The sequence below is a fragment of the Corylus avellana genome, chromosome ca3 (assembly GCF_901000735.1).
Source record: "Corylus avellana chromosome ca3, CavTom2PMs-1.0".
Lineage (NCBI taxonomy): Eukaryota > Viridiplantae > Streptophyta > Magnoliopsida > Fagales > Betulaceae > Corylus > Corylus avellana.
Window position 1 is genome coordinate 31863786 of NC_081543.1, and position 71409 is coordinate 31935194.

The following is a 71409-nucleotide window of genomic DNA, read 5'->3' on the forward strand; positions in this document are numbered from 1 at the left end:
GTCTAGGATAGAGCCATTACCATAATATTTTGCCTTCAAAATTTTTGCCACTAAGCTGTCCGGCGAGTGCCACAAACGCCAACACTGCTTAGCAAGAAGTGCCTTATTAAAGCATATGAAGTCCCTAAAACCCATCCCTCCTTTTGATTTTGCTACTCCCATCTTGCTCTAACTCATCCAATGTATGCTCGAGTCACCCCACCAAAACTTTTGCATAAGTGAATTTAGTTTAATGCACAAAGCTTTGGGGAGCATGAAGACACTCATGCAATACGTCGGCCTTATTTTAATAGGAGCCTTAGGCAATGTCTAATTTTCCTAATGAAAGAGCCAACCCTGGAGATTTATACAAGTTGTTCGAAAAAAATGCATATGCTACATTATCCCCTATATTGTGAAAAACTTTTGGTAGGAAATCAAATTTAAATTTGACCTTTTGGGTTTTCTATACTTGTTGTTGTGTAATGCTAAAGTCTCTCTTGTATCACTTTTGTGTCCCTCTAAGAATGATGTGGCTCTTAAACTTTCTATTGGACTTGTGATTGATCATTATTGGATTTTGATCAAATGATAATTTTAAGAGTCATATAATTCTTGGAGGGACACAAGAATGACATAGTTACTCCTTGCTGCTAGATGAGCGGAGCTCATGAAAAGTCATTACAACTAGCATCTTCTTCCTTCTATACATCACGAAATATGATTTAAATGATTGTAGTTAATTAGAGTCATATAATACTTGGTTTTGCTTCTAAACTAAAAAGGGTAATATGAGATTAATAAGTCGGGCCTACTTCTAAATCTAATTAATTAATTGGGAAAAGTTATCTTAACTCCCTCAAACTACCACCCCAATGACAATCTTTCCTCCAAACTACTAAAACAATAACAATATGCACCTAATTCTAACAAAATAACAAAATTACCCTTACTAATTTTTTTTTTTTTTTAAAAAAAAAATCCTAAAATTTATAAAAAAATGAAAAAAGAATGAAAAAGACTAAAAAATAAATAAAATAAAACGGGGGTGCCGGACCACCCCTATGTAACTGGGGATAGTCCGGCCACCACCAGAAACATCTAGGGTGGCTAGGCCACCCTAGTAAAGAGAAAGGGGGTGGTCGGCCACCACCGAAAAGAGAAAGGCCACCCCCCAAAAATATTTGGGGAGTGACTCGGCCACCCCCTTTCTATATTCACTCTTTACTGGGGTGGCCGGCCACCCCATGCACCTGCCGCCCCCTGCCACCAATGGGGTGGTTCTTTCGAACCACCCCACCCCTATTTCTTTTCATTTTTTTTTTATTTTTTAATTTTAAATATATTTAATTGTCTTACAAAATAATAGGGATATTGTTGTCTTATTGAAAATGTTATAGGGATAATTTTGTCATTTTGCTAGTATTATGGGGTACATTGTCATTGTTTTGGTAGTTTGGAGGGGAGATTATCATTGGAGTGATAGTTTGAAGGGTTTAAAAATACTTTTCCCTAATTAATTACATGCAGTTGAAAAATATGACAAGCTTACAATTCAGTTGCATGCGATAATAATTTATTTAGGCAAAAATACAAGGAGCTCCATTTATCGGCAAAGTTTTAATTACCCAAAAACCATTAATTAAGAAACTAATTAACACGAGTCTCAAGATAAAAGCAAATTCATGCAACTAACACCTAGACCATCAAGGGTAATAGTTTAATGACCAAATGAAATTTTTAAGTGGTCTGGCCATGCATTTGGGTGTGAGTTCGAATTTTCGCATTGGAGAATCCCCACATATGCCTAATTAGTATTAGTCGCCTTGGATTCTCATTAATGCCCTGGTAGGGCTGGGTCAGGCTTTGGTTCAATCGGATTTGAGGGAATGCCTATGGTTCCCACTGTCTAAGCCCCTCTTGTGCGGCTTTCAGTGGGTAGATGCTACTATAGTCACGCTCAGTTAGGATAACTACAATTGTTCTCTCCATCCTATCCTTTTGCTCATTAAAGGGTAGGCCGAGGAGACCAATTGTACATATGCTTAATTAGTATTAGCCGCATTGAATTTCCATTGATGCCATCGTGGGGCTGGGTCAAGCTATGACTCAGTCTGACTTAAGGGAGCGCCTGCGGTTCCCACCGTCTAAGCCCCTCTTGTGCGGCTCCCTACAGATAGGTTCTACTATGGTCACGGTTAATTATGATAGCTACAATTGGTCCTCCCAGCCTACCATTTTTTTTTTTTTTTTATCAGAAAAAGCCAAAACTTCATGAGAAGCACCTTGTTTTCAACGCCCTGAATCGCATAAATCCCTCCCTAACATGCCCTCCTCGATTTCCCACATCCCACAATAAAAATAAAAATAAAAAGTTTCTATTCTATTTCACATTATTGTCTTTAGCCTACCAGAAAATGTCATCTTCATCTGAAATTGTACTAACTAGCTCTCCTGATGGCCCCATTACAGCCTACGATGCCTCCTCCGGTGCCATTCTAGCCTGCTTCACCGGCAGCCGATCACCCCGTCAAGGCCTCGCCCTTGTCGGGAACACCTTCATCGCCGCCTCTCATATCTCCTCCTCCGCCACCGCTTCCGGCTCCGTCCACCTCTACAACTGGTGGTCTTCAACCGTCTTCCACCACCTTCCTCTCCCTGAACCCGTCGCTCCCCTCACCGCCACACCCGACGGCTTATATCTCTTCGCCGGCGGCGTTTCAGGCAATATCCATTCACTGTCACTCCCCTTAGGGAACATACTCAACTCACTCCCTGCTCATGAAAAACCCATCTCCTGCCTCAAAATCACCGGCGACGGATCTCTTCTCATCTCCGGCGGCGACGACGGTACAATTGTTGTTACACCAATCTTTAGACTCCTCGAGGAGTCATCAGTAAATCCCATATTGCATCGGATTGCTGCACATGCTGCTTCTGTCACCGCCTTTACTCTATACAACACCACGCTAATTTCTTCCTCGCTAGATTGCACATGCAAGTTCTGGAATCTTCTACACGGGAACCACCTGCGGACGGTGGCATTCCCATGCTCGATTTCTGGAGTTGCTCTGCACCCATCTGAGACAGAGTTTTATGCTGCAGGATCAGATGGCTTTGTTTACAAGGGTGGAAGGAGAAATGGAGTGGCGAAATGGGCTCAAAAGCATGATGGGGCAATCATGTCTTTGATGGCGATGAATGGTGGGCGGGATTTGGTGTCTGCCGCAGAAGACGGGAGTTTGTGGGTTCGGGAAGCGAAGACAGGACATGTCATCATGGCTGTTAAAAATGAGACAGAGAGCATCAGTGATATGGTCGTGGCAAAAGGGATTGGAAATGGGAAAGGGAAAGGTGTTGATAATGAATTGGTTGGGAATTTGAGAAGTGTTGGTTTATGTGGTAGAGAGTTGAGTTTTCGTGTTAAGGAGACACTAGAAATGGGAGATATATTGAGTGTGACGGCAAAGGATAGAAGGAGAGCCATTGAGATGCTTGAATCTGCTATCAAAGTGTATGAGAGGCTCTTGGAACTCATTCTCAAAGAAGCCAAGCAAGGTAGTGGAAATGGAGGCGAGTAAATTGTACTAGTTAAGTTTGTTATTTAATTAATAGCAAGTAAGGGAAAGATTGCATGTGAACTTTACTAGTTAATTTTGTTATCCAAACATAAGAGATTAATAAAAGCATTTGAAGTCGTGTAGCACAACATTTACAAAACTGACGTAGGACTGAGGAGCTCCTAGTGTACCCAACAACTGCCCCTTACGCCTGCTCCGCTAGCCCATAACCCAAATGTGTAGACACAAACAGAATTCCTTGATGGGGGAATTGATCCATTGATGAGGTCTCACAACTGAAGTCAGACAATGCGAAGCAGGGGATCACGACCCCTGCCAAATCACCCAACCCTCCCGATATTCTCAGAGGAGGGCTAGGCAGTGGTCTTGGCGAGCAAAAGGCAAGGAATGATGGTCAAGTACGCACACACGTACAATCCATTCCATTTACTAAAAAACAACTCAGTCATACAAAATCAATCCACAAACTTAAGCATCGGAGAATGCTGACGGGGGAATTTTGCGTTTTAGACTCAAGTTTCCAATTTTACCAATTTAGTACATGAGCTTACAAATATTTTAAATCTAAGACCTGTAAACATTTTTTTTTTCTTCAAATAAATAACAAAAATAACATGAAAAAACGATTATACGCTTCTCATTAAAAATTTTAAAATTATAAAAGAATTTAAATTTTAAAAATAAAAACAAAATCAAAGGGGTAGCCGGCCACCATCCACCTCTCTATTGAGGGTGGCTCATTGTGACCCCACGTCAAAGACGGTGGCTTGTGGTCACCCCTAGTAGAGGAGACCAGCACCAGTTGAAAACTACACATTGACAGAGACAGTGTCTCAGGCCACTTGACCTAACCAGCCACCCCGTAACTGAGGAGTGAAAAAAATAATAATAAAAGAAAATAAAAAATAAAAAAAATTAATGAGAAGGATATAATAATCTTTTTGCCATTTTTGTTATTTATTTATAAAGAAAAATTGAAAATTTAACTTAATTTCTCTGAATTTGCATTGTTTTTGTAATCACTCTTGTAAAGTTTAAAAATTCTTAATTTATTGTATTCAAATTAAAAAAATATAAAAGACCTAAAATACCCCCATTTAAAAATTAAACAATTTGTTGTCGGGTTGACCCATGGCCAAGTCATGGGTTCCATTTTTTTTAATAAATTTTTTAATTATTTTACATATTAAATCATTTTTAAATATAGGGATATAATGGATATTTTACCTATGCTCCGTCTAATTTAATCCAAAAACCTACTGGGAGGGATAACATTACAAGTTTTTTAAAGTTAAATACATTAAATTGATAGTTTTTGTCTTAGATTTAAAATTTTTGTTAACTTAGGTACAAAATTAAAAACTCAAGTCTAAAATAAAAAATTCGAAAAAAGCATAAATAAAAAAAATAAAATCTGGAACATCTTAGCATGTTACTTTCTGCATGCTTATGGTGTCAGTGAATATTCATATCTGATTCCAAATTTACAGACGAAAATGTACCCTCGACCGACTCCAAACATCAAACGTATAGCCGCCGCCCCCGCCTACTCATTTTATTTTATTTTTTTATAAGTACATTGCAAGAAACCAAACAACAAAACAACAAACTATAAGAGACAAAGAGAAAGGGGAGGATCCTTCCCACTAGCTAGAGGGAAAAAAAGAAAAAGGGAATGCTGCTAGAGTGAGATCTGGCTGCGGCTTAATGTGCCACTGAGTGGGTACAGAACTTTGCATTTTTATTAATTTTTCTAGCTTTCCAGGAGGAAACATAAAGAATAGTTTCTAAGGAATCGAAAATAATTGGAGAGACCCTCCAATCAAAAACGGAATTTGGATGTTTGAGAGATTGAACCACCACTTCAGAGTCGCCTCAAGAATAAATCGATCAAGAAGAAGAGTAGTCGCAAGAGAGATAGTTAGCTGAGCTGCCAGAGCTTCCCCTACGTTAGGAGAACATGAAGGACTAATCTTGGAAAGCATATGAATAATCTTGCCTTCAAAATTGTGGCAAACAGCTACTTGAGCTGAGAAAGAATCCCGAATAACAGTATCAAAATTAATCTTAACCTAGTTGAGAGGGGGGGATCCATTTTTCCACTGAGAATAGTAATGAGGAATTCCAAGCTTGGAAATGCTCGAGAGAAATTTTATTAATATGCTTAGACACAATACAAGCATCAAAAGAGACTCCATCATGAAAAGCTTTGTTTCTGTAAAACCATAGGATATCACATGCTACAGAGGTGAAAATTTGGAATTTATGTTGATCCACCAGAAGGATACCAAGAGAACTGCCCGAAGAAATAATTAATTGAATCCATTCCAACCAAGAAGAGAAATTAAAAGTTGTTGAATTCAACGGCCAGAAGGATTGATGCCACACTACACGAGCGAATATATAGTCAAAGAACAAGTGTTTCATGGAATCATCCGCCGCTTTGCAGAGAGGGCAAGAGAGATCAGTAATAGAAGGAAACAATTGACCTAAACGCTCCTTAGTTGGAAGAATATTCTAGGCAATTTTCCAGAAAAATAATCTGAGCCTATCATTGAGATTTAATTTCCATAGAGATTTCCATAACTGAGAAGAGACATAAGATGAAGAGACATTGGAGGTTGTGTCAATAATAAATTGATAGGCCGAGGAAGTAGAGAAGCACCTAGATGTAGAGGGAGTCCATATATAAGAAGGCTCAAGATCTATAGAGATGCGAATTTTGAGAATCCCTTGGGCTGATATAGAATCAAACAAAGCATGAATGGATGGAGCCTTCCAACGAGTAAGAATGGGATCGATTAAATCCCTTATTTGGAGAGAAGGGAAGTTTCGGTTGGAAGGGAATTTTGGCATAGGCTTGAAAGAAGGAATACAAGGAACCCAGTTTGAGGACCAAATAGGAGAGGAAGATGTCCAGAGACCTTTAGGCAGGCCCCAGCTGAGATAAAGGGTTTAATTTTCTGGATACCTTTCCAAAGCCAGGATGCTGAAGAAGGATTTGGAGAAGATAGGAAATTCCCATATTTGATATATTTATTCTGAAGTTGTTTGACCCAGAGACAATCAGCATTTGACAGAAGTTTCCAACCCAGCTTGACAACAAGAGATAAATTGAATTCATGCATTCGACGAAATCCAAGGCCTCTAGCTTCTTTTGGCAAAGAAATTGAGCTCCAAGATTTTAGAGAAAGATTTTTGGAGTTATTCTTAGGGAAACCCCACCAAAAATTTTTGAAAATTTTGTCCAGAGAAGAGCAAGAGCTCACGACATAAGAGGGAATAGTAAAAGCAACCGATTTAATGAGCACAGTGCGACCAGCCTGGGACAAAGTTTTCGCACGCCAACCCTCAATTTTACATGAAACTTTCTCCAAAACATCTTTAAAAGTTGCAGCTTTAGATTTGCCAAAGAAAAGTGGTAATCCAAGATATTTGGAAGAAATCAAGGCCCACTTGTAGGGAAAAATACCACTTATACTATTAATAGTAGAAGATGCCGTATTTTTACTGAAATGGATAGAGGATTTTGAAATGTTAATTGCTTGCCCAAACCATTGGCAATATTTATCCAAACAAGATTTGAGAATTATCGCCTCTGAGGAAGTTGCTCTTGCAAAAAGAATAAGATCATCCGCAAAGAAAAGATGAGAAATGGGAGAGCAATTTCGAGCAATTTTGATACCTCTCAGAAGATTATGAGATTCTTGACGGATCAGAAGACAAGATAAAACTTCAGTACCCAGAATAAAGAGAAATGAAGATAAAGGATCCCCTTGACGAAGACCTCTAGCAGGACTAAAGAGACCAAAAGGACTTCCATTAATGAGAATAGAGAATGAAGAAGTAATACAAATCTTAATCCAATTAATCCAAGTTGCATGAAATCCAAGCTTAGATAAGATAGCTAGAATAAAACTCAATTCCATTCGATCAAAAGCCTTTTCCATATCAATTTTTATAGCCATTAGACCTCCTCGGCCCTTCTTGGAGTTGATAGTATTAAAAAGCTCATGAAACAAAATAGAATTATCTTGAATATTCTTGGAGGGAACAAAAGCAGATTGATAAAGAGATATAAAGTGATGAAACAAACCTTTGAATTTATTTGCCAGAATTTTCGAGATAATCTTGTAGATGAGATATTGCACAGGCTAATGGGTCTAAATTGATGCACAGATGAAGCACCCAGTTGTTTGGGAATAAGAGCAATAAAAGAGTGACTTTGCTCTTTTAGAAGATGATTTTTCCCAAAGAAATCCCAAATACTAGAAAAAACCACATCTTTGACAATACTCCAGTATTTCTTATTGATGTGGTATTTTTGTGTCCAAAAATATCAATAATAAAAATAACCACTCACAATAGGACGAATTTTTGTAGGATACGGCTATAGAAAGTGTCGAACCTCAAGGACTGCAGGGGTTTTGTTATTTTTGTGTCCAAAATATCAATAATAAAAATAACTACTCGCAATAGGACGAATCTTTATAGGATACGGTTATAGAGAGGGTGTCGAACCTCAAGGACTGCATGAGTTTTGTTATCAAATTCGAAAGATTAAAATTAACTTAATTAAAAAGATATTTGATTTGATTTTCTTTAAAGCTAAAGTGCATGAAAATAAATGAGATTTAAAATAAGAGAGAAAGTGTAGGGTATTGACTTCACCTCTATCCGCACAACATTGGCTAATCATAATTAATTCCAGAAATTCATTCTATGCATGTTATAAATAAACAAGAAATTACCTTATTAAAGAATAAGCATAATCTATCTTCGGTTGGCACGGATCGTCCACCTAACTATTAAGATGCGGTACGACCCGTCTTCCCTAAGCATATATTATCAAATTCTTTAATACGATACATACAATCAATGAATAAGTGTAACCCATCTTTGGTTGGCACGAACTGTCTACCTAAATTACACTAAACTAGGGTGTAGTACAATCCGTCTTCCCTAGGTATGGCCTATCAAATCCTATTGATCATATGTCAATTAAACCCATTGTATAACCATCATCCTCATAAGCACAGAAAAAAAAGAATAATTTGAGATCAATAAAAGTAAAATACTTTCTAAGGCAAGAGAAGAATTTCATAAATATTGATTTTGGAATTTAAGAAGAATTGCATTTAATATGAAGAACATAAATCAATTGTAGCAATCCTCATAGTTATACAATCAACATGCATAAATTGAAAATATAGAAATTAAATACAATCAAACCATTGTGCTTGGATAGGGTTACATCAACACCCCACAAAGGGGTTTAGCCGCTCATGATCTTCTAAGCTCCAAAGACAATTTTCTGATTTCTAGCTCTAGGAAGCGGTGTGTCTGTTTACAATGTTTAGAGCCCTATTTATAGGGATTAGGAAAACCCTAAAAACCCTCAGAAAACCGGAGGTCAGTCTCCCAGTCCAATTGGGAGACTGAAAACCAAATCCACGCTGGAAAAGGATTGATGTCGTTCAATACACGCTCGAGTGTGCTCGATCCTAGATCCAGAATGCTCAGTTTTTTGCCCTTTTATGCCCAATTTTCAATGGTTTGTCAAATAAGACCTAAAACACAAAAACAAAACAAAATCAAAACAAATAACAATGCTAAGGAATTAACATATGCAAGTTAAGGGGCTTAAATGTGCAACATTCGGCGCTTATCACTTATAAAAAAGGGTTGTGAATCCATCCGGACCCGGAGCTTTAATAGAGTCAATGCTAGATAACACAGAGAAGATTTCTTGTTCCGAAGGAATGGCACAAACGGAATCGTTTTCCCCAGGAGTGATGCAGTTGTCAAAAAGGGACAGAAGATCTTCATCTAAAACAGGGGCAGAAGAAGAAAATAAATTCTTGAAATGAGAGGTAAAACAATTACCAATATCTTGTCTCTCTGAGATCCAATCCCCCGATGGGCGCTTTAGAAAATCAATCGCATTTCTCCTTCTTTTGATAATAGTAGAAGTATGGAAGAATTTCGTGTTCAAATCTTTACAAGCAAGCCAAATTTCTCTGGATTTATTTCTCCACAGAGATTCTTCCTGAAGAAGTTCATCCAAATGTTTTTGGAGCAAAACTTCTTGATCAAAAGAGAAAGCAGAAGGCGGAGACTGCTAGATAATATCAAGCTGACAAAGACAAGAAGCTATCTATTTTTGAATATTTCCAAAATGATTGGTGTTCCAATTTTTTAGAGCTATTTTGGTAGCTTTGAGTTTCTTGGATAAGATAAAGGTAGATGAGCCATTGAAGTGAGTAATCCAAGCTTTGAAGATAATTGAACCATATAAGGGATCATAGGTCCAAAATTCTTCAAATTGTAAAGGGCAAGGGAAAGAGAGGTCCGAAGGAGATGTATCCAAAATGATAGGATTATGATCAGAAATTTGTGCAGGAAGATGTTGCACAGAAAAATGAGGGAATAGATGAATTCATTGAGAGTTTGCTATTCCTCGATCCAGACGTTCCTTGATAAGATGATGGTCTTTTTGTTTATTAGACCAGGTAAAAGGATTACCAGAGAACCCTAGGTCAACCATACCAAAGGAATCCAGAAAACTATGAAATGGATCATTAGAGGAACAGGCATAAGGTCAACCACCATATTTTTCTGATTTTGAGATAATCATATTAAAATCACCAATACACAACCAAGGCCCAAAATAATCCTTACCTGCATCCAACATAGATTCCCAAAATCCATATATATATATATATATATTTTTTTTTTTTCCAGGAGGACCATAAATACAAGAAAGTAACTAAGGTTTATCAGGTGGATCAGAGTAGCACCAAGCATTTATTGTATTAACAGAAGTCGAAATACATTCTAAATCCACACCATGACGCCATGCTAACAAAAGCCCTCCTTTAAAGCCAGAGGAAGGAGCATGCGACATCAAAAAAAAAAAACCTAAGCTATTCAAAACCACAATAGCATGTGAAGTATGAGTTTTTGTTTCAGACAAAAAAAAGATATCTGGAGAATGATTTCGAATCTTACCCCTTAAGCTACGAATTGCAGAGGTACGAGATAACCCTCTGCAATTCCAAGCTAAAAACTTCATGCATAGGGAGGAGGCCTCATCGGGCTCTCCTCCAAACTCTCTAAGTCCATAGGGGATGAAATAACAGGAACTTGAGACGGTAGAGAGACCGCCTCATAATCATACACAACATCATTAAAAATACGACGTCTTCCTCTCATAGCCCTGAAAAAACGACAAGAATTCATCGGGGGAGCAGCCACAGAAGCTACTAGAGAGAAACTATCTTCAGCAATTGTAATAGGGGAGGATACCGCCAAAGCAAAATCTGCACAAATATCAGAAGCAAATGGCATCGATGGCTGAGGCATATTTCCTAAAATCTGTCCGTGAAGCCCATGATGAGGGCTGGCCATGAAAGCTTGAATAGGACCTTTAGGAGGTGTAGCATTTTGAAGCTCTGTAAGAGAAAGAGCTGCAATCTCCAGATTTGAGAGAGTATCCATGGAGACATTTTGCCCACAACGGGACTTTTTCAGCTGAGCAAGAGGAATATCATCCTCATTATAAACCCATTTTGATTTTCCTTTTGCTCTAGATTGGGTTACTGGGCCTGGAGAATCAGCTAAAGAGATCCTTGATGATGAGCTGGAGATGTATGGAGGTTTTTTTGGGGGAGAAGGAAAGGAGAGAGTTGATGGGGTTATTGGGCAAGCACTTTCTGTAGGAGTAAAGCTATCCAATGAGGAATTAGGAGATGGGCTGGCCGAGTAAGGGGAATAAACTTGGATAGGAGGGGAGGAGGAAGGTGGTGAAGGGACAACTGAGCTTCCATGGGTAAGGCTATATGGTTTGAAACGTGAAGGGTGAAGGGTGTGTGAGGGTATTTTACATGAAAGAGGGCTGGAGGAGATTTTGGGTGTTTGTAAGTGTGTGGGCTGTGTGGAGAGAGATTGAGTTTGAGTTATAAGTGGGCTCAAGTGAAAATGAGGGGGTGGTCCACTTAGACTTGGGTTGCTTGTGTTTTGAGCCTAAGTGGAGAGAAAATGTTTAAAGAGGTTTGGGCTGGTTTGGTTTCTAGTTACCAGGGGATGAGACTTTGTAACTTTGTCTTCACTAGAGGGAACCAGCTGGGGGTCGGTGGGGGGATAAATCTAAAAATAAGGGGGATAGCAGATAGAGTTATTAATGATGGGATATTGGATACATGAGTCATCAGATGTCCTAGGGAGTTGAGATACATCACCTTTGTCTTCACTAGAGGGAACCAGCTGGGTGTCGGTGTGGGGATAAATATAAAAATAAGGGGGATAGCAGATAGAGTCATTAATGATGGGATATTGGATACATGAGTCATCAGATGTCCTAGGGAGTTGAGATACATCACCTTTGTCCTTAAGCTTGCACACAGATTGAGTGTTAGATGGATATTTCCATGTGTGTTGCAATGTGGGAGAAGGAGGGCCAAGCAAAGGGGTTGGGTTTTCCACATGTAGTACTGGCTCTAGATTAAATGAAGAAGAAGGAAGACCCACTTGATAGGAGGCCACGTGTGGCACCATATTGATTGAAGTAGAAGCCACATGAGGGGCCAAAAGAGCTTGCTTGGAAGCCACGTGTGGGACCATTTGAGTATGGTTCTTGCATGAAGAAGCGTCATTCTAAGAAGGCTCAATACTGCAAGAGAAGTTTCCCACAAAAGCTGTAGAGGACAAACCTGAATCCGAGTCTTCATGTTGGATTGGTGTTACCAACCTTGAGTTGCTATAGGTAGTAGTTCGGAGAGACATAGCATACTTTTCTGCTGGAACCAGATTTTGAGGAGCAGGACAAACACCTTTCTTATGTCCAACAAGCCCACAAGAAACACAATAATCATCCAACCTTTCATAGTTAAAAGCAATCCAATGAGGTTCCATACCTGAATGTGAAAGATAAAAGCCCGGTGCAAGTGGTAGGGATGTGTTGATTTCAACCTTGAAACGGATATATTGTCGACATATAAGACTAACATATTTTTGTTAATATCCAACTCCAGAAGGGTCCCTATCCCTTTGCCAATTCTAATGGCATTTTTGGTTGTCATATATTGATGAGGCAGATTATGCACTTGGACCCAAAATGAACATAAGAGAAGCTTTACTTCATCTATGGCAAGATTAGGAGACCAAGGTTGAAGTAGTAGGAGAGATCCTCTAACATTCCAAGGGCCTTGATTGATTATGTGAGTGAAATCGCTTTCAAGAGGAACTGTAAAAAGATACTTATTTGGAGCCAAAACCTCCATAGAAAGAGGTGCTGCAAAACTCCAACTCGAAGAGAGAGTTTGACGTACATGATAGGTATTTAGAGGTTTGAGAGCTAGGAGCTTACCAATAAACGCAAAACCTTCTTGAGAAGCTGGATTACCATCATGAATTTCCAGTTGATCCGAGTTCTCCCATCCCAACGCCTCAGTCTCAGCAATGAGAGCTTGGAGATCAACTTTGGACGTTATTGAGTCTTCCATAGAATTTCAGAAAAGGAAAAGTAGAAAAGATACAGGATGATCAGTGGGTAGTGTTTAAGAAAGATATAGAAGGATGCAGGATGATAAGGGGGTTAGTGTTTAAGGAAAAGTAGAGGAATAATGGAGTTAAGGGAGATGGAGAGGACTACGTCCTAGGAGTTTTCCATGAAGGAAAAAAGGGAGAGCTCTGGGCGAGAGAGCGAGTTAATTTCATTGGGCTCTAATTTTTATTTATTCTTACCTTGCCCCCTCCTACTTATTATATTAACATGAAATTGAATTATGCATTGGTGTGCATATAAACACACATGGCCCTCCTCTCAATTTCACCACGTGGCTGCCTGCACTGCAGAGTTACCAGCCATGAAATGCATCCACGTCGGAAATGGATCATCTCCAGTTGAATTCAAATGGAGAGGAACCGGTCCCTTCATTTAGAAGGGCGGAATTGTTATTGTATAATTTTTTTTTACAATTCTGCCCTTCATTTAGAAGGGACCGGCTCCTCTCTAAGAGGATCCTTCTCCATCTACGTCGCACTTGTTTGACCGGACGACTAGGGGTGAAAATTCAGTTTCGGTTCCTGGTTATTGGCCAAAACCGGGACCGGAACCGGAATCGAGGTCCCTGATTTTTGCTTTTTTAAAAACCGAAACCAGAATCGAGTACCCGGTTACCCGATTTCGGTTCCAGTCCCAGTTGGTATCAGTTTCAAAATCGGTTAACCGGTTTTAAAAATATATATATATTTTGGGCCTATTTAACAACAAGCTTGGAGGGTTGGAGGGCCACAAATTCGTATTTTGGCCCAAAAATTTTGTATTTTGGGCTCAACAAGTGGCTTGGAGTGGGATTGAGAAGGAGATGATATGCCTTCCTTTTATAGAAAAACAAGCTTGGAGGGTTCCATTTTTTTTAGCATTGTGGGACAGGAGCAATATATATATATATATATCATCCGATTACCCAGTTATAACCGGGTGCCAAAAACCGAAACCGGAAACGGGTTACTTGGTTTTCCAACCGGTTTCAAAACCGACTCCCCGTTTTCCCAGTTTCCAAGTTTTTTTTTACACCCCTATGGACGACCAACCACAAGTGACAAAGGAACATACGGTACACACTCACGCTTCTTTCTTCCCCTATAGACTATACTTACCCCCAAGTAATAATAAAAAAATTGGGTAATTACATTTTTAGTATTTAGATTTGGGTTAATAACCTTTTTGGTATTTGGGTTTTAATGTTTTTATTTTTTCTCCCTAGGTTTTAAAACATGACAAATCTAGTACCTCATATTTTGAAAAAGACCAAATCACTACCTCCGTTAATTTCCGTCAATCCCCCAATAATGAAAGTCCACATCATCGCCATGTAATCACGCAATATTGCGACACGTGTCCACCTAAAAAAAAAAAAAACTAAATGATTGTCGGTACAGAATATCGCGACATTTTTCCCCCTTTATCCCATTTTTCCCCGATGCAGAATCATCTCCAACGACTTCGAAACATTGGCCACAGCGTTTTCTAAAAGCAAGACTTCATAGCAGGTGTTACTTCCAGGCCCAATACCTTGATTGACATTATCCTTTCTGGGTAGGTCACAATTTTCCGTTGGCAGAAATTTTCGGCAACCCCTAGATGCTGATCAACACCCTCTTCTCCACGTAGGCTAATCTTTTTCACCTGTTGACTACTTCGGCGAGTCTCCAATGGCACACCAACGACTGGAGAAGTCACGCACCTCTTTCTTCATGTTCCTTTTTCTCCAATGACGATGATGATGATGATAATGAGGAAGGCGAGGATGATGACGATGGATATCCTTGTTGATGTTGATGATGATCTTCTTAATCTTCATCTTCCCTATAGAAGGAAGATCTCATTGACGACAACAAAATTCTCCTCCTCTTGTTGAATAGGTTCTCAGATTTCTCAAGATCCTTCACTATGCAAGCATATGATAGATTAGCAAACAACTTTTATTTCCCACTAAAATGGCTCGAAAATCCCGTCTTGCATACCAATTAACAAAACCCATTTTAGAAAAACGGTAAGTAATTCCAAAAATCAAAACTATAAAATCACATATTCTTCTTCTTTTCTTTCTTTGTATTACAGATTCCCTTCGATTATTTCAACAGATCAGACAGATAATTTTTTTTAAAAAAAATCAGACTTTTTTCTCAATCAGCAAATATCAAAAAGAAAAAGCTTGTACCCAAAAATTGAAGAAAAAAAAAAATAATAATAATACTAATTACTTGATGGGAAGAGAGTCTTCCAAAGAACCCAAAGAATCAAATCCTCTTCCGCTGAAACCGCTTAGCACCTCCTTGGAGGAGGTGCACAAATCTGAAGCTTTTCGGATGAAGATGATTCTACACTGTCGATATAACCCTTTAATGTTATACCGACGTGGATTTATCGTTTAGTTTTTTTTTTTTTTTTTTGAGGTGGACACATGTTGCGATATTACGTGATTACGTGGCGATGACGTGAACTACCATTAGTGGAGGATTGACGAAAATTAATGGAGGTGGTGATTCAATATTTTCCAAAATCTGAAATACTAGATTTGTCATGTTTTAAAACCTAGGGGAAAAAAAATAAAAACATTAAAACCCAAGTACCAAAAAAGTTATTAACCCTTTAGATTTTCACTATTTATTTTTTACTTAGATTTCAATTCATATCACAAATGATACCTGACTTATGAATAAATATTAGTTTAGTACCTCCATCACCATTCTATTAGCCAAACTAACAGACTGCAATGAAGGTAGTTTTAGCCATCCCCTGCAGCCAGTCTATGAGTGGTTCGACCACTCCCATAGCCTCTAGGGGTAGCTTGGCCACCCCCATAGCCTTTGGGGGTGGTTTCAGCGGAAAAGGATCCTCTCCATTTCAAATCCCCACCATTTCCTCTATTTAGTGCATTTAGAAGAGTAATGTACTACCATCATTAAAACTTTTGAACAACACTACCCTTAAAAAAAATACACTAAATGGAAGAAATGGAAGGAATTTAAAATTGAGAGGATCCTTTTCCGGTTTCAGCCACTCCTTTTGGCCATTGAAGATGGCCGAACTACCTCGAAAGGCTTTATGAGTGGTTCTGCCACCTCCAAGCGGGCCACATAGGGTGGCCAAAACTACTCCTGTGGCAGTTGGTTAGTTTAGCTAACTGAATGGCGACAGAAGTACTAAATTGATATTTACCTATAAGTTAGCTACCATATTTTATACGAATTGAAACCTAGGTGAGAACAAATAAGAACATAAAAACCTAAGTACTAAAAATGTAACTCTAAAAATAAAACAAAAGTAAAAAATTAACTGTCTTAATTTTTTACATTATTATATCATTAAATTATAAAACAACTTACTAAATAACATTATTCTTTTAAATATTAGCCAAAATATGCATAGAGTTGAAATTAAATTTGGACCCTTGAAAAACTAGATGACACTATAGATTCTTTTACAGCACCTAAGCCAAATCCAAAGAAATAAACCTCAATACCCTGATCATCGAAGAAGAAATTTCCAGCATAAGCTTACAAACCCCACTTGCGTTTTTGAGGTTTCTACGGTCATGCTGAAAATAAAAGACCAAAGACAATTGGAAAATTAGAGCAATATATAGTTACAGTGGGAAGTACAGTTAAAATAACATATAGTTCAAATAACAAACATATAGTTCAACCTTCAAACTACTTCTTTATTACACTCTAATGGAGGAGAAGAATACCAAAAACCCTTAAGACACCCAAATTATGGAACTTAGGGACATGGATTAGAGTTGCCTCTGTCGTTTTGAGATACTAACATTATGATGACAATGCTGGGGGTTTTCCGCACGCGAGAAGCATATATCAGGAACAAAACCTGCACCCTCCAATGAATTCTGATAGTTTTTTGGCCAGTTAAAATAACATATAGTTCAAATAACAAACATATAGTTCAACCTTCAAACTACTTCTTTATTACACTCTAATGGAGGAGAAGAATACCAAAAACCCTTAAGACACCCAAATTATGGAACTTAGGGACATGGATTAGAGTTGCCTCTGTCGTTTTGAGATACTAACATTATGATGACAATGCTGGGGGTTTTCCGCACGCGAGAAGCATATATCAGGAACAAAACCTGCACCCTCCAATGAATTCTGATAGTTTTTTGGCCAGTAGAGCCCGGAGGCAGTCGGCGGTGAAGGGATCTGAGGCACTGCCCATGAGGCCTCTGGCACCTGACCCAAGCACTCATCATCATCCACTTCTTCCTCAGCAGCTCTTAAAATTGGGGAATCAGAGTCCCCAAGCTTGCCACTATCAGCCTGGTGCATTCAATCATCAATAAAAAATGGAAAATATGTGGACCATAATTGATGTACACTTAGACCTAGATGAAACAACAACTAGGCCATTCAAAACCAAATCCACAACAAAGCTATATGGACCATAAGTCTATTCTGTCATAACAAGTATCAAGGGAAAAAAATCATAAAGACTGACAATCATATGGGAGGAGAAGTAAGATATATTTACATACAAAGTCCATATTTATACATACATGTAACATTCTCATTTGAAAAGGAGTTCTACCAATATCCATGTCCTTCCTAGTTGTAGAGAATAATCTGTGTTGACATTTCCATAAGCAACTTATGTCTCACACTCTGACGAACCAACAAGAAGTATTAACTTTAAAAGACTAAAATAGGGATTACACTCCATCACTATAGTTTGATTGTTTAATCCACAATAGGTTTCATGGCAAGCAAGATTCAACACAGAATGCAATCTACATATGTCCAATAAAAACAAGGACAATTTGGATCAAAATTCATTGTTTTATGTACTACAAGCAAGATCCACTTGCCCATCAACCAGTCTGATATAGAAAAGTTGATGGTCATCCTAGCAGAAACAATTTTCACTTCCAAAGCAACAGAGAGAATGAGAGAAAATACTGTAAGATGCTAAAATATGGCACTCAATCTAATGTGCACGGAATAGCTACAAGCATACCTTAGATGATCCGTTGTCCAAGTACCCATAATTCAGATTGAACTCAGTAAGTCCAAGATATTCATCAATAGGCCATTGCGGCATAATTCCAGCCACAGAGCCCCCAGCATATTGCACCTTTGGTGCTGCAAAGGCCCCAGCAAATGGCACCTTTGGTGCTGCAAAGTCCCTAACTCCACCAACATCGTTGGGTAATACTTCATTGTATTGACCAGCCAATGGATATGATGAGTCTCTTCTAGACACAGATTGAAATTTAGTTCCCAGGCCTTTTTCCCCAGAATCTGACTTCACCGAGGAAGAGGTAGCAACATGTTCAGTAGGTTCAAGACCAACTTTTACACCAGTTAGCAAAAATCTCTGATGAGCGGACACATAAGTATTCGCTGAATGTATGGCAACATCACATTTTCTGCAGAGTAAAGCTCGATCTTCTAGACAAAAGAAGTACCCAACTGTCTCCTGTCACAGGAGTCAAATATCAGCAGAAGTTGATTCAACAGAAGTAGATTTTAAATTCACAAAAACAAAGGAAAAAAAAGTGATGATAAGGAAGTAAGGTCTTTTTCATTTAAATCTTTGAAAAACATGAGAGCATATTCATTGAGGATTCACATAATAGAAGATATTGTTAAAGTCCTAAGTTCAACGCTAGACGGAAGAAAAAATGTCAGTTTCCTACAATAAAGATCACAATTTCCAAAATGCTGCTGCAAATAGATATCACTGACAGGCTAAGACCAGGAAATAAAAAATACAAGAGGATACTCACCAGATGCTCATCTTAAAAATCGGTCATCTGAACTAGCTTTCTACAAATCAAGATGTTTACAACAGCAGCTTCTGACAGGAGCAATTACAATAAAAATATCTGCTGGTGTTTCACCCAGGCTTCTAAAAAGGTGAATTTTAATGGACAAAATAAGCATTGCATAATCTTGACAAATTTCAATGAAGCAAACTTCAGCTAAACTCGATGTGACAAAAGAAAAATAAATTGCTTCGATATAGCTAGTTGAAAAAGGAACCTAATAATACAGGGGTTTTCAACAAATGACAACATTCACAATTTATAATAGACTTGCCTGACTTTCAAAAATTGATACTAAACTTTCTTGCAGTTCTAATTAAATTGGAACATTTTGGTGAATTGATAAAAATTATGCAGCGTCATCATTTATTTTGCACCTAAGTTGCACACAATCTTTTTCTTTTCCTTCTTCCTTAATTGTCGTGGTATCCTTGTGGAGTGTACATAACAGCAAGACCAGCTTCACATTTACCACTCCCAAGCCTCTAACTCGCGTTTTGGACATCATTTAATTGGTTCCAGAATGAATTAATTTAAACCTAATTATAAGAAGGTATAGTGTAACTACTTATCAAAATTTTAAAAAACTTATCAAAAAAAGAAGGTATAGTGTAACTTTTTCAAAGGCAAGGAGGTAACGTGTAGTTAGGCTTAACCATTCTCTCTCTCTCTCTCTCTATATATATAACCACCAAAAATAAAAGATTCAAGCCAGCTCCCATCCTACGGCATCGTTTTTTTTTTTTTTTTTTTTTTTTTGTAAGATATGGCATGTTGGTTAATTGCAATGATTATGCAATACATGGGCTCTTGATGTAGGACGATATTTATCTTTATTTTCGGTAAAAATGAAAATAAAGAAAATATCAAAAATAATATCGGAGCAGCGCCGCTTGATCAGAATTTTATCCGTTCTCAGACAATGGAAGTACAAATAAAAAGATTGTCACGATTCCCACCAATTGTCAATTTTATATTAGGATTTTATTTTATTTTATTAGAACTATTTCCTTTCCTTATTAGGATTAGGTTTACTATTGTTACTAGGATTAGGTTTACTATTACTATTAGGATTATGTTTACTTTATCTACAAGTATTTCTCTTCTATAAATAGGCTAGCTTATTATGTAAAACGCAACTAATTGAATTATTATCAAATCAAAGAATTTTCTCTCAAATACTCTGCGGAGTTTTATCCTTCTTTTAACCTGCGGGCTTGTTTTTATCTTTTTTGAGTAGAAGATGAAGACGCTTCTCCTTGCAGAATCAAAGACGCTGCTCTTTGATTAGTTACCTTAGTCTTCCACTACGTCACTCCTTTTAGTACATTCTAGAATGTCAAGTAAAAGGATTCACACAAGCTCCCATCCTGCAGCATGGTGGTTAATTGCAAAGATTATGCAATACATGGGCTCCTTCCAGTACATACTAGAATGTCAAGTAATACGCTCAAGAATATTTGGCTTTTTGCAAGTTGCTAGCTCCTCTTAGTTCTTAGACATCTTCTCCATGCCCATTTGCCAGATGATTAAGTGTAGAAATCAAGGACAGTAACCAACAAATTCAACAGTTATTTGCTGCCTTTCTTCCGTACATCTCCGTAAAATGACATAAAATATGAAGCTGCCTTTCTTCCATACATCTCCTTATAATGACATAAAATATAAAAGTATAGCTAGCTCACACTGTTTATTAACATCTAGAATAGTAATTTATGACAAAGGAATGGCATCGATCTTATCCACTTTCCTTTATTCTTAAGAATTCAACCTTCTCTAATACTAAAACTAGTTTGACTCTCATTAAATCCCAAAAAGCACCTTTTCTAAGAGATTTTATCTTCTCTACCCGCATCTTGCTTAATCTAGCTAATTAGATCTTGTAATTTAAATAAGCCATCTTTCTTTCCCCAACCCGAGGAAATCAATCCCCACTAGTATCTTTGCCAGCCAACTACCCCCCTTATATCCCAGCTCTAGTCCACTAAAACACAACTGAGTTGGACCCTTCTTCACAATAATTTTTTTTTTTTTTTTCCTTTTAAAATTTAGACACAATCAGAACTCTCTCCAACACCAATAGCCCATCACCTCCCATCACTGTTTCCTTGATATTCCAACAAGAATTACACAAGAGCATCCATCATAACAAATGGCATTTAGAGAGCCCCTAAAAATACTACACGGGGGTATAATCTCCAATCTTAAATCTAATGTCCTTGTTTGCTCATACCTACATTTTCATGCCTCACATGCACAGGCATTTCAAACCCCATACTCCATAAATTTCTCCCAGCCAATAGCATAGAAACCCTCTTTTCAATCGGTGTAAAACACATCACAACACATTCACTATCATTTGAGGACACCTTAAACCCCGAGAAAAGTTTTTTTTTTTTGGTTCTCCTCTGTCTCGAACCATCATAGTACACAACCCACCAATACCAGGCCGATTGGAGCAAATTCCCCATTGCCTGTGGACCCAAAAACATATAATCAAACACACAAAACAAAAACTCAAAATTGACTCCCATTTCTCAGCAAGCAAACACAGACTAAAGACCGAGTTCAGAAACAGACCAAATTAGCTTCTTCTCAGCAACCAAAGACAGTGCAAAAGATGAATCAAATGATCCGATGTCGTTTAGATATATATATATACATACCTGGCAGATGTCACACTTGGGCATCTGAGACGAGGAGCTGGAGAGAGGGACCCTCTGGTGCATGCTGGCCAGCTTGTTGGCGGCGTGAATCTTCTTATCGCACGCCCAACACAGCGCCGCCTCGTCCGCGCAGCACAGCACCACCGCCTCCGCCGCCTCGCAAACGTGGCACTGTATCTTCATCCTTCCCCCTTCCACCTTTGGAAACTTCTCCTTCCACTTTCTGCCCCTCTCTCTCTCTCTCTCTCTCTCTCTCTCTTTCTCTCAATGAATCCCAGATTACTGAGAATGATGAAGATTTGAAATTCAAGAAAATTGGACTTTGGTAAATGGGGGGGAGCCGAGACGAGTGGGGGTTTAAGAAGGGGACCGATTCTTTGAGAAGAAAAATGAGTGATATTTTTTTGAGGCTGCGTTGGGGCTTTGTACGCGTGGACGCCTCTCGCTACTGTCGTGACGTGGGACACCGGCTTTGCTGTCTCTGGCTGTAAGAATTTACTACTAATAAAATATCTTGTTAGCCTACACTAAATTCGAATCTTAAGCTTCATTTATTTTTATGTTGGATATTTTTTTGAAAAATGTTTTCTCTATTTTTTTTAATGTTTGGGGATCGAAAATTGTAACCCCATTCTTATGAAATAATTATTTATTTGTTTGGTTTGCACATCATTCTTAGAAATATGTATTATTTCATGAATAACTATTCTTAAAAATAAAAGATTTAAAGTTTTCAAAAAACTCTTTTTTTTCTTTTTTAAATTCAAAATTTATTAAAAAAAAAAATTCTCAATATTTTATTGGTGGCTAACCACCTCAGGAATGGCCAGCCACCCTAATAGAATACTGAGGTGGTCGGGCCACCCCAAGCATACCACCCTTGATGTTTTGTTAGGGTGGCCAACGGCGCATGTTGTGATGATTTTTTTTTTTTTTTTGTAAGAAAAATAATTTTTAGAGTATGGGTATTTTAAAATTTTAGATCAGTTCTAGTGAGAACATCATGTGTTGTGACTAAACAAAAGAATAAAAATGATTATTTCATTCCAATTTTTATATTCTCAATAATACTAATTTCTACTCCTAAAAATCATTCCATATAACAAAAGCAATGTTTAGATAAGAGGCCACTAAAGTTCCCAAGGCCTGGGTTGTTTGAGAAGCCTATTTTTTCTAACTTTTCTAGTATTTTTTTTTTTTTATTTGACTCAATTCAAACTCAAAAATTTTCAACTCAACTAAGAAAATATCATTAACAACATTTTAAAAATTAAAAAATCAATATATATATAGGGGTGGTTGGACTACCCCTAAAAGTATGGGGTGGTCGATCTACCCCATCAATTTCGGGGGTGGCCAATCCACACCTTGGGGGTGGCCCTAGGGGTGGTTCAAAATCACCCAATTTTTTTTTTTTTTTTTTATGTTTTTGTTTTTTGTAATATATATTTTTAATTATATTTTATATTATTTAAACTGCCCAAACATAATCTCAACTCTTTTTTCTCATCGATATTCACAATTTGAGTTGAGTTAGCATAGTCTAGTATGCATGTGAGGTTTTTTTTTTTTTTTTCATTATCCTTTAAAAAGAAAAAAGAAAAAAGAAAAAAAAGGACTGAACTCAAAACCGTTATTAGGCCTGGGCCTGGCAACACAAATCATTTGAAAAACTGGTTCCCACCCGACCCGTTTTCTCCTACACGTACGTTCACTCCGATTCTTGCTCTCTTGGGTTTTAAACACTAGCGGTTGTTGTACCTTTGTGGCTATTTCGTATTCGTCTCCACAACCACTCTCAAAGAATTAAGAACTTTTGGCGCCAAATCTTGTAACCTAGGTTTTGAATCTCACGCTCATTCACACGCATTTCCTCTCTGCTCTCTCTTCGATCCGAACGAACCAGAAGAAAGAAAAAACTCTGAAAGATTCAAGTTCCTTTTTATTTTTCTTGGCAATAAATCTCTGCCAGAGAGTTTCCAGGTAAAAGAGGCTTAAATTTTATAGCTTCTTCTCGAAACTTTTACTCTTTTTTATCTTACAGAAAGTTCTTGAGCTTCATTTTTCTTTTGCGAGCTTTTTGTTGTTTTTCTGTGAATAGATGAATCTGATGGTTTCGATTTTCGTCCGAATTTTCAGAAATTGTTGTGAGAAGCAAGGGCATTGAGGTTTCGTTGAGGACTTTTTCCTGTTGAGTTTCTAGGTATGGCTCTAATGACAAGCGTAAAATCCTATTTTCCTCCGTTTGGTCGCTGAGAAATTTAGGAAAGGAAAATTGTTTGGACTTCTGAACATAGATTATTTACCATTTGGAAGCTGAGAAAATGATACATTCCTGATTTGACAGTATACAGCGCTGTGGCATAGTTGAGTCGACTTTTCATTTGAGAAATGTGAGTGTTTTTTTTTTTCTTTTAATTTTTGTATATTTTCCTGCATATTTCGGCACCACACAGAGATCAATATTTTTTTTTCTTCCAAATTTTGAAATGATAAAGGCATTCTCTGCGAGAAGGATTTAGAATTATGGAGTGGAGAAAGGTTATTCATTTAGAATTAGGTACGACTAGAGCCATTGCATATAATTTTCCAAATCCCTTGATCTATGCGTGCTTGATTTGCCACTTCCGTATTTTCTGGTGGAATTTTTTTAGCCCCAATTCCATCTGTATCCTGATTGCCGAAGTTATTGCTGACTTTGGGAGGCCTATATCTAAAATTTGTAATGTATGCACCTTATGGGGAAAAAAAAAAATCCAATGACCTACTTTTTGACCGGTAAGGTCCTTTATCAATCAACTCTCTATTACTATAGCAAAATTTTTCACACCCAATGTTTTGCAACTATTTTTTTTTTTTTTAAAAAAAATACTCTCTTGCATCTATTCATTTTAAGTGTCAACTTTCTGGCAGCAACGACTGAAAGTATTCATGAGTGTGGCTCTATTATGAACCCTTAAGCAGATGCAGACCTTATTTTGGTTGTCATAATGGCTGTTCCTAGTTTGTAATCAAAGTCATAGATGACATAAGCTCGCCTCTAGTAGGAGACTGTGGGACAAAGCTTTTGCTTTTCTTTACTTACTTTGCAACAAAGCTTGGTGGACCCTCCTGCGAAACTCAGAATAGGAGGCTTAAAATTTATTTGAAGATCTCTGCCCTGATTTATGGTTTTGATTTACAGGTCCTATGAGCCCCATATATGTCATGAAGTTAAAGATTATTTCTAACTGCTGAAATGAGATGCAATTCATGCTGGCGAGAACTCGAAGGGCGAGCCATTTCCACCACATGTGGTCACCTTTTATGTATCCACATAAAGAAATTTTGCCTCAGTTTTATTTTTTTCTTCTTTTTGGTTCGGTAAATTAAGGTTGCCGGTGCTTTTGCATAAAGTTTTCTTTAACAGTATAAAAAGGCCCGGATGATGCCAGCAAGATTCTCAGTAATGATGGAGCATGTCCCATTTGTGACCAAGTGCTCTCTAAGAGGTATATGTTTTTGAGGTGGTTTGAATACTTAATATTCTTCTAGCAGTTGATTGCTTAAATGTGCTGGAATGTACATATAGATGAATGGAACACAAGAAGATGTGGTTGTAATTTGGCATTATGGAGAACAGATACTGACTAGTCGAAATGGGCATCTTTTGACATTACCAATCTAGATTTATTTCCCCCTAGTCACCTGTTTGAGGAATTCTATGGAAACTACAACAACATGCTGCAATACCTTTTTACCTGTTTTTGATATTAAGTAACTAGGTCATCATTAGGGTTTTGTGGACTACGTAGTCTTCTTTCTGACTTACATATAGCAACTGTATAATCTCATTTCCTCTTACCTTATTCTGATTTTCAACTTGTCAGTCTGATGAAACCGGTGGATATCAATCCAAACGATGAATCGATAAATGTAAGCTAGCATATCTCCGAAAATACTTCATCCATGTACAGCTATTTCATACCTCTTAATTTTTCAATCATTTCCACCCATGCTCCCTACCCTTGCTTTCCTTCTCTACCACTTGCTTCTTGCTAATGTTTGCAACATATTCTGTTGCAGATGGCCATGGCTGGAATGTCTCCACAGATATGTATCCTTTTTATCAAATTTCCCCTTTAGTGAGACAGACTAGTATAATTAATGTGAAAATACGCGGCACATTAATGTTAATTCCCTATCTCATATTAAAGTAACTGAGTTGTGCGTTTTGTTAAATATTGTGAGAGGATATTTTGGCTATGATCTTTCCTTGAACAAACTCAGTGATGAAGAGTGCATACAGAAGTGTGATGTTCTACATTGGGCAAAAGGAATTGGAAATGCAGTTCAAGATGAACAGAATAGTTGCTCAATGCCGGCAGAAATGTGAAGCAATGCAAGAAAAGTTCACAGAAAAACTGGAGCAGGTGCATACTGCATACCAGAAAATGGCCAAGAGGTGCCAAATGATGGAGCAAGAGATTGAGAGCTTGTCCAAGGACAAGCAGGAACTCCAGGAAAAATTCTCTGAGAAATCCCGGTCAGTCTCCATTATTGTCATATCTTTTCCTTGTTGACACTATATTTAGGTAACCTGGTTATTGGGCCTTGGTAAAAAATATTATTCCAATACCAGGCAGAAGAGAAAACTAGATGAAATGTATGACCAATTGAGAAGTGAGTATGAGTCGACAAAACACTCAGCCATCCAACCTGCGGGCAACTTTTATACAAGAAATGAGCCTGATTTGTTCGCTAACCCTGCTAATATGATGGATAACAGAGATCATATCAGAAAAGGTAACCTTTTGTTCTTTTAATACCATTGCAGTAGGCAGAAAGGAATTTTCCATATGTTGCTAGTTTTCTTATAATAGTTTGGAGCGTTTGGTTTTTCAATGTGATAACGAGAGTGAGCTTAGTTTTGCTAAATCTCTCCAAAACTAGTTGACTTATTTCTAGCAGATTGGCCGCGTTTCACTCCTGACACTCCAGGGCCTAGAGAAGATGTGTGGCCAGCAAGACAGAATAGCTCAAACTCCGGTCCCTTTGATATCTCTGTTGGCTCACCAGCAAAACAAGCAGCCATCCCAGTGGATGCCGGGAACAGAAGGGCTGGTGCTCACCCTGTTTTTGGAACTGGAGCTAGTAACCCCTCAACTACTTTAAGGAACTTGATACTCTCCCCAATTAAGAGGCCTCAGCTCTCTCGTAACCGCCCTCAGATGTTCACGTAACAAACTAACTTAAGTCCACAAAGTTTTACTTTAAAGAAATGTTACTTAGTAGACTGATATGCAACTGGGATGACATGACAGTAACTTCCATATCATTAAGTTGTATGACAGTCGTATAGCAGTCTATTAAATAGCATTACTCTTTACTTTAGGACTAATTTCTAAAATTTCATGAATTCTTTATTTTACAGGTTTTAGGCCTGAAGCTGACGGCCTGCCATTTGTTAGATCTTAGTGATGCTGGATATTTTCTCTGTAAATTTTGTTTTCCTTATCCTCATTTTGACCCAAAAGGGGGAAAAAAAAACAAGGATGATGTAAATTTGCTAAAGTACCATGACCCGTCAGTCCTGATAAATTTTCTATTGTAGTTTTTTTTTTTTTTTTGGGTGATGCAGCTGCCAACTATTAATTACAAAGGATAGAAATATATGGAAATATCAGCTGATCCAACTAGTAATACAGGCTGTCTTGAAAGTTTACCCGGCCATATTCTGATTAATCCCTGTATGGGATGAATAAGAGCATGTGTATTAAAAAATTTGGGGAGCCTGGGCACCACAAGCAATGGGCCAATGGCTTTAACAGAATTTAGAGTTTTTTTTTTTTTTTTTTTTTTTTAACTTGAATTATTGGGGTGATATTAATACATCTTTTGAACTATTTTTCTGCCGAGGTCCGTACATACAATACAACAAAGGACTGAAGACGCTAGGATCAGTTAAATGTTATTAATTTAGGATGAGTATACTTATAAAAATAAAATAAAAAATTTAGGATGAGTATAAATAAAGACTAAGACAAGGATCTATCCATTCGAATGGAATGGATCTTTAAGATTTAAAATTTATGCATTTAACCATGTATATGATTTTATATTATTTAAATTTTTTAAAAGACGTGTTAACATTGACGTCATATTCAGAGGTAGATGCATCAATTTGAAATCTTAACCATAAAATGAATACTTTTTATTTTATTTAAAATTGAGGGGATCCTATTTTTCTTCGGGGATAGAGTGCTTATGACGCAAGTTCCAAATTAATGATGGGATTGGATTTTGTTATAATTTAGTAAGCAAAGAGAAACTTTGGTAAAAATTCAAACTTTTTTTTGCTAAGGTTACTTATAGCACCAATTTTTAAAAGTTTATAAATATATATATATATATATATATATATATATATATATATATATTCTTTCATGGCTCAATCTTTAGTTTGTGGATATTCATTAGCTTAAATGTGCTGAACTTTCCTTCATTTTTTTTTTTTATTTTTTTTTTTTAACGTATGCACAAAGAGAGGGAAAAGGGAGCAAAGAAAAATTCAAACTAGTAACATCTACTTCTTGAATCATAGTCCCCAGCCAACGTTACCCACCATGCTATAAATTTCCTACATTCTGTGCCATTTACAAATCTTAATTTCTAAATTTGTAGTTTAGAAGTGTATTTAAAAGTAAGAAGTATATCAAAGTATGTATTCAGTTACATATTTATCATTCAGCCACATCACTGCTAGGCAGCTCATGAACAGGATAGCATCTTTTCGCATTCAAGTGTGAACCAGGGGAAAATAGGTTGCCCTATTTGATTTTTGTTTATTTATTTTTTGGGGTTAATTGATATAAAAATGGTTTCTCAAAGAATTCCAAGAATAAATATTGGATGCATGCAACATTTCATGCTTCATCAACGGCAGATATCCATCCGGACTTCCATCTGGAGGACACAAATTCATCAAAATCTTTCATTGAAGGCAAGAAAAACTTCCATCGTGAGCATAGAAACTTAACAACCCTAACAATCATCTTCCTTCAGAAACAAAATAAGATTGCAAAAACAAACTAAAAACAACTAGAGCTTTCATGTTGGACATGGTAGATGACGTGGAGAGGTTCCAAGCTCCGGGCCACGCAACAGAGATCAGCCTTGATTTACATGGAAATAACTATAGGAAGTCTAGATTTCAATTTTTTCAAAGAGTAATGTTATTTAGTAGACTGATATACGAACTTGATGATATGACAGTGAATATTAGTTACTCGGTCAGCACTTGTAAAAGAAAAAAACAATCAAAAATTGATTTTTATTGCCACGTTATTCAAGTTATATGGCTGTCATATTTCAGTCTACTAAATAACATTATTCAAAACTTGCCATACATTCTCCACTTGAGGAAAACTAACAGAGTGCGGACTATATACATGATCTGGCCCCAACTGTGTGGAGAAATACCAAGTCTATATGCTTAAACCGGATTCCTCTTAGAAATCCAGGATTCCCATGAAGCTAACACACTTGTAGCTCAATTTTCTGCAAGGTAAACCTCAACCTCAACCTACATTTTGTGTTTCCCAAGACAGAATCTCCCTTGTATAAGTGCCGTCTCCAACTCATCTTTACTATTCCTGTCTTGCATATTCAACTCTTATTTAGAAATGTCCATTTCTTTCTGATAAAGATATTTTGCCTCAACTTTCTGCACTTTTGTTCTCTGATACCAAATGGGGAGGCAAAAATACTTCCAGAATTGGGGCCCTGGAAGATATTTCAATTCTATCCTCATTTTGGACAGGATAGCAAATATGAGAACCATCAATGTATATAACACCCTCCTTACAGAACGATGTGGTCTCCATGTACTGATCAGATTTGATTAATCCATGCATCAAGCTAGAGGCTGCTCCAGGGGAAATGGGTTCCCTTACCATATATTGGAGATCCCGAGATAAAATGGGCATTTGAAATCCACCTGCTGAGAGCATTGCAGCTGTCGAACCGGCAGCTGTTGAAACTCTCAGACCACTTGATCGACAGTTCACTAAAGGGGAAAAAGACTGGTCATCTCTTTTAATTCTGCAGATAAAAAATTTTTCACATTATTTTGGGATCATACATCACACAAATATTTGGAAACATATATAATCCTATGTATGTAATATATGGGACTCTTACTTGAATGAGAACCGAGAAAGTGCCGCTGGACATGGATGCGCAATTAAGATATCGTTAAGAGCATATGTTGACAGTACTTCTGAGTTTACACATATTGATATCCTTGTTAATTTGGAAGGAGCCTTATGACCTGCGAGGATGTCGTCTAGCACCTGAAAGAAAGTATTTATCTCTATATAACAAAGCCAGCAATTTGCCTGTTATAAAATGGAATTTGTGCCTTCTGCAGGAAAACACTGTAGATTATCACCAAAATCTAAAGCTAGAATGTGAGGAGCAATTCTATTATGAATATATTGATTCCAGAGATTTAGAGCCTAAATCTCATGTCACGTGCAAGAAGCATCTTAACAAGAAGTTAAAAAATTCTATATCTAAGGGTTCTAACCGTAACATCAATAATTTTCAGCAATACGTCTAAAGAAGCTTTCCAAGGGAAAAGGTGGAAAGATTGATTCTGACTAATGCGGCATATGGCTTTGTTTGATCACACTTTTTCTTTCTCTGTTTTGTTTTCTCTTTTCAAAATAAAAAATTAACAAATAATTCAAAATAAAAAACATTACCAAACAGAATAGTAATTTCAGTCTAATAGTAACCTCCTTTGAAGCAAGTCGGAAGTAGTGAGTGGTTATATTGGTAATCACATCAACATTTATTTTTATTTTCATTTTTCACTAAAAAATTGAACATGAAATGAACACTAAACACATTGAAGCTTTATTTGTCTGCTGAAGCTGCTTCGAAAACACTCTAAATGAAAGAGTTGAAATAGCAATTATATTTGGTCAAAGTAGTGAGCTAGTTTTACTTGTTGAAAGTTATTGACAGACGCTGCACAAAGATGGCCTGTGCTTCTATTAGCATCAAACTCATTGCTGAACTGTTCCACCTGTGCCAAAAAAAATAAACAAAGGTAAAAAAAAAAAAACAAAACTTGGGTATCAGTTGATTCCAGGAATCGCAAAAAGAGACCACGGAAACAAATACATTGACATGAAGGCCAAATTCTACAGGTTTTCCAGAAATAAACACACCTCTTCAATCTGTGTGGGGTCAGAATTCACTCCAAGAATTGGAACTGTATCATCCATGAAATGGCTGGCCTGCAAAAGAGTGCCATCACCACCAACTGTAATAACCAGGTCTACGTTACGGATGGACTGTGATAGATTGTTACGGAATATGGGCTCCCAATCAACTGGCCTTTGCTGCAGAATTTCCTGACAATATTTTATGGCATCCATGTGCACCTTACGCCTGTTCTCCAAGTAATCTAACATCTGCAATGCCTTCAAAAGAACTAAATTACTATGATGAAACAAATTGACAAAAATACTAGAATATACGGTGAGAGAAATGAGAAGATATATTCAGGTAATTGAAAGATTATGCTATAAACTATTTTTTGGACCAAGCCTATGCCCCTTTTCCACCTCTCCCAACCCCTCCACACCACCGTCACCTCCCTCCTCAACCCCACTCCTTTAGGCTGTGGCCACCAAACACTTTCCTTCCCCCTCCCCTATGCTGTCAAAAGAAACAGAGCAAAAATTTCACTCAACTAGTAGGCAGACAGTTGTACAAGGGCTTTTATAAATCTCCAATCAAATAAAAACACAGGTCTGATCTGAGCTAGAAACAAGAAAAGGCAAAGATCTTAAGCTTTTGAAACAAGACCTATCAAAAACTGTTGGGACTTAACGTAAAAAATAGTAAGCTTTTATCAGAATTTCAGTCTTTTGATCACATTTATTTTGAAGAAAGAATGGCCAAGTGCCCCTAGGTGTGTTAGACCTATCAGTGAGATTTGTCCATAAGTAATAGTGCCCAAAACAAAGGGCCACGGGTAGTGTTTGAAGACAGAATTTGTTTAGGAGACAGGAGAACTTTTTTTTTTTGTTTGGGATGGGTGGGTTGTGGGGAGCGCTTTAAACTTGATGGTTATTATAAGGACATCTTCACCTTCTAATTTTGTAAATATTAGAACAATATGAATTATTCATGACTTCTAGAGAGATAATTTCATTTCACTACAGAGGCTGGGGTATTCAATGAAATTTCTTGAAAGCAAAATGAGTAAGCTTTTATCAGGACTTTCTATATTATAAGGAATAAAACCTGACCTTCCAAATTGCAGGTTTATTGAGCATATCACTTTTTTCCCTCGCAGTCCAAAGAAAAAAAAAATTATTTCAAATTATTTCTTGAAGCACTTCGAGAAATTTACAAGACTGGAAAGTATTTATGTATATACACGTAACACAACACCCACAAACAGACACACCCTTAGACATGCATAAACATGATCCATCACTAATATCAGCCTAAACAATTGCAAAATTACATGATACTGCTCTCAGGCAATGTTATTAGTAGATAGCCAGGTCTCCCTTCAAGCAGAAACCTGAAGCAAATTTGTGGAAGTCAATGGAGGATAAGCAAAAAAAATGTCTAGCTAGCAGTGAAAGGATATATTTCCAAGTGAAACAATTATTCTGGATCTTTAACCTTGTCTAACATCCCAATCTATTTCCTGGCTCCCTTTGAGAGTATTGTGAACATTGCAAATAGGTGAGAAAATCTAAGAAGGATGGGTAAGTGTTCAAATAAGATGAGATTTCCTTCAAAGATATATGAAGGCTAAAAGAAATATAGACTTGAGCACTTTTCAGATCTTTAATCAGCAAATCAATCCTAACACTTAAATTCTTATTTTAGGCAAATCCCCTTGCTCATCAACGTGCCATTCGTAAACTTGATTTAGGTAGACAAGGACAGACTGAAGAAAGAACAGCCTCAAAGAGGAGAAATAAGAAAAGAAAAGGTTTGATTTGAAGGGTGATGATCCAGCCCCAAGTCCACACAGGAATTCCAAGCCCCTATCTCACGTTTGGTCCACATGTGTAAAGCCTATGTAACTAATTTTTAGCACAATAAGATGTAAAATAAGCGCTTCTCTAAGAATATGTTAAACATTTTTCTTTCGGAGTGATCACTTCTCCTCTAACAGAAGAGATTATTTTTATCAAAATTATGGCAAATGCTTCTTCAAGTGGTTGCCTTTAGTGAAAACAGGGAATCAGTTCTTTTAAAAGAAAAGAAAACTCCCTATAAATCATGGTGAGTGATATAAGTAAATATTTCTCCTATTCAAGGTTAATGTAACCCTCCTCTTTAAAAATTAATGCCAAAATTCCCTCTAGAAACTTGGTATGTAGAAAGAATAACATTTGTACTCTTTAGTTCATGTGCACGAAATATTTTGGGTGAATTACACTTTACTCCCCCAAACTACTACCCAACTTGTACATACACCTCCCAACTACAACTCACTGCGACTCAAACCTATAAACTACCAAAATGTTTCAAGTTTTCCCTTGGGTCAAATTTGGCTGTCATTTTGAATAGAGAATGTCACACACTAGTCACATGCGCATGAGATGCCCTTCTACAAAAAAAACACCTAGTTTGTATTAAAATATTAACTAAGTAATTAAATTTTACCTTTTTTTATCGGCTTAAGTTTTTAATGCCAGTGATAGTTTAACATAGTAACAAAGTAGAAGTCCTAAATTCGAACTCTATCTCTATAATTCACCTCTCATTTCAATTAAATATTATATATGTTAGGTTTCACTTATTAAGGAAAGGTTTGAGTCTACATGTAAGATGAGTGTTAGAATATTACTTAAATAGTTAAATTCATCTTTTCCTAACATTTCAAAGTTAGGGATAACTAATGACTTAACAGTTTGAGGGACAACATTATGATACTGCCCGTAATCAATAGGTGGCTCCTAATACTGCTTCTGAGGTGAGGTGGGGCTGGTCGTGGCCACCCCCTTTGGGACGTTGGTCACAATGGCCGCAAGCTACCTAATAGGGGGGTGGCCACCGCAACCCCCTTTAGGGAATCAATGTGGGAGTTTCACAGTAATGGATTGGACAGGAATGGAGCACACCATGTTGCATTCGGAAGGGGATCGAGGTTGAGATGGTCACAACCCCCCTAATTGACTGGGTGGCCACCACGACCCCTTCTAGGATGGAGGTGGCTGTGGCCGCAACCCCCCAACAGAGGGGTTGGCTGTGGCCATCCTTAGGAGCCGCCCCTTTGTTAGGGATAGTTTTGTAATTTTATCCCTCAAACTAAGGGTATTTTTTACAGAATAACTGACTCATGCGCATGTGTGGCACGTATAATGTTTTCCATCCAAAATAATGATTATATTTGATATAGGGGGCAACTCAAAATATTTTGGTAGTTTATAGGTCCGAGTTGCAATGAGTTGCAGTTTGGAGGTGTAGGTGCGATTGGGGTAGGTAACTTCGTTGTGGAGGGGGGTAATTCATCCAAATATTTTATTCCTTCAGTTAGAATTTGATATTATGCTTCTTTCAGCTGAACAAAGTAATTCAAATCTTATTCAGATCACAGAACTTAGTTACAGCCATTTAAGTAGATATTTAATTTGATAAAATCCAGTGCACGTAATGTACAAGGGTCAAGAAAATGATTCAGTAAGCAACCCTAACATTTAAATTCGATATTTTCCAGTCACTGAGCTAATTGTTCAGATGGTCAAAAGGGTTGTTTTTTTGCAATTGAAATATTCCATTAATAAGCGATAACATAAAGTTTGAAAAGAAGAAAAAAAATCCACTCCTTAGATGACATTGTTCTCACAATCATTAATCATATAAAAGTCCCAAACGAAAATATAAGAGAAGGGGAAAAACAAACAAAGGTACGACTTCAACCAAAAACTTCTACCTTATTTAAGTAACTACGTCCGACCAAAAAAATATATAACTAATAAATTGGATTGCTTAGCACTATAACAAATTATCTCACTTGTAAAAGGTCATATGATGTAGTGAAGTTAAAAAAATCAAGACAAAAAGTACTTCAAAAGTGTTACTGAACCGTGGTTGTGGAGCAGAAATAAAAAAATCTGAACCTTCCATTTTATGTAGTTTAATTTTATAACAAATCCAAGTCCAAATAAATTTAGAAAAACTAGTCTCAATTGGATAGAGATCTTTGTTTTCTCAGTTTCAAATGAAAAATCTAAATTTATTTTCTTACATTTTCTTGATAGCAACATTTACATCTTATCGTGATTAGAAAATAAAAAGAATACATCTATATTAAAATAGAAGAAAGAACCTTGGCTTTCTTTGGTTTTAGAAACCATCAACTTCTTATGAGACGAAAAATACATGAATGTTAAGGCAAATGATAACAATAAGAAGAAACCACATCGGATAGCCTCATATGTGGGGGCTTCACACAAGTTTCTAAGCTCCTGTAAGCTTCAAATCGAAACAAAAATACTAAATTCATTTCTTTCCTCACTTTCTCATTCTCATATTCATCGTTTTAATTTTCCAATGAGATTCTTCCAGGACTCCAAGCAAAGCATAGACATATAGCACTGAACAAAAATACCGTCTTTGACAATTTATCAAACAACTCGAATGCCCAGCCAACTACCAAACCAATAGTTACGACAAAACAATAAAAACAAGGAAAACGAAATGAACCCATTTGAGGAAATGGTTCATGTATGAGGGTCCACGTAAAGATTCACGTTCCAGCGAACACCAGATCAAAACGGAGCAGAGCATATAAATGGTAGTACCTGGGGGTTGGTGATCCGAGAATGACCGTTTAATTGGCGCATTGGGTAATAGTCGAACGATTTCAACAGCAGCAACAATCTCCTTCTCGCCATCTCTCTTTCTCTCTTTCTCTGTGTCTCCCGCTCTCTCTAGAGTGTTGTGGAGCAGTGAGTTGGGTTGAATAGAAGGGCCGTAGCCCATGACAACACCATTACCGCAATGCTAATGCAGCCAAATTCTTTTCTCTTTTCTTTTCTTTTTGTTATTGTTTTATATTTATTCTTTTCAAGTTTTTTCACATGACTCCTGATTCCTCCGCCGCAGTAGTTGACTGATGGAAATGTTTCTCGTATTGTTGGACATTCCAGAGGCTTAATACTTTAGAATAATTAGACAAAAAATACTTTAGAATAAGAAATAGATTTAAGAGACGTTTATTCTTCAATTTCTCGTGAATCTCCAATTATTTTATTTTTCAAATTATCATTAAATCACGGAGATCTAAAAACTTGTTTGTGAAATTTTAATTGTACTCACAAGTGCACGAATCGTTTGCAATAAATGATTGCAAGTACAAGGTCGATACCATGGAAAATTTTATTTTTGAAAAATAAATTATATCTAAACTAATATAATCATAATCTAGTTCCGAAAAAAGATTTGATTTTGGGTTTTGAAAATAAAAGATAAAACATAAACTAAATAAGATGAAATAAATCATAACAACATATTTCATGTTCATCAATATTATCTGAAATTCTCACAATAAAAATCTTATGTAAGGTTTACTATGCTTCAAAGAGTTAATCAAAATCATCCTATGTATCCATTATTTACACAAATTACAAAAGAAATTCAATTTAAATCAAATTATCAAGTGTATCAGTAGAATAAATCATAAGGGATATCAAATTTTTTTTTTTTACAAAGAAAACCAAGCAATCAATTACATTAAATTATCTTAAATCATCATATGTATCATTGAATCACAAAAGATATCCAAGAATATCATTCCATAAATTGAGTTGAAGTAAAACAATTGAAACATTAAAATCCATAAAATCGGATAAAATTAACTTAAATTAAAGTATTGTTGTTCTTCATCGGTAAAGCTTCATCCTCAACCTTAGTGGAGAATTTAGATACACATGATTATGAAAAATTAAACCTAAACCTAAAGACAAACTAAGCTAAAAGACTGAAAAGTTGAATGTGTCTGATAAGTAGTCCGTCCGAACAAGCCTTTTTAGCGTCCGGATTTTTAAAAAAATTATGAATGAAGATGGATAAATAGTATTTCTTATAAATTAAGCAGTGCTCTATAAATTTTAGAGAAATGCTATTAAGCATTTTCAAGTGTTCATTTCTTAACATTTTTATTTTTATTTTTTTTACTTTTTGATTTTGATTTTGTTTTTGTTTTTGTTTTTTTTTTTTTTTTGAAAGAAAAAAACGCCACATAGACAAAAATGCTTCAAGATGAATACTTGAAAATGTTAAGTAGCATTTTTTTAGATTTTAAGGTTTAAGGTGATAAATTTAATTGTGATATTTTTTATAAACAAATATTAGTTTTAAATTTTAGTTCATATATTATTTATTTATTTAAAAATCGTCGTTCTCACTTTTTACTATTAATTTTATCCAAATGACATGCAAAATTCATCTTTGTTGGGTGACATTTAATTTTAATGGACTACATATTTTGTGTTGAGTTACATATAATTTATTTAGGGAATAATCAGTCATTGTGATTTACTTGGTTTACAATTAGCTACATGTGGTATCAAAATTAATTAAAAGGTTCCTGTCAAAAAAATAATTTAGTCCTTACAGTCAAATTTCATTCACTAATTTAACAAATTTTGTTAGTGTGACACTTACTTAAATAAGAAAAGTATCACAATTTTATTGGCTCTAATGTTTAACACTATCATAATCTGTTCAGTTAGTGAACAGAATTTGACTATAAAGACTTAATTATTTTTTTGGTATACTTAAGGGACCTTTGAATTTATTTTAATATCGCAGTGGATTGATTGCAAGTCAGGAAAACCATATAGACTAATTTTACACTTTTTCCATTTATTTATTTTATAACTTAATTATCACAAACAAAAAAATATAATTAAAGAAAAAAACTAAATTAAAAAATCATTTAAACTTATCGCATTAAGCCTAAAATTTTATTGAACTACCTCTAACATTTGGAGTAATGTTATTCTTCACATCAATTTATCATATTCATGTCACATTGGTAAATGCAACATGTTTTATGTAATTAATATTTTTTTTTAAGTTTCTAATATAAGAAACCATTTAAAACACGTCCATTAGGGTAACATGGATGTAAAAAAAAAAAAAAAAAACATTATTAAAAGTTACAATAAAATAAAATAAAATAAATTAATAAAGATTCACAAAATTTAAGCCTAACCCTTTTGTCAACCCACGGCTGACATCGGACCCAAGCTTGGGTTACTACTTCAAAAGGGTCCAATTGCATGTACCCAAACCTTATCTTCTATGATTCAATTGAATATGAATATATCCAAATAAGGCGTTGACCCACCCAATGTCCAGGACCAAACCCAACTCACATACAACAAACCAAGCCGAACCAATCTGGGTATACCCTTATCGGACCTAACCCATTTTCTCTCAGACCAAGAACGGGTTCAGTCTCTTTTCAGGGTTACCTTCACAATCCAACCCTAACACAACCGGACCCTCCGATCGGACTTTCCCTGAAGCTCAACGCACAGCTTCTGCAACAGCCTCTGTAAGACCTAATTACAATTTTTTTATTTTTTATTTTATCGATTACTTCCATTTTTAACTTTTTTCTATCACTTGAGATTTGTTCATGTTATTGGATGCTTGCTTGGAATATTTTGAGATGACCCACGTGTTGGAATTTTGATTGTGTGTTGAATTTCTGGTTGTAGAGGATATTGGAGCTGAAATTATTATTATTATTATTATTTTGTGATTTTGTTGTAATTTGCAATTTTTTATTTTTTAATTTGGGTTTTGGTTGTTGTTGATGAAAAGTTGTGGATAATCTGTTTCAAAGTTAGCAACTTGGAAAAAGCATAATTTGAATTGAGGTTCTAATTCGAGTTATGAGAGGGTTGTCCCTCCCATATGGGTTGAATTGACCCGTTAGTTTCATGACTGTGTTTGATATAGTGCAGGCTAGCAGGTTGGTTTTGGTTCAATAAGGACCGCTTGTTGCACTTAAGAAATGGTAAACTATGGTTGGTTATCAGGAAGCCTGAATTTGAAATTACTATCATATTTTGGTGACCCAAATTTGTGGCTTTTTCTGTTTTTCCTTTTTTAAACTTTTTGTCGACAATCTGAAGTTTTAGGTGATGTATGAAGCCGGAGGAAATTTTGTTAAAGTTTTATTTTTATTTTTTTATTTTTAAAGTAATAACCAAGCTTATTGAAAGCGTAAAGGCGCCCCAAAGTACATCGGAAGTATACAGTAGGATCACCTAACTAGAAAGGGAAAAGCGAACAAGAAAATTATCATAACTAATCGACACCGAAAAAACATGTGCCACAGTCCTAAGGTACGAAGTATGAAAGCAAGAGGATAATATGTCTTCCAAGGACCCCTCCAAGTCCTCAAAACACAAAGTATGAAAGCAAGTAGGCACCATCTTCCAGACCGCGGCACTCCCCCTCCTACCCCGAAGACCACCAATAGGCGAACAAATCGGAAACCCGTCTCGGCATCACTCAAGACAACCCAAACCGACCAAAAAAGGCACTCCACAAAGCATAAGCTACCTCACAATGAAGAAGAAGATGATCCACCATCTCTTCACTCCTCTTGCACATACAACATTTGTTCGTCACAATCACATGTCGCTTCCTTAGGTTGTCTAGGGTCAAAATTTTGTCCAAAGCCGCCGATCACTCAAAGAAGATCGCCCTCGGAAGAGCTTGTGTACGCCACACACTCTTCCATGGGAATCGCCTCCCTTTAGTACATGCCAAGGAAGCAAAGAGAAGCTTAACCTAGAAACGACCTCTTTTGGAGGAGATCCATTACAACCTATCTTCACACCCTCGTCTCACTCGGGCATAATGCAACACTTGTAAAAAAGAGGCAAATACATCCACCTCCCAATCATGAGCCTCTCTAGAAAAACTAACATTCCACTTATTAGAGCCACCCAGAACCTCCAAATGAGCCACAACTGAGGCGTCCTTTGCACAAGCAATACTGAATAAATCAGGGAAAGCTACCTTCAGAGCCATATCTCCACACCACAAATCATGCCAAAAGCGAACCCTAGTCCCATCCCCCACCTCAAAACGAGTAAAGCCTTTGAAAGTGTCCCACCCTTTCCTAATATTCTTCCATAATCCCACCCCAAAAATTCCTCCAAGCTCCATAGAGCACCACCCTCCCCATAAACTTCCAAACTTCGCATCCGCCACAACCCTCCACCAAGCATCTCTTTCGGTCTTTCCGATCCATAATGCCACAACCATTTCCCTAGTAGGGCGCGATTGAACACCATTAAGTTTCTAATACCCATCCCGCCTTCCTTAATCAGAGTGCAAACCTTCGACCACTTCACCAAGTGGTACTTGAACTCTTCGCCTAGCCCACCCCATAAGAAAGTACGTTGTAGCTTCTCAATGCGCTTAGCAACGCTAATCGGAATAGGAAAAAGAGACAAATAATAAGTAGGCAAGTTAGCGAGAGTACTCTTGATAAGTGTGACCTTGCCACCCTTCGACTAATACAACATTTTTCAACTGGCCAACCGATGTTCTTGCTTCTCAATAACTCCATCCCAAATATGCTTAGCCTTATAAGAGGCCCCCAACAGCATACCAAGGTACTTTACTGGCAAAGAGGCAACCCCACACCCTAGAATACCGGCTAACATACCCACTTGCTCCACATTCCTCACTTGAAGCCTTCTAGCAGCCCCCCATTAATTGCCGCTGAAATCATCCTGCTCAAAGCATCCATCACAAAAACAAACAACAGAGGAGACAGGGGGTCCCCTTGTCTCAATCCCCTGGAACTACTAAAAAAACCATTAGGAGAACCATTGACCAGAATCGAGAATCACACCAAAGAAATGCAATGTTCTATACAAGAACACCAAATCCCCCCAAAACCACTCCTCCTTAGCAAATATAACAAGAAATCTCAATTCACATGATCATAAGCTTTTTCCAGATCCATTTTGCAAATAACTCGTGGCTCCCCAGATCTCAACCAACTATCAAGGCATTCATTAGAAATCAAGATAGGATCTAAAATCTGCCTACCCTTAATAAAAGCACTTTGCGACTGGGATATAATCTTATCCAGAACTACCTTCAATCTATTTGCTAAAACCTTGGCTATGATTTTGTAGATACCTCCCACAAGGCTAATCAGCCAGAAGTCTTTGAGATTGATAGCACCGAGAACCTTCAGAATAAGTGAAATGAAAGAAGCATCGAGGCTCTTCTTGAACAACCCTCCTGCACCTTCATACTATCCTCCCTTACAACCTCCCAGCAAGTTTGGAAGAAAGTCATAGAAAACCCATCGGGGCCCGGCGCCTTATGGTCATTCATCTTGAACGCTACCTTTCTGACCTCATCCTCTTCAAAGTCTCTCTCCAACCAACTAGCATCATCCTCCAATATGGAATCAAAGGAAATACCGTCTACCATAGGCCTCCAACGGCATTGCTCAGTAAAAAGTTGAAGTTTTTTTGTTGAAGTTTGCATCCGTTTTATAATAGTTCTGTAGCAAATTAGTTCAATATGCTGTGGATGATCACAAGCAAGCATGCATATTGGGTTTTGGTTGATTGGGAGCTACATTTTCAATTCTTGATGCATGTGAAATGATGCCTTTAGAGTGTAGACTCTCTTCCTTCTTTTTCCCTTTTTTTTTTTCTTTTGTGGGGAGGGAGGAGTGGGAGAGGAGTTGGGGCTGTAATTGCAATTTTTCTTAGTTCTTGCTGCTTGGGATTACTTGTGCTTGATGAAATGTTTCCAGTTAATATTCTTAATTTTTTGTGATTATGTTTTTTTTTTTTTAAAAAAAAAAAATTTTATTTATAATTTACATGAAAGATCGACTGTCAAGTTTCTCATAGTATTATTGTGAGGATGGGTTGATTTATCTAATTTTCTTGTTGTTTGACTTTAATGAAATAAGGGCATGCGTAATGCGCTTGGATAATTGGGTTGTTCTATATCCATCTCTTTTGGTCTAGATTCTTACATTTAATTTGGTTTTATGTTTGTGGTTCATTAAAGTAAAACATCAACTGTTTATGATAAACGAGATGTTCTTATGATATTGATATTATTCATGTTTTGACTTTTTTGATATATATCTTATAGGTGTATCTTAACTGTTGGTGTATTGCATCATGTCACATGCATATCCTAGGGTACTCTACATTATAATGATACAATGTACAAGTGATAAGCCCAATACACTTGATTTGTATCATTTTGATTTACCATTTTTCTTTTTAAAAAAGTTTCTGTACTTTTCTTTAAAATTTTTATCATAACAATGTTATAATTTGAGTCTTTAAATGTGTCGTTGTTCATTCCAAATGGGATTTCTAAACTAAGATTTTATTTAATTATTCAGTTGAAATGGCTGAGAAGTAGAAAGTAAGAGATCTGATGTATGCCAACTCTAGACATATCATTATAGAAGTAATGGAGGATAAATAAAAATGTTAATAAATAAAAAACAAGTGAAATTAAAGTCAGGTGAAGCATTATTCCAACGGGTATTAGAATGTTATCATCTAATGAAACACCATCTAACACTAGTCTTGAGAATATTTGGTTCTCGCACAAAGATTTGCGAAAATTGAAAATGTTCCAAATTTATTTCAAAAGAATTTAGTTTAGTTCCCAAAAAAAAAAAAAAAAAAAACTTAATGTTTTTCATTTATTCTGTGACTTTTTGGAATTGTTTATGTTGGTTTAGTGTGCCATAAGTTTTGGATCTTAACCCTCTTGCCTCACCTGTAGTTTCTTATGACCATATTTGGTTTGCTCTAGATCTTTTTCCCCCCACACTGAGAATATGTTTATTACTTTTATTGTGCCCATGAGCAACTAAATTGATGCAGCCATTGAAGAAAGATCAAGTTGCTGTGGTTAAAGTAGTTTTCTGTTCTGGCAACTTAAAACTTTTCATGTGTAGGATTCATGTATAGCATTGGATTAAGATGGATTTTTTTTTTTGATAAGTAATAATGCATTAAGAGCGCAGAGGGGCGCAACCCTAGTACACAGGAAGTATACAAGAGAGCGACTAAGTAGGGGAGAAAGAAGAAGAGAACATAAAGAGAAAATCAGAAAAATCAATCACTAAAGGAGCAAGCCATCCTGCTGTCCAAGTGAATAAAGTGTACAAAAAGAAGTGAATAAGGTCCTCTAGGTTCCTCGACAAATCCTCAAAGCATCTCGCATTCCTTTCCTTCCAAAGGCACCATAGGAGACACAAGGGGGCCATCTTCCAAACCACCGCACTACTAGTTCTACCTCCAGCCCACCAACTGGCAAACATCTCCATGACACTTCTAGGCATAACCCAACTCAAGTTAAAGCGAGAGAAGATGACCTCCCACAACTTGCGCGCGACCCCACAATGAAGGTGGATTTTATATGGTTATAAAGGTCGATATTAGGAGCCTAGGGTGAATCAGTCATTAATTTGGGTTTTATTTTATAAATTATGGTTTGTTTGGTAATGAGAGGTAGATCTGTAATTTTTTGTAATCCTGGTAAATTAAGGGTATTTTGGTAATTAAGTTGTGTAGAAGTTTCCAATTGTTTTGGGTTTATTTTCAAGTCCGTGTTAGTCTTTTGTTGGGTTTTATCAGGTCTTTTTCTTTTCAATAGTGAAATTAGGAACCCTAGTCCTATTAAGTAAAGTAAGAAAGAGTTGATATGCATATGTTTCATTGTATTCAACGAACTTAGACTTCTATTAATGGAATAGAGAGTATTTGTATAATGACACTTATCAAAAAAAAATTGTATAATGACTTAAGGAAAGCGCTAGTCACATTTACGCTATTACTCCAAAATAACTAGTTAAGTTGCAATTGGAGTTTCCTAGAATTACTTATAAAGTCTAATCTCATTTATTAAGGAACCAATATGGGACATAGCATCCATGAACATCTTTATAATCTACCCACTCAATATGGGCAATTCATCTTCCCAATGTGTGACTAATTTCTGGAGTGTCACAGTCTCCCCCATTCAAATCATTTACGTCCTCATCAGGATCTATGTCATAGAGTGTCTCAGCACCATATAGTGTTATTAGATTGCTTTGATACCATTTATAACGACTCAGGGAAAGTGCTATCACTTTAAAATGACTAGTCAAATTGCAGTTAGAGTTCCCTAGGATCACTCATAAAGCTCAGTCTCACCTAGTAAGGAACTAATATAGAAAATGGCGCCTATAAGCATCTTTATAATTCACTCACTCAATGTGGGTAATTCATCTTTCCAATGTAGAACTAACTTTATGTGATGTCACAATTTGAGTATCTAGGCATGTTGGAGTGTGTTCTCTCTCTTTTTCATCTTCTTCTCCAACGCACACTAATACTTACTGTTCAAGGGTTGTGTTCATGGGTATTGTTAATTGATCCCCTGAACATCAACAAAATTTTCTAGTTATTTCCTTATTTAGAACCCCAAATCCGATCTTGTCTCTAATTACCCTTTGAAACAATAAAACCTTACAATTTTCGAACCTTTCAGATAGTAAATTGTCTTTATAAGCATCCTTTAAAGCACAATCCTTCATTCCTACCAGAAAATTCTAGCAAGTGTTTTTCCCTAATGTTCAGCTTCTTTCATCCATCAAATTTCAATATTTTCAAGCCATAATTCAATCTACAGAACCTAACCTTTTCTTCTAGAATTCTAAACCCTTGATCCACAATTCTCCCAACCCTAAACCCGCCACAAGTGCACAAACAGGTGTTGCCTGATAGGTTGTACATCAGTTTGGTATCATAGCAACAGTCTTCATACAATACTATTTTTTTTGATAAGTAATAAGAAGTTTTATTAAAGAAAGAGAAAAGCGAGAAGCGCCCCTAATTACACACGAAGTATACAAAGGGGGCCAAAGCGAGCCCAAAGCAAAACCCCAGCACACCCACCCAAAAAAACCAAACAACCACCCAAAAACCCTCAAACAAACACACCAACGCAAAGCCCACTAACCAAACACCCTCATTCCTTCACAAAAGACTATGACACTATAATCCTGCCCTTCCTTCTCCTGGACGACGCACTAGCATTTTCATACAAGACTATTGCTGAAATTTTTTATCTTAGTCCATGATGTAACTATTTTGGATTTAGATTTCAGGTCCAAGGCCTTTTCTCAAGATTAGGAAGGAACTAAGTTTTGCAACAATTGAGTAAAAGGCGTGTCCAACGGAAGCAAAGTTGGAAACTTTGTGTACTATGGAGGAGATAGTGAAAGGTTTTTAGCTGCTAATTTGGGCAAAAATCTTACTGGAACTGTAACTGATTCTCAAACCCAACAGTATGTATTCAAATTTGTCAATAAAGATTATCAAACTTAATTTTGTAGTTTGGTGAAATGTCTGTGAGGATTATTACGGAGCAAACTGGCAGGTGGTTTGGTTTTTGGTTTGCTCCTGAGACGTCATTTCCTACTGGAATTTACTCATTTTCTTTGCTTACACTTGTAATTCCTTTTAAAGTGATATTATAGAGCAATTTGGATGGTTCTCCCTTCTTGCATCTCTTTGAAATATAGAATTCTAATATTCAATTTTTGTTATAGTAATTTGGGTGGCTCAACCTCCTGCATTCATTTCAAATATAACAGTCTGACATTTTATTTGGATGTTAAGAGACCTCTGTTAAATTTCTGAATGACTTGTAGATATTTGATGATCTAATGATGAGTTCATATTTAGAGTAATTGATGGTTTTTCATGAATGTTGTGGCTTTGTTGTGTTATCAATATTGGAGATTCGTAGGATTTTTGTGCTAGGCTTTTATGCTTATTTGGATCGATTTTTCTTCATTTCAGACCTTTGTAAATTTGAAGCTTATGCAATGGAAATAGCAAATGACTCAGCTGTTAAGAAACCAAAGAGGTTAACATCTGTTGTCTGGAATCACTTTGAGAGGGTCAGAAAGGCTGACATTTGTTATGCTGTTTGTATACATTGTAACAAGAAACTCAGTGGATCAAGTAATAGTGGAACAACACATCTGAGAAACCACTTAATGCGATGTTTGAAAAGATCATCCACTATTGATGTGTCTCAACTACTTGCAGCAAAGAGAAGAAAAAAAGATACTTCCCTTAGCCTCACAAGTATCAGTTTCGATGAAGGCCAGAGAAAAGATGACTATATTAAGCCAACAATTTTGAAGTTTGAGCAGGATCAGAAAAAGGATGAAATTGTTAACCTTGGAAGTAGCAAGTTTGATCAGGAGAGGAGTCGGCTCGATCTTGCTCGCATGATTATATTACATGGTTACCCATTGGCCATGGTTGACCACGTTGGATTCAAAGTGTTTGTCAAGAATCTTCAGCCGATGTTTGAGGTTGTGCCCAATGGTGCTGTTGAGCAAGCTTGTATGGAAATTTATGGGAAGGAGAAACTGAAAGTGTATGAGACGATAAGTAAATTGCATGGAAGAATTAACCTTTGTGTTGAAATGTGGTCTTCGCCAGAAAACCTTGAGTATTTGTGTTTGACAGCACATTATATTGATGAGGATTGGAAATTGCAGAAGAAAATTCTGAATTTCCTCACACTTGATTCATCTCATACTGAAGACATGCTTTCTGAAGTGATTAACAAGTGTTTGATGGACTGGGATGTTGACTGTAAGTTGTTTGCCTTGACATTTGATGATTGTTCCACAGATGATGACATTGTCAAAAGAATTAAAGAACAGATCTCACAGAAAAGGCCTCTTTTGAGTAATGGTCAGTTATTTGATGTGCGATCTGCTGCACATGTTTTAACTTCAATTGTTCAAGATGCTATGGAAGCATTGCGAGAGGTGACCCAAAAGGTTCGAGGAAGTATCAAATATGTTAGAAGTTCACAAGTTATACAAGGAAAGTTTAATGAGATTGCCCAACAAGATGGAATCAACAGCAAGAAGAACTTGCTTCTTGATTGTCCAATTCGATGGAACTCATCGTATCTCATGCTTGAAACGGCTTTAGAGTACAGGGGTGCATTTTCTCTCTTGCAAGAGCAGGATCCTTCCTACACATCAGCTCTAACTGATACAGAATGGGAATGGGTCAGTTCTGTTACTCGTTACTTAAAACTTTTTGTTGAAATCACTAATGTCTTTTCTAGCAACAAATGCCCAACTGCAAATATGTATTTTCCTGAGATTTGTGATGTTCACATTCAATTAATAGAATGGTGCAAAAGCCCAGATAATTTTCTTAGTTCCATGGCATTGAAGATGAAAGCTAAATTTGATAAATATTGGAGCAAGTGCAGTTTGGCTTTGGCAGTAGCAGTGATCTTAGATCCGCGATTCAAAATGAAGTTAGTGGAATACTACTACTCTCAGATTTATGGCAGTACCGCTTTGGATCGTATCAAAGAAGTGTCTGATGGTATAAAGGAACTCTTCAATGCATACTCTATCTGCTCAACGATGGTTGATCAAGGCTCAGCTTTGCCTGGTAGCAGCTTACCAAGTACTAGTAATGACACCAGGGATAGACTAAGGGGCTTTGACAAATTTCTTCACGAGACTTCTCTGAGTCAAAATGCAATATCAGACTTGGACAAATATTTAGAAGAACCGGTGTTTCCTCGTAATTGTGATTTCAATATATTAAATTGGTGGAAAGTTCATATGCCAAGGTACCCCATTTTGTCAATGATGGCACGTGATGTTCTAGGAACGCCTATGTCCACTGTTGCACCAGAGTTGGCATTTAGCACTGGAGGTAGAGTGCTTGATAATTGTAGAAGTTCACTGAATGCTGATACTCTACAGGCTCTGATATGCACACAAGATTGGATGCGGATGGAGTCAAGAGGTATGTGCACCATATTTTTACCATGAATATTTGAATTTGAGAAATGTTATATGTACTTCGAAGTGCTTAGTCTTTGATGTAACAGTGAAAATCACTATTAAATTTTAGATGAGTTAATTTGTATATTTCACATTAATGGTGATGTTACTTCCACATTAAAAAGTAAGACTTGAAAGTACACGTAACATTTCTTTGATCCATTCTAATTGGTAATATATTTCTAATTATTTTTCACTCATCTGTATCAGATTTCAATCCATCCTCGAGCCTTTCTGCCCTACCCCTTCTCATTGAATCAAATTAATTTGCCTAGGGTATGTTTCTATTGGTTTTGTCATCAAAATATCCAATTCTTGTGGTGTTAATTATATATATGTGATTTGTCTTATTTTTCATTTGATCGCGTTGTCTTGCAAGGTTGATGGATCCATCGGCTCGTATGATGCCGTCTGATTGGTTTTTTTACACACAAGGCCTTATTCTAGAAGCTGCTGTAGTGTTGTTAATTATACCCCTACTTCTTCTGCATGTTCATATGTCACAGTTAGGTAAATTTCTTATCATCTGGAGTATTGATCAAGAAGCAATGTATATTTTAGGAGAACAATGAGATGCAGACAATTATGCTTGTATTAGAGGGACCTTCACTCTCTTTCTCTCTTCAAAGAAAAGCTGCTCCACCGTTGATGATGCCGTGGACATTGAGGACGTGTTCAGTGTCCTCCCATACATCATCAGGTGCCGGTTCTTGCTTTTAGGGTTTTTTCTTGTAGGAGTAGGGGATTTTTCCTGTTAGATTCTTGGGCTTTTTTAAGATATCAGGAACTTGATAACCAAAACAGTACCCAAAAAACAAGGATCTTTTGCCTGAAGAATGTGGAGTGTGGAAACCCTTTTTAACTTGTACTTCCTCCTTTTCAGTACGAGAAAGGTGGTTTTAGTGACGAAAAACTATCTTAATTAAAGGATAAAAAAATTGTTGTTAAAACATTTCTAGCGACGAAAAACAGTTGTCACATACTCTTTGCAAGTGATTGGTTGAGAGAATTCATTCGTGATGATAAGAGTTCTCATCACTAAAAATCTATTAATAGCGACCAAAATTTTTGTCGCAAAAAAGTAAAAAAATTTAGAGCTTAGGGACTTGATAGATCGTATATTATTAGCGACAACAAAGATTAGTTGCTAATACCGAATAGACACTATTCGTTCAAAGCTTTTGATTTTAGTAAGGTGAATTTTAGAGTGCTAAGGGGTTTTATTTGGACTGGCTAGGATTTTCATAGGCTCATTTGTTGTCGAAAAAGAAACCTTGTCCACTCGAGCGGACAAGGTGACGGAGCGACCTAGGGACGAAATTACAAATAACATAAAAAGACTTAAAAACTTTTTACACCAAATGACTTAAGGGTTGATGTGTCTTTTAACCCAAGTTATTATCACTGAATAAGACCAATATCTTAAACCTAACGACCCTTAATACTGCCAACGCGACCCACAAGAAGAGCTTCTTTCATACTTAATAGCAGTGCAAAATGGTAGGCAACATAATTTTTTTAATTTTTTTTTTATGAGTCATATATTGGCAACTTGACATGGATGGGTGGCATGAGAAATTTTGAGGATGACGACTAATGATCTCCATATCTAGTGTACAGTCTGCAGAGCAATAAGTATGTGGATAGCCTTTTCACTAAGAAACAAGGAAATCATATGTAGCCCCCCTTTGTTCAGGAGATTCTGGACCACAGAATCTCCCAAAGCTATCACCATTCCTTTTCATGTATGGGAAGAGAACAATACCAATTACCAAGACCTTTTTAACACTACCCTTTGATATAATGTTATCAAAAAATTAAAAAATTAAAAAAAAAAAAATCTGAAAAACCTTGTTCAGATTTTGTGTAATTTATACGCTTTGATCCTTTGATCCTTGTAGTTACAAAACCACCTTTGTTTCCTTCTTGAGTTTCCCTTCGTTAACCAGTTATCAGTCAACTATTAATTAATGAGCCAATAATTTATTTAAAAGCCTAAATTTCCCCTTAATTAGTTGATATAAAAATGAAGATACATATACATAGTAAATGATCGATTGATTTCTTTTTTCTGGATGAAGATGATGAATGTCAATGTCATTGTCTGGCCCTCCTGATATGAGTTTATTCCTGCTAGCTATAATGGTGTATGAGAAATAGAACCATGGAAAATTGAAATTTATCTAGCATTTACAAAATTTGCAATTTAACTTAAATCTCTTTAACTAATGTTTTAGATAGGGGTGATTAACCTAATAACAGCTAATTAACTGCTAACTGTAATTGCATTTTCACCTCTAGTTTTAGATACCTACGTTTTCTTTATATAAATGGTTAAAAAATAAGGTTTCATAAAAAATAAATAATAATAATAATGTGGGCATTACTCTTCTAATTAACCTCCACTTCTTTTCTATGAATATTCAATTTTTTTTTTTTTTTTTCATTTCCACTTTGCTTTTAACTTATATCTCCATATTTTATTTTATTTTTTAGGGAAGAAAATTAAGAGAAAATATTAAATTTATATTAATTGCGTTGAATCACTATTAAAAGAGACCCTGTGGTTTCAATTGTTATAGAGAGAAAGAAATGATATTTTTATATTTCTCGTACATTATTTTCACTATATTTCTTTTTCAAAAGGACAAAAATTAGGTATATAGCTACAAATCAACGGGTTTGATAGACTGTCAAATGTTGTTAGACATGTGCTTCTCGCATGTGACTTTTAATAGACTTTAACTGTTGATGGATTCTGGTATCTATATTCATTATCTCAAAGGACAAAAAATGGGTGCAGAAGATTTTTATATAATCATTATCTTATAAAAGGACAAAAAATGGGCAGTCTTTCTAATTTTGTTTTTGTTGAATGGTGCAGAAGATTTTTTGTCTTTCGATCTGTGAGAGAATCGGCCCTGATTTAATTTGTTCGAGTGTTGCTAATTTCGAATGTTCATGATAGGAGCACTGGCAGTCCTCTTTCTCTGGTTTTTCAATTGATTTTTTTTTTTTTTTTTAAAAAAAAAATTAGGGTTTGATTAGTGTAAAGAATAAAGATAGATCATGCTTTCTTGTCAAATATGGTTGATTCTCTCACCGATTAAAGAACAAAATATTTTTAAGAACAGATATAATTAAAGAAATAAATTTAATCATTTAATTAATACTTTATTACTTTCTTTCATGTGTGGGCTCAAACTCTATCGAAATAGGAGTAGGTGATGGAGTCAAAGTTCGAACTCAAGATCTTTAGCTCTGATACTATGTTAAAAATCAACCATTAACAGTTATCCCAAAAACTTAATTTAACATCAACATCACCAATTAAAGAAAAAAAAAAAATCTTCAATTAGATGTTCATATCGACTCTAGCTTCTAACTTCTTTTAGAAAAGGCAATATAAAACTTAACGGTCATGAACTATTTATCATCTTCTCAATATAAAGTTAGGTGTTAGAAGATCTCCAAAAGAATAGTCGAATCCCTAAGAATAGTCAAATCTAATTATTATGGTAGGTGCTTTTTCGTCTCTAGTAGAATAGACAGCTTAACTTTTTACTTTTTTCTTTTTTTTTCATCTAGTGTAAACAGTAAATATGCTGATTAGCTTATTCACTATTTACACTATAAATTTTGTTTATTATTTCATTCTTTTCTACACAAAATAATATTTTTAAAAAATAAGTAGTAGAATAGAGAATATGTTAAAGTGCATAAAAAAAAAATTAATAACTCAAGTAAAAAGTTAATACTTTTTTGATAACTAATTTGTCTGCTTCTACTAAAGATGCTCTTACTGATTACGTCGTTGACGTATATGATAAAATAGATATTTTGGAAGAAATAACGTACAACAAATTGTTATAGGGAAGGAATTATGTATGATAGGATAATTAAGTAGGGGTGATGGAATATTGATGTTGATGACACGAATGTTGCGGTAGATGTCTGGCATCATTTTCGCACTATCTTTCGTAAGATAGCGAATCTTAAAAAGCCGATCTAATCGCTACGTGCATGAAATTGTATCTCTTTTCATGAAAATATAATTCTCATCATGTCACTTGATGGGGTCCACCATTGGTTCCCCTGTCCTTTTTTTTTGAAAAAAAATAAAAATAAAAAATCTAGGTCATATAATAAGAAAAAGTGATAAAAATTATTTTTCATTTCATTTTTCTTCTTACCCAATATGTGAATTCGTCCCTAAATAATAGCTTAATCGGATGGAGATTACGCATCACATACCAAGGTTACTAGACCAAATTCTCTTCTGCCCGAGTTCATTCACTTAATCAGTTAAAATAATGATTTAATAATTAAATTTACATTTTCTTATAAACTTAAGCTTTTTTAGATAACTGGTAATTTACCATGGTATCAGAGTCAAAGATTCTGGATAGAACCTCCTTAACTCCATCAATTCACCCTATTTAAATTAAATATTCCACATTAAAAGAAAAAAAAAAAAATTGAGCCTACCCGTCAAAATAATGAAATATTTATTTGGTATATAACATTACTCAAGTCTCTCGCTCTTTACCAAATAGTTCTCTTACTTTTTAGGGAACGTGCTTTCTTCCTAGTTCCTTCCTATCACGATCATGAGAGTGGGGCTTTTCCTTTTATTTTTTGTTTTCATCAAATCTTTTCTATCTTTCATTCTCGTTTTCTGTTGTGATAAATAAACTATTGATCTCCTAAAAGTAAGGTTCATTAACTGCTTCATTTTTTAATTTTTAATTTTAAAAAAATAAATATGTTTCTATTAGTTACTAGTTTCATTTTAATATGCTATTTATAATTAGCATACAATTACTTGATATGACCGTGAAAATCAACACTTACAAGAAAAAAAAAAAAAGTGATGATGCAAATAATTTTCACTGTCACATCATCCCATTTATATTACAACCATATAAAATTTTACTAAATAACATTTCTTATATATATATATGTCCACATAAGGGAAGGGGGAGTGGAGATTCGAACTAGTGACCACTGCTTCATGAAGCGTGATTCACAGCCGATTGAGCTACCCCTGTGAGATAATAACATTTCTCATATTAAAAAGAGCCTTTTGACAGGAAAGGGTCGTCCATACAAGAAAGACATGAGCAGGGCAGGCCTCTAGTGGCAAAAAGCAATAAATCAAAAGCCATCTTTACTACAACTTTCTTTTGGGGATTTTTCTTTTTGTTGCATACAAGTCCCTGTCGAATCTCATAGTTTGCAAGTTTGTCATGACCCAAGTAAATTGGCCTGCTTTCTGTAAAGGCATGCAATTGACACCCCAAAAAAAAAAGTTTTTTTTTTTTTTTTTTTTTTTCTTTCTTTTGACATGTCCATACAAGAGGGAGGAGGGAGGGATTCGAACTAATGACCTTTGCTTCATAAGGCGTGGCCTCTAGCCAATTGAACTATCTCTTGAGGACAAAAAAGTTATCATAAGTTGTGAGCTCACGTGGGAGCCAAAAAAGGAGGAGATATAAAGCATAAAGGTGTAGTTTTGTTGTGCGTTAAGAATCAAAACATATCCCTACTAGAGAGTTCAGGAGAATAACTAATAATTTAAACAATTTATGAGACCCTCTAATTAATCCATTAAATATTGTTTCATATGCCTTTTCCTAAAGTGGTTCTAATTAAGGCTGATTAGTATTGCATACAAAATTGTATATTTGTATCATCAAGAGATTTGGATCTTTCTCCTCCAATATTAATATGCGAACCTTTATTAATGCTGATTCCTTGACCAATAGTCAAGAAGTTACAAAAATAAAATAAATGGAAGACGAGATGGTGACTTGAAGACGTGTAGACTTGATGGAGATTCCACTCAATAAGAAGTCCCATTTTCTCATTATTTAAATCGTGAGGACTGAAGTTGTATAGGAAAAGAAAGGATTGATACTCTTAAGCAATTGCATCCCACCATATGAACTTAATTAATTAAATTAATAGCTTTTCCAAAAGGTTCTTATAACTTTTATATATATATATTTCACTTAAGTGCAATGGCATGCAAAAGAGAGAATATTCTCCACCCCCATCCATCAACAATTCCCATTTGTAAATCTACTTTGTAATATTTGCAAATTCGACATGAACCTATTACGAAATTAACAAGTCAGTGTAGACATATATAGTTTTATGCCTGATTCGAGAACCCAACACAAAATTAAAAGGATATATTTAAGGGGTATGACCTGTTTAATTAAATGGGTCGAGTTAGGATGAACTCATATATATAGTCTTATACACATGCTTTAACAAACCCGACACGCGAATACAAATTGCGGCTCCCCAAAAAAGAGAGTATTCTTCATGTTGTTTGTAATTTTAGTTATTTGATTAATTTAATTGGCAAAGCCAGCTTTGTATTTGGGATTGATTGTTTTTGACACGATTTGTAAACTGGACATGAACCCAGTACAAAATTAATGGGTTAGGGTTGAGGGGTTTGACTAACACGTTCAATTAAAGAGTTCATGTTAGAATTAACCTATATAGTCTTATATCTATGCCTCGATGTAACTAGAACTTGACTCATGAACCCGATACTTACTAAATACGAAATTAGACGGTTAAAATTGAGGCGGTTGACCTATTTAATTAAATGAGTCGGATTACGGTTGACTCATATAGTCATACATCAACACAACCCAAATCCGAGACGTGAACATGAATTGACACCTTAGTTGTAACATAGACCCGGGCCTCATTTTGGTACGCAAAATGTGTATTCTATTATGAAAAATGAATAGTTATTATTGTGAATGAAAGATCGTGAAATTAAATAGTTATTTTCATTCCTTAATTTGATGACGACATATATGCTTGCATTTGAAGTGAACCAAAATTACTAAAAAAAAACCAACATTATTTCTTATTTATTTAATACTTTTAAAAAAACATTTTCGTTGAAATGCAAGGGTGGCCACGGCCACCCCCGATACTCATTGAGGGTGATGACACTTGGGAGTGGTCAAGTCTCCCTTGATTATCAACAAGAGTGGTCTTGGCCACCTCCAAATGCCCCGAGGGTGGTCGCATTGCCCCCAACTTGAAAGAAAATAAAAATAATGCAATTTTATTTTTTGGAAGAACTTTGTCTATTCTTTTAGGAATAACTATTCCTCTTATTTTTTTAAAAAAATCTATTCTTACGAATATATTTCTACCTAACAAATAATGAGTATTTCACATGAATAGCCCTTTCATTTTAATTATCTATTTTGCGAACTAAACTAGACCATATGGTAGTGTATAGGGTAGTGTAGATGGGAATAAAGTTAGTGGGTATGTGCTTTTAGGCCGCAACCAAATAATGTTTGTCTACGTGCACACATGGTTTTAAAAAAGAAGAGTAGGGAGGATCAAATTCCCTCCAACCCATTGGGCGCACCCAAAAGACCAAAGCCGAAACAAACAAAAGCGACACCTCCCTCCCTCCCTCCATCCCATTCACTTGCCAATTCCCGAAAAAGCGAAGCCATAGCTCCTTTTTGTGTCTGCCAATTTCTCATTCTTCCTATATATGTTTACATAATAATTCCCCTTCGTCCCACTTCTTCCATCACATTGCGTTTTTTCTCTCTGCAATTCTACTCGGACGAACAAGTTGCACTTGGATTTTCCACAATCTGCTGCCTACAGGTTTGTGCTCTCTCTTTCTGTCTCTCTCTCTCTCATATCAATCATGCTAATTAATCAAGTGTTTTACAGTTTATGTGATCCAAGTAATTCATTCGTATTCAACTGAATGAGTTTTTGTGTTTGATAATTACAATTGATTCCGACTTCTTTTTTCTGTTATTTCTCCTACGTCCATCCAAAACTCACGTCGTTTTACAAGGAGTTGGCCGGAGATTTGTTCTCTGTTGAAAAGTATCGGTTGGGTTACATTAACGGTTACATATATGCTAAATTGGCTATGAAAGACAAAAGGGAGAATAATTAACGTGTAAGTGCAGTTTTCTGGGTAATGTAAACGTGAAGGTATGGTGAAAATGGAGACCAACGTGAAACAACCTGAAAAACGATCATTAGAGGTGTGTTTCTATGAGATTGAGCTTTGGTTTGATGAAATATGGTTATTTGTGCATTTTAGGGTCTCACATGGCACACACATCAAACAGGTGATTGAGGCTACGAAATTTGAGTATGTTTATAGTTTATGATCCTACAAACATGCTCCCAACATTTTGTGATCATTGGATGATCGTAGATTTAGGAGAAAAATTGAAATCGAAATCGATTTATCCCTTATTTTCCTTATTTTCTCGATAGAAACTCTTGGGTTCCTATCATTTGGTATCAGAGCATCGTTCCTGGAGACGTTCCGTTGAGTACTAAATTTTTTTCTTTTCTTTTTTTCTCCTCCTATAACGATTTCTGCTCCTGGCCTGTTGCTGTTCTCGCACTGCCGTATGAAGGTTGGGAAGCCGGGAGGTGGTGGTACGCCGCCTAGACGAACGGAGAAGAAATTTTTGGAGTAACAGACAAGGGTCTGTGCGATTGTGCGATCTGGGAGAAATCCAGGTTGCTGGAGAGTTCAATTGAAGAAGATAAAGAGTGTTTGGTTACGGTCTTAGACCAATCCAGGTGAACTCTAGCCCACCCCTATTCCATTCCAAGGATATCCTTATTCTCATTTAAAGCTTTGTGTTTATTCTGGTTTAATAGTAGATCTGCCCTGTTTGGATACGCTTAGATAAACCTTAGTCCGGATTCTGTTGTTCTGCGGATAGCTTATTCCAAAAAAAAAAAAAAATTGTATACATTACACGCGCGACCAAAAGCTGAGTGCTAGGAATTTTTGATTTAATAGCTTATTCTATGGCCTCCGGTAGTAATTCTCCACAACCGGAAGTAACTTCATTAGAGTTAGGGGTAGCAATTTTGACACAACCTGCAAATTTGATACGAATTTAACGGGTATTGAGTTTTAAGTTTATCGAGTTCGGATTTTAATCGGGTCTACCCGATTAAAATCCGATTAACTTTGTGTCTGGTGGGTAGACCTGTCAGACCCATTAAAAAAAAAACCTAAGATCTACTCATCGCTGCGAGAACAAAGAAAGAAAAGAAAACTTATTCTTTGGTGGGTCAACCCACTAGACCATTAAAAAAAAAACCTAAGATCTACTCATTGCTGCGAGAACAAAGAAGAAAAGAAAAATTGTTCTTTGGTGAGTCAAGTTTTTTTTTTTTTGTGCAGACACTCCTGCACACAAAAAAAAAAAAAAAGAGCAATTTTTCAATCTTTTGAGAGGAACACGGCCAGCACGCTGCACAACAGTTGCTTTATTCCTCACTTATGATCTGTTTTTTTTCTTACCTATTTTGTTTTGTTTTAGATGAGGCCCAATCATTCAATTCTTCCCTACATCTTTTTACTAAGCCCATTTATTCTCTATAGCAGCCCACAATCCGTTCACATTCCTGTTATACTACGTGTAGTTTAGGCTGGTTACATTTCTTCCTAAGCTACAAGTAGTTTAGTTTCCCCACTCCCCACCACCCGAAAAAAAAAAAAAAAAAAAAACTACAATTCCCACAGCCCCCCACCATGGTTGAATCTACAATTTTCATACAATTTTCACAGCATCCACACCTCTTTGTTCAGATCCCAATCACCATTTATTTTTCCACCATTCTGATCATCCTAGCGTGGTATTGGTATTCCAACCTCTCATTGGAGACAATTATCAAATATGGAGTCGGGCAATTATTATGGCTCTTAGTGCCAAGAACAAGATTGAATTCATTGATGGAACCATCTCTTCACCAACGGACTCCTCTCAAGATTTTCCACAATGGAGTCGGTGTAATAATATGGTAAAATCTTGGTTATTAAATTCTATTTCTAATGAAATTTGCACTAGTGTCATTTATTGCAATCTTGCTAGTGACATCTAGTTGGATCTTAAAGAGCGATTCTCTCAAGTGAACGGTTCTTGCATGTTTCAACTAGAGCAAGATATCAGCACTCTCAATCAAGGCACCATGCCTATCACCATATATTTCACAAAATTAAAAGGGTTATGGGATGAACTATCAGCACTTCGGCCTAGCCCTTCTTGCACATGTGGCGCACTAAAGCAAGGTCTGCAGGAACAACAATATCGGCGTACCGTTAAATTCCACATGGGTCTCAATGAGTCATATGCACCTATTTAGGGACATGTTCTCCTATTAGAACCATTACCTTCTGTCAATCGTGCATATGCCTTGGTCCTTTAGGAGGAATGCCAACGCAGCATTACCACTCCACCTACCGTTGAGGGCATTACCTTAGCTATAGAAGGCCACCCACCACCACGGAAGGACAACCGATCTGTTTTCCAGAAAAAGGAACGACCAAAATACACTTACTGCGGTTGTGACAATCATACTATCGAGCAGTGTTACCACCTTCATGGATTTCCTCTTACTCGCCGCAAGATTGACTCTGGCTCTATAATTGGCTCGGGCTTTGGTCCTAAGCTCCATGCTCAGCAAGTTTCCACTGCTAGCAGTTTACCTTTTACACATGGTCAATGCCAACAGCTTCTTGCAATTTTGAATAACGTCATTCCACAACAGTCCATTGCCCACCAAGCAGGTCGTACCGAATCATCTTTATCAGGCACGTCTTATGTCTTATCTGATGATTCATTATGGATCCTTGACAGTGGTGCAACTGACCATATGGTTTGTTCTCCCACTGCTTTAACACAGTCATATCCTGTTCATGGCCGTACTGTCCAATTACCTGATGGTTCATATGCTTCCGTTACTCACATTGGATCTGTGATTTTTTCTCCATCACCTTATCTCCGTGCGTACCCTATGTCAAACATTGCATTGTCTCATTATTTTTTCTTCTAACTTTTGTTTCATTCAAGACCTTCACTCGGTGAGGATGATTGGTCTAGGCATTGAGCAAGATGGCCTATATTTCTTCAGCAACATGAGATCCGCACGGTGTCAAGTGGCAAAGCCTCACAACTATGGCATCGCTAACTAGGTCACCTCTCCAATAAAGTATTGTCATTCTTTTCCACCAATGTATCTGAAATTTATAGTTTAAATTCAGAACAATGTCTTGTTTGTCCTCTAGCAAAACAAACACGGATTCCATTTCTAATTAGTCAAATTTCTTCTACTGCACATTTTGAATTAATACAAATCGATATTTGGGGTGGTTATCGCACATCTTCCATTAATGGGCCACATTATTTCCTTACCATTGTGGATGGCTATACCAGATGTACATGGGTTTATTTGATGCAACATAAATCTGAGGCTCGCTCTCTTCTACAATCCTTCATTAATCTTGTTGAGAACCAATTTTCAACTACCATCAAAATTATTTGTAATAGCAATGGCCCTGAATTCACTATTCCATCATTTTGTGCTAGCAAAGGCATCATCCATTAGACCAGTTGTGTCTCTACTCTACAACAAAATGGAGTTGTTGAACGCAAACACCGTCACCTCCTTAATATGTCTCGAGCCCTACTCTTTCAAGCCCACTTGCCCACTCGTTTTTGGGGAGATGCTATCTTAACTACTGCCTATTTGACCAATAGAACTCATACTCCCCTCCTATCTGGCAAAACTCCAAATGAAAAGTTACACAACTCAAAACCTCAATACAATCAATTATGAGTTTTCGGTTGTTTGTGCTTTGCCTCCACCCATTCCCAAAATCCATCAAAATTTGACCCTTGTGCCATACGATGTGTCTTCCTTGGTTATCCGTATAGCCAAAAGGAAAATTGTTTCTATGATCTTGACCACCACAAAACCTTCATCTCTCGTGATGTTCTTTTTTATGAAGATTATTTCTCCTTTGCCCAAACCACCCCTAGACAATCTTCACAGGTCTTACCTATTCATTGTGATCTTCTCAATGATGTCCCTACCCACTAGTCACCTGTCATTGAAACTTCGGTTGCCCCTTCCAACACTCAGACTACCTTTTCCCCACCTCCGATCCCTCAGCGATCCACTTGGTCAACCCAGCAACCTGCATACTTGCGTGATTTTCATCTTGCACAGGCTTTACCGTCTCATACCACCCAATCATCTAAATTAACGTTGGTGCTTTCCTCTGGTACCCCTTACTCTCTTGACGATTTTTTATCTTATACATGTCTCTCCAACCATCATCGTGCCTTTACTGTTGCTATTTCCCTTGCACAAAAGCCAAAGTCTTTTTTGCAGGCTATGTAGGATTCCAAGTGGTGTGATGCTATATGTGTTGAGGTGGATGCTCTAGAGTTGACTCAGACCTAGACTCCGACTCCCCTTCCAGTCGGAAAGAAACCCTTTGGATGCAAATGGGTTTACAAAATAAAATATCTCCCAGATGGTTATGTGGAATGATATAAAGCTCAATTAGTGGTAAGGGCTACAACCAACAAGCTGGCATTGATTATACAAAGACCTTTGTTCCTGTCGCTAAGATGGTCATTGTCCGCTCTTTCCTTGTCCTTGCCGCCTCCTGCAGATGACATTTGCATCAACTTAATGTCAACAACGCCTTCCTTCAATGTGACCTTGACGAATAAGTCTACATACACCTTCCTCCTAGTTTTGGACTAAAGACTAGAGTTTGCGAACTCAACAAATCTCTATATGGGCTTAAACAAGCTTCAAGACAATGGTATGCAAAACTCTCTTCCACTCATTAATGTAGGATATAAATAATCCAAGGTAGACAACTCATTATTCGTCCGATCCCACGAAGGTAACTTCACAGCTATTCTTGTATATGTAGATGATATTATATTGGCAGGCAACAACTTGGAGCAGATTCAAAAACTCAAGAAAAATTTGGGTGGCCATTTCAAACTCAAAGATTTGGGCAACCTGAAGTATTTTCAGGGTATTGAAGTGGCCCGTTCAAAGAAAGGCATCTTTCTATCACAAAGAAAGTATGCTTTTAAAATACTTGCAGATACTAGCTTTCTTGGTGCCAAGCATAGCTCTTTTCCCATTGAGCAAAATTTATCTCTCAGTAAACATGATGGAGACCTCATTGCAGATCCTTCGTCATATCGTTGACTAGTTGGTAATATGATTTATTTAACAATTACCAGACCAAATTTGGCCTATGCAGTGCACGTGTTGAGTCAGTTTATAGACAAGCCACACACATATCTCATTCGGAAAAAGCAGCAGGATGGCGTAATTCAAACTTTTCAGATACCTACCACTCAACAACCCGCTGATCTATTTACAAAGTCGCTAGGTTCAACATAGTTCCGTTACTTACTTGGCAAATATCCACTCCAACTTGAGGGGGAGTGTTAAGAAAGTAAATATGTGCAACGATCATTAGTCGATTATGGAAGGCAAATCCCCAACCAACAACATTAATTTGCAACATGTCCCCAACCAACCATATTAATTTACTAGGACTATGTGACCCATACTTTATGTATAAATACCCCATCGTGTAAATCGATTTACATCAAGTAATACATACTGAGTTTCTTTTCATTCCTATCTCAGTAGCCATGTTTAGTTTTTATCAGAGTGAGACGTAAAAAAATAAATAAATAAAAAGAATTTCAGAGCAAAATCAGGTAAAATACCATCAAAATTGGTTTCGCTGGAGGTTGAAGAAGATATGAGAAAAATCAAACCTACTTGATTTTAATAGCGCGTGTTGGACACGTTCCATCACCATGGAGGCATATGTCTATTGTTACTAGCAAGCCGAACCTGTAGTGCAGCGTGGTGCACTACACCGCGCAGCATCGTGCGTGGTCATGGGGTTATGCGCACCTCCCTGCCGGATTGCTGCATAGATTTGTAATAGCCTTGGTGGCGACTTGTTTTGATTGCCATACTATTCGGCGGCGGAGGCTGAGGCAGCCATGTGTAAGTAGGGCGCGGCTGGACTTGGTTGATGAGAAAGAAAATTTCGGGTAAAGTAACTTAAGCTCAGGTAGGGAATTCTTAATCCGAATCAATTTGATCAATTTTTTTAAAATAAAAAGAAAAGGGAAAAATTCTCTTTATCCCCCTGAAGTTTCAAGAGTTTTTCAATTCGAACCCCAATGTTTAAAAATTGGCAATGTACCCCCTAATGTTTCAAAAATTTGCAATTCAAACCCTCAATTACTAATTCCTGTCTAATTAGGCAGAAATCATCCTACGTGCGTCTCACGTGAGATTTTGATGCCCTCTATTCCAATTTTGATCTCATTAAAACTTATGAAATTATGTAATTACCCTCATTAAAACCTATGAAATTGAGGGTAATTTAGGGTAATTACTAGGGGTGGGCAAAACCCGCCCCGAACTGCCCTGTCTTGCCCGGGTTTCATGTGTTTTTTTGTGGGTTCGGGTAGAATTCTTTCAACCCGCGCGGGTCGGGTCTGGTTGTGGGTTTTAGATGTTTTTCCATGCGGGTACCCGACCCGACCCGACCCAACTCGCCCACATAACTATAAAAAGAAAAAAACCCTAACCCTACTCTAAGCCTCTCTCTCTTTTCTTCAGCTGCCGCCTCCCCTTTTCTCTCCCTCTCACTCTCTCGTCTCCCTTGCTCTCTCTCGTTTCCCTTGCTCTCTCTAGTGGGTTCTCTCTTTCTGCCTCTCGTCTGCTTCTCTCTAGTCTACGCCACCGCTCCACCTCCTTAGACCACTGCTGCTGCGCCGCTCCCACCTTGACAGACCACGATCTTATCGATCCAGGTTTTTTTTTCTCTTTATAGACCTCTTTCGTGAATCATTCTTTGGTTTTGATGTAGGGTTGTGTATGTTTGTTTGTTTCTTGGGGTTTTGTGTTTATAGGTTTTAATCGTTTGATGTAGGTAGTGTTTGTTTCTCGGGGTTTTGAGAGGATCTGACGAAAATGGAGGAGAAGAAAGAGGATCTGGAAAAGCACCCGCAATACCCGCCCCGATTCGCCCCGCAATACCCGAACCCGCGCGGGTACTGTTGTCTGTGCTCGGGTGGCAGGTTGAAAATTTCAAACCCGAAGGGTGCGGGGCGGGTTGGGGAAAATGCCAATACCTGCCCCGTCCCGACCCGTGCCCACCCCTAGTAATTACGTAAATTAAAACCTATGAAATTGAGAGTAATTACGTAATTTTATGGGTTTTAATGAGGGTAAAATTGGAGTAGAGGGCATTAAAATCCCAAGCGAGACGCACGTGGGATGATTTCCATCCAATTATAAGGAAATTAGTAACGTAAGGTCTGAATTGAAATTTTTTGAAACATTAGGGGGGTACATTGCTAATTTTTAAACATTGGGGTTCGAATTGAAAAATCTCTAAAACTTCAGGGGGTAAAATGAATTTAACCAAAAAAAAAAAAAAACCTTGCCCAAATTGGCTCAGAGGGCTCGCAGACTGACCCATGCGGGTCAACCCGGAACCATCTCAGACTTGTCAAATAAAGGCCCAATCCAAGAAATAAAAATAAAAAAATCCAGCTTCACACTGTTCTTCATGGCAGTTTTTTTAAAAAAAATTGGAACTTGCATGTGATTATTCTGTGAGTTTATGATTGGAATTTTGTATGTAATAACATGCATAAAATGGATGACATATATTAAAACTCTTGGATTTTTTTTTTTTTTTTTTTGTGTTTAAATCCAATGTGTCTTGAAATAATTTTTTTTTTTTTTTAAAGAAATATTGAAATATGCCGTTATTTGTGATTTTGAATGCATGTTGGTATGCCTAGAACTATATAGTGACTGTTGAAGCAACTTATAAATAATTAACCCATAGATAGGTGTATCCTCTTTATATACTATGTTCTACTATATATATATATATATATATATATATATATAGATTCAAAATAGAAATAAAGTATTTGATCACAAAATATGTGTATCACAAAAAGTATATTTATCAAAGTTCATAAATACATGCAAAGACTGATATATCAATAAGGTAACATGTAGGTACTAGTACAAAAAGAAACAAAAATACAAAAAGCAATGTTTAAAATTCCAGCCTACGCTCTTTTAGAGTACTAAATCATCAACATCAAGTATTGAATCTAAATTGAAGTTCTTAGTGATTTTCTTTTCAATATAGACAACTAATTTATTTGTAAGAAACGCATCTTCCATTTTGTTGAAACCTACCAAGTGATAACTTTCAAATTCAAAGAAACCCTAGAATTAAAAACAGGCATCGCGAAATCTTGTGTTAACAACTTTTATAGCTGAAAATGCTTGTTCAGTAGTCATTGTAGACGCTAGAAGAGTTACAACAAGATGATTAATTTATCAATAATATGGTATGTCTTTGATTTTTCTATCTCTATTAAACCTTGACATAATTCTTTAAAAGAAGACAAATTTTGTAATTTTGGATAATTATGCACATCAAGTTTAAAGTATTTCAACTGAAATATCAAATTAAATTTTTCTTGCTCACAAAAATCAAGAAAATAATTTCTCTTCGCAAGATTACATTTATCATCAATTTTAAAGAATTTATAAGCATCATACGGATCCAAAGTTGAGTTAAATGTCATAAGTTTCATCGCCTTTTCACCAAATGTACTATCAAACTCTTGTAATTGAAAGTGTTTGGTAATATTAAATATCAAAATGATAATGATGTTTCACTATAATGTGATATCATTCATGACGACATTGACCTTTAATAGAACGAGCACTTAAATCTAGAATGCCAATTTCAAATTGCTTGGTGCAAGAGACGACATCCTTAAGAAAATTATTACAATCATTATCTCTCAACTTTTGGATGAGTGATTTTGTAGTAGAAACTAAATGAATAAAATTCGAGATGTTTTGAAATTTTTGCTGCAAAAATTGAAAAAAAAAAAAAAAAAAAGAAAGAAAGAAGAAGTACTACCCATGATTTCCTTCATTATAAAGAGAAAACCTTCAATCTGGATGGGCTTTACAGCCTCCAATTGAATTTTGACACCTCAACTAATTACGCTAAATAAAATGTAATTGAAAACACCAAATCTTTAAAATAAATCAACCTATCGACAAACCTTCTTTCTTCCCATTCATTTTGATGCCACCAGTGTTACCCTTAAACAACCCACAACCTCCTCCCCCGAACGCCGCTGCCGGAATCCTCTGAAGGCCACTAGTTAGTTTGTTAGGATTAAAATTTCCTAGTGAGAATGGTTCATTTTGTCTATATCTATGTTTTGTCTGATTAAATCATGGACAATTTAATCTCCATTTGGTCTTTTACAATCGTCTATTTTGTTTGATTAGCTTTGTGTTGTTTGCTGTTTCTTGGCTGAGTTTTAATGGGTTCTTGAATTGTAGAGATAATGTTTGCAAAGTTTGTTGGTATTTAGCTTTTGCTGTTTATATATAGAGGGTAGTAGTGGCATCTTTGTTTGTTGGTTTTTTCTTAGAAGATTGAAAATTGTTATTTTTGTATAGTTGGGTTTGTTTTGTAAAGTTGCTTTCAGGCAACTTGAGTTCTAGTAGGTGTCCTTCTGGAGAGACTTTGTAATTGATGAAAAAAAAATCCATTCATCTAAAACAAATGGGTGGAGGAGGCAGATGCGGTGGTGTGGTGGCATTTGATTGATTTTGGCGGTGGTAGTGTGGTGGCCTCCGGTTGTAACGCTCCCAAAACTAGCCTTGACCAGCCTAGCAGGGTTACTAGCAATTACCCCAGTTTAACCAACTTGTGGTTAAATGGGGAACCGCCCCTCTAAGCATCATCAGAGTTAATGTGTAGGAAGATGAAATAAATCTGAGAAGTCTATAAATCATTACAGGGACAAGTATAATCCTCAAATTAAAGACATGGAGCAACTAATAATAGACTAAAGCAAACTTGATAACAACATGAAGATCTTAAGGCAAAGTCCATAGTGGCAACTGTACCACTTTTGGGTTTTAGAACTAGGCTTCCTATAAGAGTAATAACCGCGTAAGTCTAACGGCTTAGTAAGTAAACCTTACAATGGAGTATGACATGAGTCCATTATTATTAAGCAGAAATAAACATGCAATTTGGTAAACGTTGAAAAGAGGTGTTGTCTCCGTTAATACACCTTAAAAATATTGTTTGTTAAATAAAAGATTGATGCACTCCTGGCGGCAATGGCCTAAGTATTTTAATGTATAAAACTAATGCTTATAGGTCATAACTATCATATATGGTTTACCCGAAATATTATCCATTCTCAGCAAGGTTATCATTGTCCTGAGGGACTTGTAATATAATGTCGGTGCCCTAATCATTGTACGCTTTCGTCCATAACACTAGCAGTCTGACTGAGCCCGACCTCGGGTGGCCCACACTACTAATGATGTACATCCTGTAGTGACTGTTCGTTAAGGCTGCACCAGTCACGGAACAACCATTGGATACAAGGCTCATATAACACACACATTTGACCGTAAAATTAAGTCTATATAGTAAAGTTAAGACCATTATACCACATGTAGCGGTGTACCATGTCATACAATGCATCTTATCAACCAGTTATTAAGGCATTTACCAAGTTTTTACAAAAATATAGACATACTCATATCTTACGCGTGCTCAGTCAGCTGACATATCACACATTTTTAAGAAAAGTATTCGTAAGTGTTTACTTACCTCGTTTGATCACTCGAATCCTTCGACATCACAAATCCTTGCTATAACAAAACACGACTCATTGTCATAAGCAGTACTAGAGAACTCTACGATGTTCCATCTAACGAAAATGGCTGCTAAAACCTTTGGACCACATTTTGGGGTTAAGGGGGCATGTGTGACCTGCTCTCTGGGCGAGCGCTCGCTCCCTAAGGCGAGCATTTGGCCAGGGAGCTAGGGTTTTGGCCAGAAACTTCCAAATGTGTTTTAGGCTCCTATCTATAGCTATGTGTTGGTACTTTTCTTCCTTGGCTCAGAAATAGACACATGTATCGTAAGAAAACACATTATCAAGCAACACAAAGAATCAAAGAGGTGTTTAAAGCCTTTTGAAAAAATTTCTTGGTTTTGTAAGAACATGGATACAAGAGCTTGTCATAACATCTTTAAAGCTTGTAACATTAGGAGAGTATTAACAACATTTAGAAAAACATAAAAGAAGGATTAGGAAGTCACCTTAGAAGATAGCTAGAGCTCCAAACTTTCTTCTTTCTTTCTCCAAGCCTCTCCTCATATTAGGGTTAGGTTTTTTGAGGTTGAAGGTGGTTAAGGGTTGAGTAGCAAGGTTTATATAGGGGGTGGAGGTCTGCTTTGGGTCTAAAAAGTGGAGAATGGGTTAAAAATATTTTTCAGAGTTGACAACGAGTGCTCGTGTACTGTTCACACAATGGGTAAAAATGTTTAGGTGTACGATTGGGTTTTATTCAATGGTCTGAAGACTGGTCAAAGAGCACTCATGTACTGTTCACAGAATGGTTAAAAATGCTCAGGCGAACAATTGGGTTTTGCACAATGGGTAATACATAGTTCATGCGAGCACTCGTGTGGTCCCTAGGCGAGCGCTCACACTTAGGACAAGAGCAAGTGCTCATGTGGTCCCGGGGTGAGTGTTTGGCTAGTAAGGGTGTTTTTGGGGGTTTTTGCTTCAAAAAGTTCTCAAGGGATTAGGGTTATTTGAAGAAGCTTTAGGGCTCTTGGTTTAAGGCTTTGTTTTAAGGAATTATTAACCGGTAAGTAAGAAATCTTTAACCTTTTAAAACAGGTGTTTTGTCGGGGTATTACACCGGTGGTTTTTGTTGAGTGGGTTTAGGGTGTTGAATGGACACGACAAATGATGAGTACAATTTGTTTCCAAGGATTCAGTGTTTTCATGTCTATTGTATTTTATGTTTTTAGCAAATGTGTCAACCTTTAATTAGAGCTGTAAAATATGGGATTTACAACCTATTCGAATAGTAGGGGCTTTCAAAAATAAATATTAATTAGAATGCTATTATCATTTTATAAGCAACATTAGCATCCCTACGTTGAGAGTAAGTGAATCCTGTTCTTATAATATTTTTAAGCATTGAAGAGGTAGCAACATACATCCTTACTCGACTACAAATAGAATAAAATCGACTGGCCCAACGAGAATTACCAGATTGTTTTAAAGTGTCAATTTGGTTGTAGCTCATTTTCCAGTTTCAAGTTCATCAATAGCTAGATATGTGCAATTTGTGTTGTTTGAGGAGCTTGCAGTTCATTGTGACATTTACAAGAAGTACCAACCAACATTGATAATGAAATTTAGATTTGAGAAGAACTCACGAACAAAAAGTACTTCTCTTAATGCAAAAACTAATGCTAATTGTAATCAGTAAGCAAAATAACGAACATAATATGTACAAAGACAATCATTAAGACATAATTTATGCAATCATTTTTATTCACCATGCATATTATTTACACCATCATATCTTTGTCCACGAATAGTATGAATATTGAGACAATGACGAGAAAGAACAACATATATTTCATTCTTTAGAGTCAATGGATGTATCTTTAATATGGACAAGATCAAAAAGACATTTTTGTATAAAATCATATTTGTCAAAGGGATTAGATCCTTTAATGCAACATTGATAGAGGACCCATTCAAATCAAGTGAAGAGTGATTATGCTACAGGCATAGCTCGTGACTTCAAAGTCATCCATGGGTTGACTAATGAAAGCAAGAGCATCTACCAAATACTTTATTTTTATTTTTATTTTTTTTAAAAGTAATTGGCAGTAGACAAATTGCCATTTTTCATGGCTGCGAGTTGATATTAGATCAACGTTATTTGAGCTCATGACTATGAGGAGAACCACTTCTTCAATGTAAGCCGCACTTCACAAGAGGTAGTTAATCTGACGATATCCACCAAAACCACTTTGGACAAAAAGGAGATGGTGGCACTAAGACTCTGTTTGTTTTTATGGAAAATCTTTTATGGCAAAAAGGTTTTTCCTATTTTTCTGTGTTGGTATGATTGAAAATCTTGGTCAAACTGAAAATATTTTCGGTTGACTATGAAAACCTCTTTTAAGTTGCATAAAATGGTTTCATTTTTTTTTAAAAAAAAAATTTCTGCAGACACTTTATTTATTTATTTTTTTAAGTTTGAACTTCTGATTCTCGTATGTCTCGCAATTCATTCTTTGCCACCACCAAAGGTCGCCAGCCGTCACTGCCGCCATCTCCAATTTTTCGTACGAGCCAAACGCTGAAAAAGTTTTCAGCTGAAAATATTTTCTTATATCGAAATAAACAGAGCCTAAGAATGATCTAGTCTTGCTAACGCCAGATTGAGAATGCAAGATTGGGAATTTTGCCTAGTTTGATCTTGGAGGAAGAAAAGACGATAGTGGTAGAAGGTGGACGCGATAGACTTCCATCAATGTAGCTGAAGTTACCCCTGCAGTTAAGGGTTTTTTGTCCTTTCTACAGTAAGTAATTGCCTGTAGTGAGCTGCATTGTGAGGTTGCAAATGAGCTAAGGAATGTGTTTTTCCAACTTTTGGTGTGAATTGGGTTATGTCACGAAAGGTGAATAATTGTTTGGGGAGTTGGAGGGGACAATTGGGCAATCGGCTTGTGTTGCACATATGAAGGCTAATCCCATTGTGTGTGATGTTGTGTCTATGGCGAGAAAGGAATGCACACAGTTTTGAGGATCGTGAGAGTGGCGTGTTTGAGTTGAAGAAGTTGGCATTAAATACTCTATTCTCATGTGTCTATATTTTTTGATTTTTAAGAGCTTTGTAATTCTTTTTCTAATCAGTAGGGGTTACTTTGTATACTTCCTATGTACTTGGGTTGCGCTCCTCTGCGCATTTGATAATACATTTTACTTATAAAAAAAAAAATGGTTGATCAAATGGTGTAGATTAGTGAGTGATGTAGGAGTGGCTGGACCAAGGGTGGATGAATGAGATAGTGGTGGAGGAAAAGGAAAAGTATGTGGCCATTAGGATCAATTGATGCTAGTTTGATACCATAAAAGACTTTGACATGCACATGATGCAAAACTCATTCTCACTGCCATTGTTAAGGAGATGAGTTATAGTTTATTTCATAAGTGTATACATCATTGTCCTACAAGAATACAGACTCTATTTAAGTTACATTAGCAGATTACATGATTAGCAATATCAAGAACTTTTCTTATCGATCGACCAACGAGAGAGGTAAAAATCCAACCAAACCCCTTTGGTTCGGGTTGGTTGAAGAAAGGAAGTATTTTTAATGTGCATTCTAAGACATACAAGGTTGTCAACTATGAATGTAACTAAAACACATAAAGGGTGTTTCTCAGGGATATTGGAAGATCTTGGTTGGTTGCCTCATCTTATTCTTTTTGTCAAAAGTTGGATATAAATGGTAACCAGTCATTTTCAATCCAAGGTAGGTGCCTAGGGCCGGTTATTATGTGTATTCAATGAGGGGATGAGATTCCAAATACCTTGTGTCCAAGCATTTGGTCTGTCCTTTTTGGTGCTTTACCTGGACATGTACATTACCAGAACATGTTAATTTGTACATGTCCAAGTGGCTGAAAATGATTTCTATCTCCATGTGTTTAATCTTTCTAGTAGCAGCACTACTTTTGGGTTGGTTTGGTACTAGTCCACCAAAAAAGTGTATTAGTTTTCTAATGCTCCGGTCCATATTGAAAAAACGAGTAATCCACTTGCTTATTTACTGTGCAAAGTTAGAGTGATTACACTGATCTGACTAGCATTTTCTCAAGTTTTATCCACTTATTTGCATTTTATCTGCATGTTAATGAGGAAGAAGGAATTGTTTGATTGGTTGGGCCAAAAATGAGCATGTGGAAGACAAAACATTCAAAGGAAATAATGAGTTTGTGCATTTGGTGTTGTTATCCTCATGCCGAACAAACTACTCAATGGGAAATGTAGTAGTGGGCCATGTGGTCCTGATGGGGTATGGGGACAGCAGGACAATTTAATTGGCCAAGGTCAAGCCAGTTGACATCTTTTTCCGACAGTTCGGCTATACCTTGTATTCACTCCTTCATTATAAATTGAGGCTTGCTTCATTGCTTGCGGTGGACAATTATGTGCTGTTGTTTGAATGTAATAATATATATGTAACGGTCAGTTTGAAACGAACGTCTCTCTTTTTTTTATTTTTCTTACAAAATTTGAAGAATAAGAAAGAAAAATAGAAAACTGCACTTGAATGCATTGATTTTTTTATTGACTTTAGAAATAAAAGCATGTTGGATTACTCAATGCATTGATTTTTTATTGGTGAATGCTAAGGGTTTCTCTTGATTTTTTTTTTTTTTTTTTGTGTTCTCCTGATTTCGAGTTATGTTAGAAGTCACTTTTGTGTCACTCCAATAATGATGTGGCTTTTAAAATTACCGTTGGCATTATGATTGATTATTATTGAATTTTGATCAAAATGTAATTTTAAAAACCACCACATTCTTAGAGTGACACAAGAATTACTCCCTAATCCCACGTGAATTTTGTTTTGTGTTGTTTTGTTTTTTTAAATATGAAGGATTGAAGGGATAAGTTTTGTTTTTGTTTTTTTAAAAAACAATATACACGCACGATTAGTAGAACATTAGAAAGAACGGTAATATTTTTTTTTTTTAGTAAGTTGTTATAAGTTTTATTAGAAGGATCACTGTTAAAGTTTGAATTTGTAATTTAATAATGGGTTTGGTTTAAAGTCAGTTAAATTAGAATTAAGATTAAGATTTAATCAGTAAATCTATTTAAATGTTCTTTTGTCTTTCAGTAAAGACAAAATTAATGAATAATTAAACAAATTTTACTTCTTTTTCTATGCTCCACCAATTTAAATTCTTTTTTGGCTTGCATCAGCATACTTATTCAAACTTTAAGGTGGCTTGGTCAATGTGTTTTATTAAGGTTACTTTTACAGTATGTACTTTTTAATATTTTTTTATTACAAAGGA

The 71409-nt window shown here is 36.4% G+C and overlaps 6 protein-coding genes across 9 annotated transcripts in view; 4 read left to right on the plus strand and 2 right to left on the minus strand.

Moving 5' to 3' along the window:
- The first annotated feature begins 2355 nt into the window (after positions 1 to 2355).
- LOC132176512 (protein ROOT INITIATION DEFECTIVE 3-like) lies at positions 2356 to 3649 on the plus strand. Its single transcript, XM_059588741.1, has one exon. The coding sequence runs from the start codon at positions 2397 to 2399 to the stop codon at positions 3558 to 3560; it is 1164 nt and encodes a 387-aa protein (XP_059444724.1). The 5' UTR covers positions 2356 to 2396; the 3' UTR covers positions 3561 to 3649.
- A 13083-nt stretch (positions 3650 to 16732) lies between these two features.
- On the minus strand, positions 16733 to 21952 carry LOC132173762 (B-box zinc finger protein 22). The gene is made up of 3 exons (XM_059585359.1): positions 21577 to 21952; positions 18100 to 18561; positions 16733 to 17405 (listed from the first exon to the last, which is right to left on the minus strand). Exons 1-3 carry the CDS (start codon positions 21757 to 21759, stop codon positions 17127 to 17129), a joined length of 924 nt encoding a protein of 307 aa, XP_059441342.1. The 5' UTR covers positions 21760 to 21952; the 3' UTR covers positions 16733 to 17126.
- A 1412-nt stretch (positions 21953 to 23364) lies between these two features.
- Positions 23365 to 27179, plus strand: LOC132175852 (E3 ubiquitin-protein ligase CCNB1IP1 homolog). Of its 3 annotated transcripts, XM_059587922.1 has the most exons (11): positions 23365 to 23559; positions 23716 to 23779; positions 23924 to 23969; positions 24761 to 24884; positions 24995 to 25067; positions 25446 to 25491; positions 25642 to 25672; positions 25846 to 26101; positions 26198 to 26361; positions 26527 to 26794; positions 26990 to 27179. In XM_059587922.1, the coding sequence occupies exons 4-11, from the start codon at positions 24815 to 24817 to the stop codon at positions 26994 to 26996; spliced, it is 915 nt and encodes a 304-aa protein (XP_059443905.1). In that variant the 5' UTR covers positions 23365 to 23559; positions 23716 to 23779; positions 23924 to 23969; positions 24761 to 24814; the 3' UTR covers positions 26997 to 27179. The 3 variants fall into 3 exon arrangements, with proteins under 3 accessions (XP_059443905.1, XP_059443906.1, XP_059443907.1); XM_059587923.1 differs by having other exon boundaries at positions 23716 to 23969; positions 26557 to 26794; XM_059587924.1 differs by lacking the exon at positions 26990 to 27179 and having other exon boundaries at positions 23716 to 23969; positions 26557 to 26798.
- A 1343-nt stretch (positions 27180 to 28522) lies between these two features.
- LOC132175096 (NADH kinase) lies at positions 28523 to 35635 on the minus strand. 2 transcript variants are annotated; one of them, XM_059586918.1, is made up of 5 exons: positions 35406 to 35635; positions 30795 to 31040; positions 30569 to 30649; positions 29758 to 29909; positions 28523 to 29658 (listed from the first exon to the last, which is right to left on the minus strand). In XM_059586918.1, exons 1-5 carry the CDS (start codon positions 35496 to 35498, stop codon positions 29274 to 29276), a joined length of 957 nt encoding a protein of 318 aa, XP_059442901.1. In that variant the 5' UTR covers positions 35499 to 35635; the 3' UTR covers positions 28523 to 29273. The 2 variants fall into 2 exon arrangements, with proteins under 2 accessions (XP_059442901.1, XP_059442899.1); XM_059586916.1 differs by having other exon boundaries at positions 30795 to 31049.
- Positions 35636 to 37949: 2314 nt separating this feature from the next.
- Positions 37950 to 48330, plus strand: LOC132176052 (zinc finger BED domain-containing protein RICESLEEPER 1-like). Its single transcript, XM_059588164.1, has 4 exons — positions 37950 to 38167; positions 45489 to 47486; positions 47735 to 47800; positions 47904 to 48330. The coding sequence occupies exons 2-3, from the start codon at positions 45515 to 45517 to the stop codon at positions 47788 to 47790; spliced, it is 2028 nt and encodes a 675-aa protein (XP_059444147.1). The 5' UTR covers positions 37950 to 38167; positions 45489 to 45514; the 3' UTR covers positions 47791 to 47800; positions 47904 to 48330.
- A 6659-nt stretch (positions 48331 to 54989) lies between these two features.
- Positions 54990 to 71409, plus strand: part of LOC132173711 (alpha,alpha-trehalose-phosphate synthase [UDP-forming] 1) — a 61946-nt gene continuing 45526 nt past the window's right edge. The window contains exon 1 of the mRNA XM_059585293.1: positions 54990 to 55189. The gene's annotated coding sequence lies outside the window, so the exon portion shown is untranslated. The remainder of the gene's footprint in view (positions 55190 to 71409) is intronic.

What these genes read in the sequence shown, in the direction of transcription:
- LOC132176512 (XM_059588741.1), top strand. Translation starts at nt 2,397, where the DNA reads ATGTCATCTTCATCTGAAATTGTACTAACTAGCTCTCCTGATGGCCCC.
- LOC132175096 (XM_059586916.1), bottom strand. Translation starts at nt 35,498, where the DNA reads ATGGCGAGAAGGAGATTGTTGCTGCTGTTGAAATCGTTCGACTATTAC. An exon ending in ACCCCACACAGATTGAAGAG is followed by an intron (nt 30,650 to 30,794) that starts GTGTGTTTATTT and finishes TTTTTGGCACAG; the next exon opens with GTGGAACAGTTCAGCAATGA. An exon ending in CTTTCTCGGTTCTCATTCAA is followed by an intron (nt 29,659 to 29,757) that starts GTAAGAGTCCCA and finishes TTTTATCTGCAG; the next exon opens with AATTAAAAGAGATGACCAGT.
- LOC132176052 (XM_059588164.1), top strand. Translation starts at nt 45,515, where the DNA reads ATGGAAATAGCAAATGACTCAGCTGTTAAGAAACCAAAGAGGTTAACA. An exon ending in GATGCGGATGGAGTCAAGAG is followed by an intron (nt 47,487 to 47,734) that starts GTATGTGCACCA and finishes CATCTGTATCAG; the next exon opens with ATTTCAATCCATCCTCGAGC.
- LOC132175852 (XM_059587922.1), top strand. Translation starts at nt 24,815, where the DNA reads ATGAGATGCAATTCATGCTGGCGAGAACTCGAAGGGCGAGCCATTTCC. An exon ending in CAAACGATGAATCGATAAAT is followed by an intron (nt 25,492 to 25,641) that starts GTAAGCTAGCAT and finishes ATTCTGTTGCAG; the next exon opens with ATGGCCATGGCTGGAATGTC. An exon ending in CAGAGATCATATCAGAAAAG is followed by an intron (nt 26,362 to 26,526) that starts GTAACCTTTTGT and finishes TATTTCTAGCAG; the next exon opens with ATTGGCCGCGTTTCACTCCT.
- LOC132173762 (XM_059585359.1), bottom strand. Translation starts at nt 21,759, where the DNA reads ATGAAGATACAGTGCCACGTTTGCGAGGCGGCGGAGGCGGTGGTGCTG. An exon ending in CCAAGTGTGACATCTGCCAG is followed by an intron (nt 18,562 to 21,576) that starts GTATGTATATAT and finishes CTCCTGTGACAG; the next exon opens with GAGACAGTTGGGTACTTCTT. An exon ending in TGGACAACGGATCATCTAAG is followed by an intron (nt 17,406 to 18,099) that starts GTATGCTTGTAG and finishes TGAATGCACCAG; the next exon opens with GCTGATAGTGGCAAGCTTGG.